Source organism: Cyprinus carpio, chromosome B25 (genome assembly GCF_018340385.1).
Source record: "Cyprinus carpio isolate SPL01 chromosome B25, ASM1834038v1, whole genome shotgun sequence".
Classification (NCBI taxonomy): domain Eukaryota; kingdom Metazoa; phylum Chordata; class Actinopteri; order Cypriniformes; family Cyprinidae; genus Cyprinus; species Cyprinus carpio.
Window position 1 is genome coordinate 2,948,091 of NC_056621.1, and position 72,089 is coordinate 3,020,179.

Here is a 72,089-nt window from a genome sequence, read left to right on the forward strand (position 1 = left end):
ATTATGGTTTATTAACATCTACACATACCATAACCCTAAACCTACCCTTAGAGTAATGCAAATACAGTAATTATGTGTTATATTCGCGGTTGAAGCAATAAGGGATACATTTACAGGAAACCAGCAATAAATAATTTTTTCTACGTATTAGATTGTGTTTTATAAAAGTCTATACCTACCCCAACCCTAAACCTACCCTTACAGTAATGCAAATACATTAAATATAGTTGTTTATCATGAGAAAAAGGACGCGATATTGCTGTGCGCATGCACAGTTAACCCTGGTAGGAAAATCTGACGGGTAGGATAAAATGTCAGAACACCGGCCATTCTCAAGCCGGCAGTGTGTGATGCTGTGTGACGCATTTTATGGAGGACTGTTTCCTGAACTTGCAGAGTAGCCTACAATGGGTCTGTAATCAAAGGCTGTTCTATAAAGTGGTGGAGTTAGTTCTTTGTTTGGAAGGACAGTCTGGCGCATCTGACTTACAGCCTGTAAGTACATTTTCTAAATTTAAAGGATTTCCCACTGATGATTCAAACATGAGTTTTGAGCAGTGTAGAGTAGCACTTGTTGTTTGTCGTTTCTCCAATCACAAATGCAGACATGGTTTTATGTTTACGTGTCGCGATACACATCGCAACACGTGAAAAGACAGTATAAGTCATTGTAATCAGTAATTATGTCCCCACTGGATGCAACGAATGCCTCGTTTATATAATGGGTTTTATTGGTTTTGTCTCATCGTGCCGGGAGATGGCATCACAGTATGTTAAGGGGCGTAACATTTCCGTCACACTCTTGAGGTATTCGGCCAATCACAACGCGCTGGATATCTGGCCAATCAGAACACACCTCGCTTCTCAGAATGATGAGCTTTGTAAAAATCAACACGTTTCAGAAAGGCGGGGCATAGAGGAGCAACAATAATGTACAGTTTGTGGAAAATAATGTGTTTTTTAAACCTTAAACAACATAAACACATTGCATCATACCAAATACACAAAATAATGTTCTTTTTAGGAGCATCATATGACCCCTTTAACTATGATATATTATAGACTCTGTATGAATATATGCAATACATATATATATATATATATATATATATATATATATATATATATTGCATATATTCATACACACACACACACACACACACACAGATATATATATATATATATATATATATATATATATATATATATATATATATATATATATATATATATATATTGTGTGTGTGTGTGTGTGTGTGTGTGTGTGTGTGTGTGTGTCTTTAGTGTCCAAAAGCATTGGCTGTGTGATGAAGCCTATTAGAATATAGTTAGAATTACCATTTAATTAAAGTTATTAAAGCAAAAAATATCCCTATTTAGGTTTTTGATTTTTACATATAAGATATGATTGTTATCACAAAATCAAAGCAATATCACAAAAAAAGATTACATTTTCCCGAATATCAGCACAATATTGTATTGATTTTATACAACAGATCAACAAACAAGAAGTTAATATTGAGTGAGTTGAATTAATCTGTTTTGAACAAATAATTTGAGTCAATGGTTCAATGATCCATTCATAAAGACAAGCCGCTTGGTTGGTTTCTAAATAAAGCAGTCATTTTGAACGAATTATTTGAATGAATGATTCAACTAATCACTCAGAGAGACAGCGACTTGGCGCCACCTACTGGCGGTTTTAGTGTTTTTTTTTTTTTTTGCACAAAATCATACTCAGCAAAATATTGTTTAATTATCATTATCAAAATCGCTAGCCAGGACAAGAGGAAAGAGGATTGAATGCACTATATAATCGTGTCAGTCATTCATAGTGAATTCCTCCTGCTGTATTTTAATTAGCTGAAGAGATTTGGAGAAGTACAAGAGGTTTGTAATCGTACGCACTCTCTCCTGTCCTGACGAGGGTCTTTATCAGGTCTGTCACTCTCACAAACACTTCTCATCCTATAATGAAGTGCGATAAGATGCCTGCCAGTCCTCATGATATCAGGCCGCTGTATTTCCCTCATACCTGCTGACAGTCAGTGAGGGGAGTTTATTCATGCATTTCCATGTATGTCTGATATTAGAGAGGAATTAGAGCTTTACTTTTAATGAAGAAAATGTGAAAACACTCTTCCATAACATTTGGGGTGTTTTTCAGGGTGATTTTATGCAGTTTCTAAAGTGCTCTGAGGGGTTGTTGCCATGTTGCTATGCATTTGCCATTCTGTGTATTCTGGGTAGTTGTTATCACATTGCTGGACTGTTACTAGTGTGTTCTGGGTAGTTGCTATAAACTGTTGCTAGGGTGCTCTGGACTGTTCCTATACTGTTGCTAGGCAGTTGTAAGGGTGTTCTGGATGGTTGTTATGCAATTGCTAGGCAGTTGCTAGGGTGTTCTGGTTGGTTGCTAGGCAGTTTCTAGGTGGTTGCTATAACCTGTTGCTTAGTAGTTGCTAGGTTGTTTTTGATGGTTGCTGTTCCACTGCTTTGTAGATGCTGGGGCATTCTTAGTGGTTGATTCCCATGTTTAAGGTATTGTCAGTGGTTACTATGCATTTGCTAGAGTGTTTAGGATGGTTGCTAGGCAATTGCTAGGGTGTTCTGGGAAGTTGCAATACTGTTGCTAGATGGTCACTAGGGTGTTTCAGGTGGTTGTTACAGTGTATTGTTGCTGTGTATTTCTTAGGGTGTTCTATGTGGTTGCTATACTGTTGCTAGTCAAACACTTTCCTGTGTAGTTGTTAATGCTATTTCTGGAAATGGGGGTTAAAAGGTTTTGGATGGTTGCTATGCTGTTGCTAGGTACTGTAGTTGTAATGGTGTTTTGGGTGGTTGCTATGCCATGTAGTTTCTGGGGTGTTCTCTCTGGTTGCTAGGCTGTTGCTAGGATATTCTGAGTAGATTATTATTGGTCTATGTTTAGGGTATTCTCAGTGTTTGCTACACTGTTGCTAGGGTGTTTTGGATGGTTGCTGTGCCGTTCCTTGGTAGATGCTGGGATGATCTGAGTGGTTTAAATTTTCTCAGTGGTTTTTTTCAGTGGTTACTATGGCGTTTTGGATGGTTGCTAGGCATTAGCTAGGGTGTTCTGGGTAGTTGCTATAAACTGTTGCTAGGGTGTCCTGGGTGGTTGCATTACTGTTGCTAGGCGGTTTGCTAAAGGTGTTCCAGGTGGTTATATTGTTGCTGGGTAATTTTTTGGGTGTTCTATATGGTTGCTATAATGTTGCTTAGCAGTTGCTCTGGTGTTCTGTGTGGTTGCTATACTGTTGATAGGTAGATCCTACAGTGTTTTGGATGGTTGCTATGCTGTTACTAGGTACTGTAGTTGTAAGGGTGTTCTGGGTGGTTGCTAAACCATTGCTGGGTGTGTGCTGGGATATCCTGATTACTCTATTAATTACTTTATTAAAAGTTTAATGTGTCCTGAGTGGTTGTTAAGGTCTTCTTGGTGGTTACCAGTTGTCTGGGTAGTTTGTCATTTTACAAGCAATTAAGTACAAGCAATTAAAGGCAACCCTGCAGAGCTGAACAGGAGGGTGTAAATGTTAAATTGTATTTCAGGCAACCACTTCTGAATGGAGAGGCACTGGTTGGTCTCACAAGGCCTGTGCCGGAGGTAAGCATGTGATTCGTCACACTCTGATTCCAAACACAAGGGCTCCCATCCGCTAATTTGTCGTTGGGTCGTGACCAGATGTTTGTACTGCATGGCTGCTGCTGTGTGTGAGCATGCATGTTTCTGTATGTAGGACGAAAAACGGGGGCCAAAATGTAAACAGAACTGGTTTCTATTATTGGCGAATTTAGTGCTAAAATAGCAGACATCCGTCCTAGTTCACTGCAAGGGTTTAGAGAGAAACTCAGGAGAGATTAGGGTGGCCTGGGATAGAGAACAAGCCATTGCCCCTTCCCTCTACTTCTTCCAAAGGGGCATCAATCATCATCTCACAATGACCTGGGGTCATTGTTGGGGAGTAACTAACTAAAATTAGCCTTTCCAATAACAAGCCAATTTTTCAACAAGTTGATTTATTTCTGTCTGTGTGTATGTATATGTGTGTGTGTGTGTGTGTGTGTGTGTGTGTGTGTGTGTGTGTGTGTGTGTGTGTGTGTGTGTGTGTGTGTGTGTGTGTGATATTCATAATATATATAATATAATATATATAATAAATATTTTTATTTATTTAATTAAATTTAGTTGTTTTTATTAAAATGAATAATAAGGATTAAAAAAAAAATAAGATTTTTAAAGCTCTAACTAATCTTATTCAGTAAGACTTGATGACCACATAAATCATTGCAGCACATGTACATAATGGGAATTTATTAATTAATTTAGTTACTTTTTAGTAGCCATATTCAACCCAGCTTTACACAACATATATATTAAATATTAGTGTTAGTTGTGTTAAGTGTAAAAGTGTCTGTTCAATATACTTATGTCACCCCAACTGAGAGGTTTTTGTGCAATAATTTTTGTCTTTAGTGTTTTCATACTACTTTTCATTTCACTGAATTTCAACTGCTTTAAATGACAAGTAGTTTGTAGTTTGGCCAGGCAGTTTTTAAGTAGCCTCCCCAGCACTGGTGGAGGTCTGGTGAATGTTGATTGTTTGGAGGAAACGGGTCCGTGATCAGTACAAAAAGTCAGTTTGAAGCAGATACGATGCAGAATGCCAGGGAGAGACACCCACAGTATCCCATGATCCCCCCGAGTCCCTATCAGGGATGACTTTCACATGACACTTTACATGCAGGAGTCACTTTTCCATCGTGGGGGAATCATCTTCCCTCGAACCGCCATCCAAGAACTGGTGGGGGGTTTTAAAGACTGTTTTACTTGGATCTTGTTTGCGGAAAAGCCTCCCATGATGTACTTTGCGCTCAAAACCCTACAATGATTAATGTGGTCGTCAAGTCTTATTGAATATGATTAGTCAGATGACAATTTAAGTGGAATAAACAGAATAAAGCTTCTTGGTTTTAACTAATCTTTGAAATCTGAGTTCTTGGCTTACAGACTTACCGGAATTTTGTGATCCCCCGTGATCAGTCGTAAAATCATGCCATTAGAGATTCCTTTGGTCTGAACTTCAGTGGGAAAACAATGATATTTAGGAGTTAAAAAAAAAACCTGATGAATGCATCTTGTGTCAAAGTATCAGTATCAAAGAAGCATTTTAAAGTTTTGGAAGATCTGAGTGGAAAATTTATGTGGGCTGTCAGTTTTTTGTAAAATTAAACATTTACATTAACACAGTCATTTTAAATACTACAGCACAAATGTATGTGGACAAGGTTAAAGTATTTTCCTATACTAGTTTAGGAACTAACAGGTCAACATTGGTAGGTTGATTTCCCAGAAAACTATAAACCCAGTCACACTGTGTTGCTTTCAAAACATTGATATTTTTTGTTTGTTTGTTTTTTCAATTCTGTTTGGTGACACTACACACTTAACCTTCAAAAATGTCTGAATGTCATTGCATTCCTCACTGATATTGCCTGCTTCTATCCATAAAGCAAGTCCATTTTCAGACTCTCAAAAGATGACACAAAGAAACAAATTTGCTCAAAAGTAATTATTTATCATCGACTGTGTTCATCTCTCTGGGTTTTGTTATGTTTATGTGACATCATCTTGCCTAAATGAGAGTTTTAGATTTCCACATCAATTTCCAAGTTGCATGTCCAATGTCAGCTGGCATAACGTTATTTTCCAAGTAGAACATTGGAAATTCTAATTACTTCAAACTAGTTCCAAGTTGAATGGAATGCCAAATGACTTCATGCATCCACTAAAATCAACCTGACATCAACTGAATTAAGGCTAATGCAAAAATGGCCAAAAATGGTTCTGAGAAAACCACTTGCTTTGATCGTTTGATATTCAGACACTTTAAAATGTGTCTATGAATTATAATAATAATATATCAATCATTTAATAAGTCTGCCTAATTTTTTTATCTCTAAAATTTTCCTTTTTTAGAATAGCTTTCCACTTGCATACACTCAGAAAGTCTTCAGTTTTGTGGATATTCACACAAAGACCAATAATTACGCAGAAAACTGAGATGCCACACATAATTTGACCACTGGGTTTACAAAAATCATTTCAATTTTAAGAAGTAATTTCCTCAACATTTCAGCATTGTATTAACTACTGATGAATACATTAATTTTCTATTTTAAATGATCACTCAGACAGATTTTATGGTAATAAGTTATTAACACTTGTAACATGTCATAGTAACAGGCATTTGCATGTTTATGCTTCTGACATGCAGGTAAACTATCTTATTTAGTAAGTGTTTTATTTTGGATGTTGTTATTTTAAAATGATTTTTTCTGTGCATTTTATGATTTAATTAATTATTGGTTTTTTATTAAACTGACAAACCCTCTGCAGTTTTTATATAAACCCCAGCTCATAATGTTAAATGCACTTCATGTTGTTAATAATAACAAACGAAAATATATTTTTCCTCTTTATAATTTTATATCAATATGGAACAAGATTACCTTATTTAAGTCAATACGATTATCAAATTAGGTCAAAAAGTAGTCTTAATAACGAAAATTTTTTTTTTAATTTTTTATATAGTATTATGTTTGTATTGTATTAGGTTTGTTTTGTAATTGGTTTTTTTGTTATGTTATTTTTTTTTAGTGTCGGACTACAGTTTGTAAGGTACAGTATGTACCCAGCTCTAAGTTAATATTTTGGGGAATTTCAAGTCTCTGTTTAATATATCATATATTTCAAGAATAAATATCTAAGAGTTCAGAAGTAGTTTTATTCAAGAAATCACTGTTTTAATGTCTTGCACAAAGGGTTCCACCTTGATATATCTACTGTATGTGAATATGATAGTGAACAGATCCAGATTGCATCAGGCCTGATTCTTCAGTGATCTTGGTACCATCCAAACTGTCACCAAGTTTGGGCAAATTTATCCATCACTAAAAAAAATGCTTTGAACTCATTTCTCATAATGTTTTATGTCTGTACATCTGGTTTACTTCCACATGTGGCTTTCAAATATCAGGTGTCAGTCACAGAGTTACATAACTGTTCATATGCATGCATACATGTACATGTTATATAAGGTCCATATCTGTTAGAGGTCAATAAAATCTCCATCTTTATTTGCAAAGCTGTGCGTATATCACATTAAAAGGTGGCTTTAATAGATATATAAAACTTATGTAACAGACCCATTTCTGAACTGCATTTTATGGGTCAATATGCGTGTCTCATAAGTCTCATAAAAGTCCACATTTGATTTCTGATTTTAATATAAAACAGTCATCAAACCAGGTTTCATGATAGAGGGCAATAAAGGTGAAATTCCCATTCGTTCTCACCACTGATTTTTAGCAATAATGTATAAATCTTTCATCTCTCAGGTTAAGTGATGAGATATTCTTCTGTACTGTAGATGCCACAAGTCAGAGAACTATTTATATACATTTTTTAATTCTGTGTGTAGAACTACTACTATAAACCCCAAAATATATAGATCAATTATAAAAGTTACTCTTACCATGGAAACAGAAACGAGCTCAGCAGTGATTCCCATAACACATGAAGAATTGGCTAATCGAGTCTCTCAAATCTCAAAGTACTTGTATTTCACAGTTAATGTCAAGTGTCTTATATGTTACTCACCTCCTTATTTTTTTTATTTATTTAAGCCATTTACAGTCATTCATGAAAGTACTTAAGTAGTTAATTTCCTCATTATAGAAAAAGTTTAAACTCTTAAGAAATCTTATACCATCCAGATCAGAATGTCTGCGAATATTTGAAAGATTTGTGAATATTCATTTATTTATTTTTTACATTTTAATATTTTTCTCATAGAAATCTCCATGTCTGTGATTGAGATTTTTTTGTTTTGTTTTTTTTTGTTTTGTTTGTTTTTGTTTTGTTTTGTTTGTTTTGTTGCTTTTCCTCATTTATGGTGAAAATTGTAAGACCTTTTTCCTTTTTTAAATTAATCCCATTAGACTAGTATGAAACATACATGAAAGCATGTCAATGATTCTCACATAACATTTCAGAATTTATAATCTATAATAATTTAATATCACTTATGTTGTTCTTCTACATTATTTGCTTATTTACCTTATTTAATAAATCTCTTAATTTAATTTATTACCTTATTTAATTCACTTTTACCATTTGCAATTGGAGTAAGTAGTTCATTTCCAAATAAATAAGTTGGATGTACTCTAAGAAATCTTGCAGACATTTGTTTAGTTAACCATTTATTTATTTTGAATTTTCATTTTTATGTTTTTCTTCATAGAAATCTCAATTTAGATAAGAAAGTCTGTGATATTTTATTTAATTAATTAAGTCTGTGGTATTTTATTTCATTAATTAATTTGCTCATTTATTTATTTATTTATTTTATTCATTTATTTTACTGTTTTTAGCACCTCTCATTGATGGTCTTTTCTTTTTTTTAAATGAATCCCATCAGACTAATATGAAAGACACTTTATATGAATGCATGTCATTAATTCTTGCAGAACATTTCAGAATAAAGTGGCGAGATGTTTAGAGTTTCACAGTGTTGCTGGAGATGGTTTGTTACAGGAGCTGTTTCTCACACTGCTTCATTAGAATAGCCTACACAAGTCAGTTCTCAGCGTAACATGATAATTGAGTCCCGTTGATTTCATGATCCCTGTCCGAGGTAAACATCAGACCATCTGGATTTGGATTTTTGTGATTAATTTTTTATTAGACTGTCTGGATCTTGACAGTAGAAAAACAAGTTTTCAGCTGCCAACTCTTGAACTTAGCGGAAACATACGTGACGGCTGAGGGTCTACGGTGATTCTTCAGTGTTAGCGATCTTCCCTTCGGAGGAGGATTCCTGAGAGTTTCAGTTTTTCCAACACGTGTTCCCACAGGGAAGACAAATGGCAAATAAGATTTCTTTACCGTGTCAATTAATGAAAACAAAACTCAGAACAAGCTGAGATTTTTCCTGTTGTATGTAATGTCCCACTCCACATGCTGCTTCTTTAATATCCTGTTCAGCTCAGTGTGTCAAAACATGGATGTAAAGTGAGTTGCAAACAGTGTTGAGGGCTGATTTTAGGTCTCTTTATGTTGCTCCTGATAAAAACATACTCACGAAAAAAAGCTTTACAAGAGCTCAATGATGTTTCAAAATACCCTGATACCAAAGTCAAAAGTCTGAAGATCTGAATTTGCTCATGTTTCTTGTGGCATTGCCATGCAGTTGCTAGGGGGTTGCTAGAGCATTCTGTGCTTTTCTTGGAGCGTTACTTATTTAGCTTCTAGGGTGTTGCTAAAGGGGTTGCTAGAGCGTTCTGTGCTTTTGTGCTTTTCTGCTAGTGTGTTGGGCGTTTCTTTGCTCTTCTTGGGGCTTCTAGGGTGTTGCTAGGGTGGGTTGCTAGGAGCTAGAGCGTTCTTTGCTCTTCTTGGGGCTTTACTTATTTAGCTTCTAGGGTGTTGCTAGGAGGTTGCTAGAGCATTCTTTGCTCTTCTTGGGGCGTTACTTATTTTAGCTTCTAGGGTGTTGCTAGGGGGTTGCTAGAGCGTTCTGTGCTTTTCTTGGGGCTTTACTTATTTGGCTTCTGGGGGTGTTGCTAGGGGGGTTGCTAGAGCGGTCTGTGCTTTTCTTGGGGCGTTACTTATTTAGCTTCTAGGGTGTTGCTAGGGGGTTGCTAGCGAGCGTTCTGTGCTTTTCTTGGGGCGTTATCTTTTTAGCTTCTAGGGTGTTGCTAGGAGGTTGCTTCTATGAGCGTTGCTTGTGCTTTTCTTCTAGGTGTTGATATGGGTTAGCTTCTAGTGTGTTGCTAGAGCGTTCTGTGCTTTTCTTGGGGCGTTACTTATTTAGCTTCTAGGGTGTTGCTAGGAGGTTGCTAGAGCGTTCTGTGCTTTTCTTGGGGCATTACTTATTTGGCTTCTAGGGTGTTGCTAGGGGGTTGCTATAGCGATCTGTGCTTTTCTTGGGGCTTTACTTATTTGGCTTCTCTAGGTGTTGCTAGGGGGATGCTATAGCGATCTGTGCTTTTCTTGGGGCGTTACTTATTTGGCTTCTAGGGTGTTGCTAGGGGGTTGCTATAGCGATCTGTGCTTTTCTTGGGGCTTTACTTATTTGGCTCCTAGGGTGTTGCTAGGGGGTTGCTAGAGCGTTCTGTGCTTTTCTTGGGGCGTTACTTATTTAGCTTCTAGGGTGTTGCTAGGGGGTTGCTAGAGCGGTCTGTGCTTTTCTTGGGGCGTTACTTATTTAGCTTCTAGGGTGTTGCTAGGGGGTTGCTAGAGCGTTCTGTGTTGTTACTTATTTAGCTGTTTCTGGGTGTTGCTAGGGGGTTGCTAGAGCATTCTTTGCTTTTCTTTGGGCTTACTTATTTAGCTTCTAGGGTGGTTCTAGGGGTTTGCTAGAGCGGTCTGTGCTTTTCTTGGGGCGTTACTTATTTGGCTCCTAGGGTGTTGCTAGGGGGATGCTATAGCGATCTGTGCTTTTCTTGGGGCGTTACTTATTTAGCTTCTAGGGTGTTGCTAGGAGGGTTGCTATAGCGTTCTGTGCTTTCTTGGGGCTTTACTTATTTAGCTTCTAGGGTGTTGCTAGGAGGTTGCTAGAGCATTCTTTGCTCTTCTTGGGGCATTACTTATTTGGCTTCTAGGGTGTTGCTAGGAGGTTGCTAGAGCGTTCTGTGCTTTTCTTGGGGCGTTATTTATTTGGTTCCTAGTGTGTTTCTAGGGGGTTGCTATAGCAATCTGTGCTTTTCTTGGGGCGTTACTTATTTAGCTTCTAGGGTGTTGCTTGGGGGTTGCTAGAGCGTTCTGTGCTTTTCTTGGGGCGTTACTTATTTAGCTTCTAGGGTGTTTCTAGGGGGTTGCTAGAGCGGTCTGTGCTTTTCTTGGGGCGTTACTTATTTGCTTCTAGGGTGCTCTGTGCTTTTTCTTGGGGTGTTACTTATTTAGCTAGGGTGTTGCTAGGGGGTTGCTAGAGCGTTCTGTGCTTTTCTTGGGGCTTTACTTATTTGGCTTCTAGGGTGTTTTGCTAGGGGGTTGCTATAGCGATCTGTGCTTTTCTTGGGGTGTTGCTTATTTAGCTTCTAGGGTGTTGCTAGTGTGTTGCTAGAGCGTTCTTTGCTTTTCTTGGGGCTTTACTTATTTGGCTTCTAGGGTGTTGCTAGGGGGTTGCTATAGCAATCTGTGCTTTTCTTGGGGCGTTACTTATTTTGCTTCTAGGGTGTTGCTAGGAGGTTGCTAGAGCGTTCTGTGCTTTTCTTGGGGCTTTACTTATTTGGCTTCTAGGGTGTTGCTAGGGGGTTGCTAGAGCGTTCTGTGCTTTTCTTGGGGTGTTACTTATTTAGCTTCTAGGGTGTTGCTAGTGTGTTGCTAGAGCGTTCTTTGCTTTTCTTGGGGCTTTACTTATTTGGCTTCTAGGGTGTTGCTAGGGGGTTGCTAGAGCGTTCTGTGCTTTTCTTGGGGCGTTACTTATTAAGCTTCTAGGGTGTTGCTAGGGGGTTGCTAGAGCGTTCTGTGCTTTTCTTGGGGTGTTTAGGGGGTTGCTAGGTTTGCGGTAGAGCTTCTTAGGTGAGGCGTTGCTAGTGTGTTGCTAGAGCGTTCTTTGCTTCTTCTTGGGGCTTTATTTATTTGGCTTCTAGTGTGTTGCTAGGGGGTTGCTAGAGCGTTTCTGTGCTTTTCTTGGGGTGTTACTTATTTAGGCTTCTAGTATGTTGCTAGGGTGTTGCTAGAGCGATCTGTGCTTTTCTTTGGGGCTTTACTTATTTGGCTTCTAGGGTGTTGCTAGGGGGTTGCTATAGCGATCTGTGCTTTTCTTGGGGCATTGATATGCAGTTGCTAGTGTGTTGCTAGAGCGTTCTTTGCTTTTCTTGGGGCGTTACTTATTTAGCTTCTAGGGTGTTTCTAGGGGGTTGCTAGAGCGTTCTGTGTTTTTCTTGAGGTGTTGATATGCAGTTTCTAGTGTGTTGCTAGAGCGTTCTTTGCTTTTCTTGGGGCGTTACTTATTTAGCTTCTAGGGTGTTGCTAGACTGTTCTGTGCTTTTCTTGGGGCTTTATTTATTTGGCTCCTAGGGTGTTGCTAGGGGGTTGCTAAAGCAATCTGTGCTTTTCTTGGGGCGTTACTTATTTGGCTCCTAGGGTGTTGCTATAGCGATCTGTGCTTTTCTTGGGGCGTTACTTATTTAGCTTCTAGGGTGTTGCTAGACTGTTCTGTGCTTTTCTTGGGGCTTTATTTATTTAGCTTCTAGGGTGTTTCTAGGGGGTTGCTAAAGCAATCTGTGCTTTTCTTTCTAGGGCTTTACTTATTTATTTGGCTCCTAGGGTGTTGCTATAGCGTATCTGTGCTTTTTCTGGGGCTTTTGGGGCTTTACTTATTTAGCTTCTAGGGTGTTGCTTGAGGGTGTTTCTAGGGGTTTGCTAGAGCGTTCTGTGCTTTTTTTGGGGGTGTTACTTATTTAGCTTCTAGGGTGTTGCTAGGGGGTTGCTAGAGCATTCTGTGCTTTTCTTGGGGTGAAAATTATTTAGTTTCTAGGGTGTTGCTAGAGCCTTCTGTGCTTTTCTTGGGCCGTTACTTATTTAGATTCTAGGGTGTTACTAGGTGTTTCTTGGGGCATTGCTATGCAATTTCTAGGGTGTTCCGGATGGTTGCTATATAGTTGCTACAGTGTATGGCTTTTCTTTTTTTGGTGCTTTTTTAGATGTTTTGTATTTTGTATGGTTTTTTTGTTTGGTTGCTTGAGGTTTTTCTTCAGTTTTTTCTTGCTATGCAGCTGCTTCACTGCAAAAAAAAATGCTTTTCTTACTTAGATTTTTTGTCTAGTTTCACGCCAAAATATCTAAAAATTCTTGAATCAAGAAGGACTTTCTAGGCAAGTTAAAAAATATTATCTTGTTTTCAACAAAAAAAAAAAAAATAAGTGAAAAATTAAGCTGGAAACAAGACAAAAAATCTAAGTAAGAAAATCTTTTTTTTTTTTTTTTTTTTTTTTTTTTTTTTTGCAGTGTAGGGTGTTCTAGATGGTTCCTAAGGCATTTCTATGTTGCTAGAGTGTCCTGGGTTGTTCTTGTGGTGTTGCTATGCAGTTTCTATGGTGTTTTAGATGGATGCTATGGCATTCCAAAGTGGTTGCTAGTGTGTTCTGGGTGTGTCTTGAGGCATTGCCATGCAGTTGCTAGGGTGTTCTAGATAGTTGCTAGAGTGTTCTGGGTTTTCTTGTCTCAAACTATACTGTGATACCAAAGTCAAATGTCAGAAATATGAATTTCCTTGTGTCACATGGGATCGAGTGCATCCATGCCAGCAGTACAGCAGCTTCCTTTGTAAGTGTAAGTGGTTTGTGACAAATAGCCGTGTCGAATTCTGGAACATTGTATTGCACAAACTCTCTCTTTCTCATTACGTAAGTAAAACATATTAGGTTGAGCCTCTAGAGTGCAATTCGACATGCTCAGACACACGTGCCAGCATTGGCACATGCAGGGTCAAACATTAGCCATGAGCATTAAGAGTCAGAGAGATCGTTATATGTATTTATTTGATTTAGTTGTTTATTTTATAAATGTAGAAGTCATTTGCATCTGCATGCCAAATGTCTTGTAGTGATTCTTTAGAGTCACGCAGCCTGTTTTATTTAGTTATGAGCTGCATTAAAGTCAAACACAAGCTGGATACTGCAGAGTAAAACTTTTTTATAGAAGAGGATAATTAGGAAAATTAAGGAAATTCTGAGAAAATTGTAAAAGAGAAACATAATGAAAAGTTGTTAAAACAAGCAATTGAAAAACAAAATAATAAGAGACGCATGTGGAATCTGAGCAAGTTCATGTCTATATGTCAGTAAAAAAAAAATAAAAATAAAATAAAAGTCAGAAAATTAAACTAAAATATGCTCAATGCATGTATATTAATATAACCTCAGTTTCAGAGTTACAGTCAGTAAAAAAATTTTTTTAGTTCTGATAAAATATGATGTTGAATTAAGTAGAGTTCAACAATTAGTGAAGAACAAGTGAGTGGTCAGAATTGTGTGGTTGCTAAGGTGTTCTGGTTAGTTGCTAGGGCATTGCTATGCACTTGCTAAGGTGTTCTAGGTGGTTTCTAGGGTGTTGCTTGAGTTTATGGGATTTTTTTTAGGCCATTGCAATGCAGTTTTTAGGGTGTTTTAGGGGGTTGCTATGGCGTTACTAAGCAGTTTCCTGGGATGCTGCTATGCAGTTGCTAGAGTGTGTTGGTTGTTGCTAGGGCATTGCTAAGCGGTTGCTAGAGTGTGGTTGCTAAGTTACCTGTTTTGTGGTCCAGCAGGTGTAAATGTTGTGTTTGATCACTTGGTAAATTAACAGCACTATCTCCTTAAAAAGATAAATGATTTGAGGAATAATTCATGTGTTGAGCACAAACGTTTCAGGACGCCATACTGATGTTTCATACATAAACCTCAGTATGAGTAATAGTAATAATCATTCTTGATTAAGCAAACATCATTAATATAATTTTAAATAATCCCATGAAAAGCTTGAACTCATACGGGGTCGTCCTGCAGTCAAACATCAGGAACTGATATCTTCAGCTCCCACACACACTTCCCATTGTCCAGACTGGAACCGCAGGATGCTCTCTTTCTGGGAATAGAGTGTCTACGGGAAGTTTTGGACTCTTTTTTTATAGACTGTGATGTGCAGCTTGTGATTTATAGTCCTGGTCACAGAGATCAGAATGATTTCTCAGCATCACTGCTGGAAGCGCACAGATAATGCATGTGGTTTGTTGTCAGCCGGACAGTTGCACTTCCCCGTCATCAGAGATGTCCTTACAATGTGTTGCATCGATGTATCTCTTAATAACAATATATTAAATCAACCTTGTTTTGTGAGTTTGGTATTTAATGGAGGGCAAATCTCAGAAACAAATGTAATTTCAGAGGAAATGATTAATAGTATTTTGCATAAAGAAAACGAAAAATGTTTTCTTGAGTAAAATGTTTCCTGGAATGTTGCTTTGTTGTTGCTGGGGTGTTTTGGATGGTTGCTAAGGCATTGTTAGGTGGTTTCCTGGGGTGTTGCTATGCCTTTGCTGGGGTGTTTTAGATGGTTGCTAAGGCATTGTTGAGTGGTTTCCCGGGGTGTTGCTATGCCTTTGCTGGGGTGTTTTGGATGGTTGCTAAGGCATTGTTAGGTGGTTTCCTGGGGTGTTGCTATGCCATTGCTGGGGTTTTTTAAATGGTTGCTAGGTGGTTTCCTGGGGTGTCGCTTTGCCGTTGCTGGGTTTTTTTTTGACTTGTCATATGGTGGTTTCCTGGGGTGTTGCTATGCCATTGCTGGGGTTTTTTAAATGGTTGCTAGGTGGTTTCCCGGGGTGTTGCTATGCCTTTGCTGGGGTGTTTTAGATGGTTGCTAAGGCATTGTTAGGTGGTTTCCTGGGGTGTTGCTATGCCATTGCTTGGGGTGTTTTAAATGGTTGCTATGTGGTTTCCCAGGGTGTTACTATGCCATTGCTGTTTTTTTTAAATGGTTGCTAGGTGGTTTCCTGGGGTGTTGCTATGCCATTGCTGGGGTTTTTTAAATGGTTGCTAGGTGGTTTCCTGGGGTGTTGCTATGCCGTTGCAGGGGTGTTTTATATGTTTGCTAGGGCATTGCTAGGTGGTGTCCTAGGGTGTTGCTATGCCATTGCTTGGGGTTTTTTAAATGGTTGCTATGTGGTTTCCCAGGGTGTTACTATGCCATTGCTGTTTTTTTTTTAAATGGTTGCTAGGTGGTTTCCTGGGGTGTTGCTATGCCGTTGCAGGGGTGTTTTATATGTTTGCTAGGGCATTGCTAGGTGGTGTCCTGGGGCATTGCTATGCAGTTGTGGGGGTCTTTTAGATGGCTGCTAGTGTGTTGTTAGGTGATTTTTTTTGTGCTTTTTCTTTGAGTTTGATTTTTATTTGTGGGCAAATCTCATAAGTAAATGTCATTTAAAGAAGTGATAATTGTATTTTGCATAAAGAAATTGAATTATATTTTCTAGATGGTTGCTGGAGTGTTCAAGTTATAATATTTAAATAATGTAATTATTTTTGTATTATATTGCATGTATTTTAAAATTATATATCATTGTATTATTTTTGTAATACATTGCATGCATTATTTTATAAAAAAAAATCACATTACAATAAGCTACTTGAAAGTTTTCAGATCAGATGTGATCCCTCTGAACTGAAGATCTGCATGAAGATCCATGTTTCATTCAAGAGTGACATAAAGGCAAGTAATTAATGACAATTCATATTTTTGGGGTGAGCTATTTTTGTTATTTTTTATTTTTTTTAAACATTTTTCTTAGTGATTTAAATTTTACTACAAAGGGTTAAATGGACAGAGAGAGGAAGCATTCAGCTGGCAGAGAGATGGTGAGTATAATGCACCCAAAATGAAAAGAAGAAAAAACAGACAAAGTGAGGCAAATATTTGAAGAAGACTGGCACACAGGATGGGAAGGGTATTAATAGGCTTTTACATGCGTATCCCTCCTTATCTCTAAAAAAAGACGAGTGAAGAGGTAGAAAGGGATTAATGGGTGACAAACCTTACTAGACTCACGGAAAACATAAAAAAAAATAATGACGTTAGTTACTCAGTTCCATTACTGCATCTCAGTCTTGTATGAATGATACATATACATTTTCATGGCCAGTGAATAGTTAGAATAGTATATTCAACAAATACTGCCAGAAAGGGTTTTTTAAATGCTTCAGCTACTGAGATCTTAAGAACCGGTTTCATGGACCGCAGAAAAAACTAAACATGCAGATAATATAATGCAACTATATAGTGAGAATAGCAAAATGTGTTGTTGAAGCATGAAAATGTACTCACCTTTAGGCCATCCAAGATGTAGATGAGTTTGTTTCTTAATCAGATTTGGAGAAATGTAGCATTACATCCCTTGATCAGCAGTGGATGCTCTGCGGTGAATGGGCGCCGTCAGAATGAGAGTCCAAACAGCTGATAAAAACATCACAATAATCCACAAGTAATCCACAGCACTCCAGTCCATCAGTTAATGTCTTGTGAAGTGAAAAGCTGCATGTTTGTAAGAAACACAGATATCATTAAAAAGCTTTTAACTCCAGGTAAAATACAAATCCAAAATAACAGTTCCTCCTTTGAAAAACTTATCTCATCTGAATCAGGAAAGAAATATGCTCTGATCAAGCAACATTTACAAGCCAAAATAGCTCTTAACAAATATATGGTTGTATTTTGATGTAAAAGACAACAGGTGATGGACTTTTTCTTTGAAGGAAATGTTATTATGGATTATGGACTCGTATTTTGGCCAGAAGCTATGTTTGTTTTAAAGGTAAAAGTAATGGATTTAATTTTTTTACAAACATGCCGCTTTTGGACTGGAGTGGTGTGGATTACTTGTGGATTATTGTGATGATTTTATCAGCTGTTTGGACTCTCATTCTGATGGCACCCATTCACTTCCATTGCTGAGCAAGTGATGTAATGCTACATTTATCCAAATCTGATGAAGAAACAAACTCATCTACATCTTGGATGGCTTGAGGGTGAGGACATTTTCAATTTGTGAACCATCCCTTTTAATGTCAAAGATCATGCATCCTGTAAATCATGTTCATTTAAGGACATTTTTAAAATTCTGGTCCTGTGATGAGTCACTTGTCCAAAAGAACTGTGTTCTGAAGATAAATCTGCAGATCTGCTGCCCATCCAGCACCATTAGCTGAATAAAGTGAGAATCAGCAAATGATCCATAAAGCAAATGCAGCTCAGAGGAATCAGTTGCCTACCAGATCTGGACAAGCGTACAAATGACTTTTGTGCATTGTCCAGTGACGCATTTAAAACAGGCTATTACCACTAATGGTTCTTCAGACAATTAACAAATCTCAAATCTAATCATGCAGTTTAGCTAAATCATACCTTGATTTATTTTGAAGGATTTTTCATTTTGTCTTCAGTTCAGATGAACGAACATTCCACTGCTTAAAGCTTCTGAAGTCTTTTTTCACATCGCCTTGATAAACTCGAACCAACTGGAAAGAATGTGGTGTTTTAGGACACTAATAACAGATCAGCCTTAGTTTACTGCATAGAAGTTTTTCTTGTTAGATCCTTTGGTCAAATACTAAAATGGGCTTCATGTGCTAAAGTGTGTGTGATTGATTTACTGATCAGAAATCCTGTTTTCACTCTTCTAGAACATTTTGTTTTGTCTTTGTCTGAGACTGTGCCGGCTCTTTTCAACAATATTTAAAACAGGATTCCCACAATTTCTTTTGTTATGCTCAGCCCTAAAATATTTAATTGGCTGGATATTGCTCTTTTGTTCAGTAAAACTTCCTCAAGTCATTATGATGTGTGATTTGAGCAAATCGGTCTTTTGAGCTGGTTATTTTAAATGAATTGTTCAAATGATTCACAAATTGGTCTGAATGATTCATTAATGAATCCTTCCCCATTTAAAAGAAATTGAACTTTTTAAAATGCTGATCTAGTCATGGCAAAAGACTGGAGGTCTTAAAGTTCAAAAGGTGTGGGAACTTTTATCTTGTTTACAATTTATTTTCAGCTGTTGTCGAACAACATATTAAACATTTTTAATTATTTTGGTAATGTATTGTTTGTATTATTTAAATAATGTATCATTGTATTTTACATAACTATGAACTACTTAAAACTTGACACAATTAAAATAACATATTATTTTTGTAATATATTGAATGCATATATATAATCATTCATTTAATTTAATTTTACAGTGGAAGGTAACCGGGACATGTTGTTAACAATTTAAATAATATACTATATATTGTATATTATATTCACTCATATTATATAGGCCTAATTTTAATGTATTTAAAAAAAAAATCAGCCCTGGACATGCCTGGCGTTATATAGTGTGAGAATATTTATGGTTCTGTACTATATGGGAATGTGTCAAGGCTGATCTTCACATAAAGCAGACTTTAGGAGGGGTGTTTACTCTAGGGTCCGGTGTACTCTAAACTATAGGACTGAACTGAGCTCCTGAACACCGGTGGGTTTGGCTCTGCGCGCGTTACGCGCCGTGACTGAAATCTGAGGCGGGTTTAAAAGGCTTTGAGCGGGGCCACAGACAGACGAGGAGAGACATTTGGAGATCTGGGTTGCACAGGCATTAGATATTAATTACAAATCGACAGCTACTTGTTTCGAGACGCTTTTTAGCCAAAGCAACTCTGTTGTCTCCTTGAATAAGTCTGGGTCAAGGGCAAATGGAGATAGTTTATGATTCAACCCTTGTGGGATTTAAATCTCCAACCTGTTGGTTACTAACATAGATATTTAACCACTAGGTTTCATCTGCAGCGTAGCGGAGCAGCGCGCAACGGGACACCGGCGTTTCCATTTACGCACGTCGTTCGCGCGCGTTTAAAGGCGTTGGACTGCTGTTATTCTTGACGAATCTTACAATGGGACACCTGAGCAACGCATCGCACTCGGACAACTCCACCGACCCGTTCGGACGCGACGAAGAAGTCGCAAAAATCGAGATCGCGGTCCTCAGCGTCACCTTCGCGGTCGCCGTGATCGGGAACTGCAGCGTCCTGGTGGCCATCCACAACACCAAGAAGAAAACCTCCCGCATGCACCTGTTCATCAAACACCTGAGCCTGGCAGACCTGGTGGTCGCGTTTTTCCAAGTCCTTCCACAGCTGTGCTGGGAAATAACCTTCCGTTTCTACGGACCGGACTTTCTGTGCAGGATCGTCAAGCACCTGCAGGTGATGGGCATGTTCGCGTCCACTTACATGATGGTTATGATGACTCTAGATCGCTATATCGCCATCTGCCACCCTCTCAAGACCCTCCAGCAGTCCACCCGGAGGTCCCACATCATGATCGCGGGCACGTGGATCAGCAGTCTGCTCCTCAGCACCCCTCAGTACTTCATCTTCTCCCTCAGTGAGATCCAGAACGGCTCTGAGGTGTACGACTGCTGGGGTCACTTCATCCAGCCCTGGGGACTCCGCGCCTACATCACCTGGATCACAACGGGGATTTTCCTCATCCCGGTGATCATATTAATGACCAGCTACGGATTCATATGCCACAGCATCAGGATGAACATCAGATATAAGACCAAGAAGACGCCGGCGGACGGCGCGCACAAGGACGGGCTGATCGGGAAGAACTCGGTGAGCAGCGTCACCACGATCTCCAGAGCGAAGCTACGCACCGTCAAGATGACTTTCGTCATTGTTCTCGCGTATATCATCTGCTGGGCGCCGTTTTTCACCGTGCAGATGTGGTCGGTGTGGGACAAGAACTTCAGCTGGGATGGTGAGTGAAAATAAGGGAAAGATTAGCCTACATGCCATGAAATTATGATTCAGGTATTAAATGTGCAAGGTAACACCTGTTAAACAGCCTTATCATTTAAATAAAATGTAATATTTACTTTAATAGTTAACAAACATTATATTATCCTATATAATGCTTAACATATTATTGTACATTAAAAATTATTATATGTGATGTTTTTAATATTATTTTATGTTTGCATAATGATTAACAGTCTAATGTATATTCAAAGAGTTAAAAATGGAAAGTAGATTTTTTCATATATTTCATGCATATTCATATTGGCAGTATTAAGCCCTAATAATACTTCCATTTAATTTAAATAAAAAAATATGTTGTGTAATGCTTAAGAGATGAAGATAAATTTAAACAGTGAAAAGGCAATGTACATTTTATTAATCCATTTCAAGCATATGTAAATAAGTGTTCAATATATGCTGAGCAATATTTTATAACTTAAATATCATTAAATATGTTAGCTAGTACAATTTAAGATTTAAAATGTCATGCATTTCATTCATATTTCATATTTGCATTTATGTATTAATGTTGGATTGCACACTGTGCAAAGTGAAAATGCGCAGGTTTTTATTTCTACCTGATCTGACCCTAAAAATACTTACATTTGTGTAATCAGGTTGATATGGATTGTAATCATGGGGCATCAATGTGGTAACAACATCTAAAATATAAATTGTCCCCTACACATTGATTTTTATAATGAATTATTTATTAAATGTGCAGATACTTAATTGTATTATATATTATGTATGTATAATGAAATGGGTTTATATGTTACCAGGAAGCTCAGGATGTTTACTGGACGCTTTCAGGAGCACAGCAGCTTTGTTTAAATGTAAAACACAATGAATGGATGGTAATGGAAAGAAGTGCTAACGTGTTAAATATAGTCACACTGATATGCTTATAAAGATCATTTGAGAAATGAAGTCATGAGGTCAGAATAGTGTGTCTAAACAGAACAGCTGCATATTTCGTGTGTGTAAATCTGCCATTAAAATTCCACACGAGTTTATGGGATGTTTAGTTAACCCAATTTCACCCCATTTTCACATGGTTACAAGACAAATTACTTTAATCAAAACAAATTAATTGTTAGTTTTGTCATATATTATTTTACGCTAATATCTGGCAACACAGACGGCTTAACACCTTGTTCAGAATGACTGAAAAGTTTTCAAAACAATGAACAAGGTGTTCCATATTTATTTATACAGATAAAATTATGAATTAAAAAATTACAGATTTACATTTTTATTGATAATTTTATCTGTATAAATACATATGGATATCTTTTTGCTGAAAAAAGACACCATTGTTTTTATAAAACATATTTTTTTTGTACCTGGATGCTGATACAGTGAATGTAGATTCTAAGACACATATTGTGAAATAGTGTTTTTGCTTATCGATATGATGCTTGGCAAACTAGATTATTATTATTTATTTTTATTTATTTATTTTACCTTTATTTATGATTATATTTTTATTATTTGTTTTTATTTTTTTTTTTTAAATTTATTCATTGATATTATAAGAAAATATTATTGATTTTTTAATGGTTTTTAATCTATATTTTATATGGATTATTTTATCTGTATAAATAAATCTGGATACTGTAATATAATTATTATTACATAGTTACATAATTATAGTTCTGGTTCTGGATGCTGATTGGCTGATGCAGTGACTCTAGATTCTGATTGGATGACGCATGTTCTAAGCTGTTGATAAAATGTTACATTCTACTGTATGTTTGGCAAACTAAAAAGAAAGAAAGAAAGATTTCTTAGTTTATTTATATATATATAATAATATTGAATAGTCATTTCCACTAATATCTGGCAACACAATAGGCATAACACCTGGATAAAAATGATTAAAACCCAACTAAAGTTGATGTTTCTTGATATATATATATATATATATATATATATATATATATATATATATATATATATATATATATATGTTTCTTGTTTCTTGATATACTTTTTCCTGCATAAATAAGTCTGGAGATCTGTTTTGGAGAAGAATTACCATATAATATCATAAATTTTATAAACATCTTTTAAAAGTTATTTCGTATTTATAAACTATATATTTTTACTGTTTATAAACCATAAACATATGGTCCTTGATGCCGATTGGCCAATGCAGTGATTTTAGATTCTGATTGGATGACGAATGTTCTGAGCTGATGTTAATCATTGTTGCTTTGCTACCGTAAACAGCCAACAGTGAGACATGGGAACTGTGTTGTGGAAAGAATTATTAATTGGACTATTTATTGGAGAGTATCTTTATTTGAAGCATTTACAGTTATTGTCTGTGTGTGTGTGTGTGTGTGTGTGTAGATTCAGAGAACACGGCCGTCACTCTGTCTGCGCTGCTGGCCAGTCTGAACAGCTGCTGTAACCCGTGGATCTACATGGTTTTCAGCGGACACCTCCTGCAGGATTTCGCTCACTGCTTCCCCTGCAGCCACAAGATCCAGCAGAGCTTCCGGAAGGAGGATTCGGACAGCAGCCTACGGAGAACCACGCTGCTCACCAAGATCGCCAACCGCAGCCCCACGTGTAGCTCGGGCACCTGGAAAGAGTTCGAGCATTCACCCAAAACCAGCAGGTCGGCTCCGGCCGAGACGTGACGCAGGCGGCCCCCGGGAATGTGACTTTATTGAGCCGCACTTCGGTGAGACTCTCACAGCAGGGCTTTAAAACTCCAGGCTTTGGATGCTGACTGAGCTCCAGATGAGATTTAACACACTATTACTGCTCAGGAGATGCGATGGAGTTAAATCTGTTTTGTTTAAGCATCTTAAAAGTAAAAATGGACTCGATCAAGTCACTTGTAATCATCCAGTAAGAGTCCAGAGCTGTGAAATGAATGTGTGTAGCGGCTCAGATCATTTGATGAGAAATGATTGAGTTCATATGGAGATCTGAGCACAGTTTGAGACATTGTTGAGATCTCTTTTGGGACTTTGGAGCTCCTCGCTGCTTCAGCTGGAATCTCCATTTCAGAGTCTCATTGCTGTCGGAGATTCAGTCTTCTTTCTAAAGAACAGATTTTTAAAATACAATTATGTTAATGAAAGTTATAAGAACATATGCCAAACATTTGGAATAATATTTAATACTTTTGAACAAAAAAATCTAAATGCTCACCAAAGCTGCATTTATTTGATAATAATAATAATAATCAGTAAAATTGTAAAACATTATTAAAATTTTAAATAACATTTTTTCTATGTGAATATATCATAAAAAGTAATTTATTTCTGTGATGCGCAGCTGTGAATATTATATTTAATCTCCAGTCTTCAGTGTCACATGATCTTCAGAAATCATTCTAATATGATGATTTACTGCTCAAGAAACATTTCTGATTATTATCAATGTTGAAAACAATTGTGCTGCCCAATATTTTTGTGGAAAGCCTGATATACTGTCATTTTAGCCAAAATTAATGCTTTTATTCAGCAAGGGCGAATTAAATTGAACAAAAGTGACAGTAAAGACATTTATGTGACAAAACATATCTATTTCAAATAACTGCTAATTTTTAAACGTTTTATTATTTTAAAAAATCCTGAAATCAAACCAGCATATTAGAATGATTTCTGAAGATCATGTGACACTGAAGACTGGAGTAATGATGCTGAAAATTCAGCTTTGAACACAGGAATAAATTACATTTTACTATATATCCAAATAGAAAATGGATATTTTAAATTGTAATAATATGTAACATTTTTACTGAATTTTTGATCAAATAAATGCAGTCTCGGTGAGCAAAAGAAACATACTTTTAAAAAAACAGTAGTGTACTTTAAATTTATTCTTTATTTTATTTTATTTTTAATGTAGAAACATTTTACAAAAGGCACTTGAGGTTATGTTGTATTACGAATTTATTCACGCCGCCGCACGTCATGCTTTACAATCTCTCGTCTCGTGTCCATTAAGGAAACAGTGGGAAGAAAGAAAACGTCGTAAATCTCTTTAGGGACTGTGGCACAATGAGTCCAGCGAGACATTTCCTGCGATAAGCGTCTACTTAAGCCCGGCGCTGGATTTATTTTGGCCCCGAGTGCGCGACCCTTGTGCCAAAGTAAACCAGACACCTGCTGCCAGGGACAGAGCCGAGAACGAGCTGATCGCTGTAAGCAAAATATATCAGTCTCCAGACAATAAATGAATGCTGCACTAAATAAAACATAGGAAACGGTCTGCTTTATGAAATATTGGCCTCACTTTGGTGGCATGAAACCTACTGGGCATGAGCTTTGTCCTATAAATGAATGTTTTCACGTGGCCAAGCATGTCTTTACTGGTCATTTGTCAGGTTTGGACTCTTTTCAGGTGTTTTAATGTATAATGAGTTAAGGCTGTTTACGTATAAATGAAAGTTGTAAATAAAAGACAAATAACAGGATATCTTTATATTAACAGATGGTCTATATTTGTTTGTATGTTAAGGTGTTTTTTTTAAAGACAATAATGATATGTTAAGCTATGGAAGCCCGTTTCTGCCATGGAATAAAAAATAAATAAACAGGTAACTGTGACTTTTTATCTCACAGTTCACACTTTTTTTTAATTGTGAGATATAAACTCGTAATTTAGTTTTTTTTTTTCTCATAATTCTGCATTTGTATCTCCCAGTTCTGATTTTTATGAGTTTAAATCTGGAAATTCTGACTTTTTGTTTTCTTGCAATTCTTTTTTTTTTTTTTTTTTTTCTCTTGTATTTGTGTTTATGTATTATTGTTTTTTCCTTTTTTATTATAGTTTTTATGTTTTTTCTTGCAACTCCATGTTTATTTCACACAATTCTAACTTTTTTTCTCTTTACATCTCACACTTAGGACTTTTTATCACAATTCTCCATTTATAACTCACAATTATAACTTTGTTCCTCAAAATTCTGATTTTTCTATCTCACAATTCTTCACTTCTTTCCTCACAAGATATCCTGGAATTTTTTTTTCTTGGAATTCTGACATTTTTCTTGAAATTCTGCATTTATATCTCACAATTGTGGCTCTTTTTCTCAGAATTCTGAGTTTATATCTTATATCTTAGGACATTTTTTGTTTCCACAATGGAATAAAAAATAAAAAAAGATAAAGGCATGTTTATGTTTATATCTCTCAGGCATTTTTTTTTTTTTTTTTTTGAATTAAGAGAAAAAAAAGTCAAAATTTTAAGATTTAACCTTAAAAAGTCAAAATTTTGACATACTGTAAAAAGTCGCAACTACCTTATTATTATTTTTTTCATACCCATGGTAGAAATGGGCTTCCAAACTCAGCATTGTTCACTACAAACTTTAAATGTGTTGCACCTCTCACAAATGTCTCAGTGTACTTGTGTGCCAAATCCAATAAATCAAACCTTCATGAAATAGTAGTTCTTCATCTGTGGTGACAAATGTGTTTTTAGCATCCGAGCCGTTTCTAGCACCGTCCGCCATTTAAATGCAACTTTATACCACATAAATGACTGCAAGATGAACTTTTTACTAGCTTTTTAATATTGTTTGGAACAACTTTACAAGCAGCCTGACTGAAATGCTTTGGGAAAGCAACTAACCAGCGATCTAACCGATAGATCTTGTTCCAGTCTTGGTAGTTTAGTGAAAGATCAAGTGTGTTCCATTAGCAGCACTAAACAAAAAGAAAAAAGTGGACTAATTATTCTCTTTCTTCTCTGCACTTCATCACACGTTGCTCAATGCAAATTGCCTAGTAGGATCGTTTCCAAACATCCCATAATAGCTTGAGAGTTTCCTGTTTGTTTCCTGTTTGAGGACACGCGTCCTCTCCTGCACTAATCAAACTTCTCCTCTCCAGTCTGTGAGTCCAGAGACCAAACAGCTGCGGTTTGTACACGTATGTGTGTGTGTGTGTGTGTGTGTGAGAGAGAGAAAGACTTACAGTCTCCAAAGTTTCTCACATCAGACTCACACGTTTATCAACATTTTCTCTTGCCATCTTTGACTTTAATGTATTCCAGACGCAGCCGTGAAGCAGGAAAACCAACGGAACAAATTATGCCGGATCGTGCTACATTTAAATGATCTAAGTTGTTGTGTTTCTGAGGGATGTTACCATGCTGAAGAGATGTGATGTAAAAAAAAACAAGAACACATTGTGCTTTTGTAATCGCTTCCATGAATAAAATAACAACAGCCTAAAACAACCAGGTTTGGTGGTCTTATCTGGTTTAAACTGGTTTCCTTTATCGTGCACATCCAGCATAAACTCTGGTTATTTTGTTCAGTGTTATTCTGGTGTTATCTACTATTATAGTATATATTCATATTTTGAAAATAGCTGTATTGTTTATTATTTTATTAGTGTTTTTTTTATTTTTTATTTAGCTTTATTTTTATTTCAGTTTTAGTAATTTTAGTAATTAAACATTTTATTTTAGTTGGCTGTCAAGGCAACATTTCATTCAAGCTTACATTTTCATCTTATATTTAATATTTTGTTTTGAAATAGCTTTCATTTGTATATTTTCAGATAGCTTTAACTTATTTTGATTACAGTTTTAGTTTTAGTAATTTCAGTACTTATTTCAGTTAGTTAGCAAGGCATTATTTTAGTTTATTGTTATTTATTTATTTATTTATTCATTTACATGTTTCATCTAGTATTTAGATTTTTTATTTCAGATTGAGTAAAGAAGACAATTTGTAATAGTTTTTAGTAGTTTAGTTGATTCTGTCCAGTTATCTGTTTCTGTTTTATCTTTAATAACAATCAGTTATCATTTTTGCACCTTTAACATCAATGGAAACGTTCTGTTGTATAAAAGGTTCTTTGTAGTGGAAATAGATTCTTTAGGTTAGTAAAAAAAAGTTATTTAAACTAAGAATAAAATGGTTATTTTCGGAACTGTTTGCTGAAAGTTTATTTTTGGGGAAAACAAATCGCTGTAAAGAAAGTCCCTTTTTTAGAGCTTTATTTCTAAGAGTGAGAAACAGATTTCAGAAATATTCCTAAAGGTTGGAAAAATTCTGTGCATCTAAAAGACAGATAATTATGAATATGTCCTTTATTTTAATGCACTGTATATCTCAAACAAAACCCTCAATATCGTTCAAACATCTGATAACACTAACTTGGAAAACTTTGGCAAATCCAGTAATTAGTTTCCCTCAGAAGTGTTTATGGTGTCAGCCTCATACCAGGCAGTATGATAACAAAACCCACCAGAAGCTGAGTAAAGCCACTCTGATTAGAGCTTGCCAAATCCAAAAAGTACTTTCCAGTTTAGCTGTTTAGTTACAGGACTGTGAGACTGAAACTAACATAACCCATCTGAACCCATCAGTCCTCACCAGTGGAAACCAGCAAGCTGCCTAATTTAATCTGTTTCTTTTCTTCAGCAGGGTTACACTGGGGTTGTCAAACAAGGTTTTAAAGCTAACCAGGGTCGGATTAATATTTCCTATGTTTCCCACAGCTATAATTTCTCGTGGATCTGTCGTAATGCATGTAGGTCTGATTTTCTCATTCCGGCTGAAGAAAGCCTGCAGTGCTTTTCCGATGACGAAAGGCCTTCTGTTCCCAGAGCGGAGAAATTAGCATGAAATAGAAAGATGAGAGGAAGTTTTAATAGGAAAATACCCTGATGTGTCACAGGAAGTGAACATGGACTCTTATCTCATGCACAGGTTCTGCCTCAGGTCTGGTTTTACTCCATATTTTGCCGTGCCTTTATAAAACATACGTCTTAGTGATTTTATAGGTTGTTTGTTTAATGCCCTAAATATACTTTAAATGCATCAAGTTTGGTTTCATGCAGCTTTCTGTTGCAAGCCAATTGTGACCTACAGGACCATACGCTTCCAAACATACACGTCTGTGGTTTTGCTCGCATGAGTAGAGCAGATCCCTGGCCTAAAACTTCAAAAACAAGAGACTCTGATCAAGATGTTTCTCTCAGAGTTGGTCTGAATCAGTTTGACAGTGTTTGGGTCATTCCTGATCCGCTGAACATGTTGAAACTCTTTTAATAAATGATTATGCTTGTGCTTTAAATCATAAATAGCATAAACCTCATTGCAGGTTATTCTGTCCTGTGTTATTTTAGTATTATTTATATACTATTATAGTATTATTAATTGGCTTTGGCTTTTATATATATAAAATAATTGGCTTTTGTTAGGTAAAAGATTTAACAAAAAGACAATAAAAACAGGATGGAAATTAATATTGAGGAGAGAAATGAATCACCAATTTAATAAACAAAAGTGTGTGTGTATGTGTGTGTGTGTGTGTGTGTGTGTGTGTGTGTGTGTGTGTGTGTGTGTGTGTGTGTGTGTGTGTGTGTGTAAATATATACAAATTTGTGGTTAAAAAGCATTTTTATTAGAGAAAGAAATAAGTAACAAAGTAGTTATTTTTTTATTATTATTTATTGAGAGATTTAAATCAAACTTATATGATTTGAAGGGTTTAATATTTTACTGATTTTTTTAAATAAAAATTTTTATTAATGCATGGATAACTGGACTGCATAGAAGGAATGACTTTTGTAAAGTTCAAGATCAGTACTGCCTTGTACACACACACCTGATAAATCAGATAACATCTTTCAAAAGGTTGTCATATTAACAAATGAGCAAAAAAGTTGGCAAAGCCTTGTTGCATTGATCTTAATCATGAAATGTGAAGTCCAAAATCAGGCTCGTAACTCCATTATACTGGCTTTAGATGCACATCTGGATTTTGAATACAGGTTTCTGTCTTGTCTTGATGGAGATGAATTGTTTCTCCTCTTCAGTATAACAGACTCCTTTCCATTTGCTCTTTCCAGCTGAATTCGTCTGATGTGGTCGTTCCAGTATGTTCTATGTATAGATATTAATCTGAGGCCCAGGATTCACTGAGATCAGGCAATATTTCTTCATTTATAATTACTGAAGCACCTAAGTCTAATTTTTCCCTGAAGTTAATGTTACAGACGTAGATTCTCTCAGAGATCTTAACTTGACATGACAAGGGGCATAAAAATCCCAAAACAAGTTCCAACCAGCGTAACTGAATCCCAGTCCCAGTAAGTGACCCAAACTTACTCCAGCTGTGAGAGAATATAAACGATCAGGAAACACCTCCAACATTACACAAGCGTCAATGCTTTCGTAACCTCAGTCTTTTCCAGCCATTCATGGCGACTGTTGTTTTGGAAAATATCTCGGCTCCTCTTGAGCTCATCTGTAGATGTTCTGAGCTCAGTGATGCGTTCGGGACATCGAGCTTTGATTTTCACTTGTTTATGGCACAGCAACCCCTGAGTAGCTCTGAAGGTTTATATCGATTTTGTTGTGACTGTACATTTTTCCATTCTTCACTTAACAAGCACCTAAGCAAAAGCATGCATATTACTTCATATTTGTTATTTATTCATTAGTATGTATTAACGCCTTATCCTGCATGACCGTATTCTACATCCTTTAACCCTTAACATAACTACTACAGCAGCTACCTTTCTTACACTTCAAGTCTACTTTAATAAGCTAGAGTAAGCTGCATTGTGTTGGGGGTAATGCATTTCAAGTAACTAGTGTTATGTAATCAGATTACTTTTCAAGTAGGCCTAAGTAGTAAAGTAATGCATTGCTTTTTCATTTACAAGAAAGTAAAAAAAAAGTTACTTTTTCAAATAAGTAATGCCAGCTGCTTTGTTTTGCCCATTTATTGACTGACAGCTGTCCTGTCCGTGTGTTAAGTAATGCCAACTTAGCAATAGATTTAGCAACATTTCAGACTACCCTAGCAACTTGTTTTTCAAAAAGCACCTAGCAACAAGTTTAGCTGTTTTTAAAATGGATTTGGCAACTTTTGAAAAGTGACTCGAATGATAAAAAGGCACACATTTTCCATCTAAATCACACAAAATGAGGAAAGCAAAGATGCCTAAGTACACACTTCACATGATCAATAATAATTGTTCATTTATGAAACACCTTTGTTGTTAGTTAGTATAATTGTTAATCAGTTAGGTACACTGTTGATCTTATTATCTCAAATAAATCAAAATGCAATGTGTAATTTAAAATATAGGTATAATGCTGGAAAAAAAATTAATAGCTTACAGAAAATTCCTTCAAATTAATATGTGCCCTATTTTGATGACTTTCTTTAGAGTGAAGCATTAAACTTACTACCAACACACTGCTTAAAATACATAAAATGTAATAATTGTTCAAAGAATTAGCAACTTTTCAATAATTCAATGTAAGAAAAAATGTGTTTACAATACTTTTACAAATAATATTAAATTTCTATATTATGTTCACAAATTGATTTCTTTCCCAAATTGCATCAGCTGCTTTAAAATATGAGAAAACAGGAGTTTAGGAATAGACACATGCTTATTCGATAACCATTTATTTCCAATTTGGGTTTATGTATATGCTTTATTTTTTTAAGCTTGACTGTTTTGTCCAGTGTTTCCTGTCATAGCTATCCAAAGATTTGATTTCAAAAACAGTATCATAGCTGTTAAATTTTGATCTCAGAGAGGTGCTAAAGTCTGATTTTGTGGTGGCTGTGCTTTAAAATTGTGGGTTGTAAAACTGGGGTTTGGAAAGATGAATCTTTGAGTGAATCGATTGGGAGTCATTGAGAAATGTAAATGCATATTATAAGAAAATTAAAGTATTTTTTTTTTACGTTGCATGAATGTAAACCTGTTGTTGGAGACTCCCAAAACCAAATTATAAACCTTTCAAATTGCATAACAGAGGCACTATTAGTTAAAAGTAACTTTCCCCAACACTGTATCTTAGTGGTTTCAAGTTACAAACTAAAGTTCCCTTCCCTCTGCTGGTTATTATAAACTCCCATCCATAACAACAGGCCTTTTGTTATTCTTCTCCCGCTGTGTTCTCTGTTGTCGTGGGAAATGTTCATTAATTAGCCTCGTTCAGTTGAGAAGGCCGTTACAGTCTGAGAGTGATAGATTGAGTGTTATGTCACATAACAGGAGGGGAATCTCCATCATATAGCTCTTATTTGTATACGTTAAACGGATATCCCAGTGTTCAAAAGGTCACAGATGATAAATGAACATTTCCCAGAATTCAGTGCTGACTACAATGCAAGAAAACAATCCCATCCTATAGCGGAACACAAGCACTTTTGTCCTCATCCTATTGTATATTTCTACATAGCAAAAGCTGCATCTGACAGAAAGCCGAATATGTGTATATAATATAACCCTGGGCAGGTCAACGGTTATTATATGATAAACTCAACACAAATGCATTAGATGTTTTTCAATACAAGCACATGCACAAACACATTTATGCATGCAAAGACATTGTGCGCTTTTTTGAATGCAAAAGGCTAACAAATGTCTTAATAGGACTTAAGAGATAAACTCATCTACTTACTAGTTGCTCTCACAGCCTCATTGTGTTAATAATCGTGCTCTTGCAAACTACTCGAACTCAGACTTTCAGAGAAATTGTTTTTAAACAAAGACTGAAAGAGTCGTTGTGGTGACATTGAAGTCATGTTGTCTATAGTTCTGCTGATTTTATTTAGGTTTCAGAATTCATAAAAGTTGTGAAGATCGTCATAATGAAAAAAACTGTAAGAATCATAAACTTATTTTCTGCAGTAATCCCAAAAAGCCAATAGAAAAATCAGTCGACACATTAAGCTTTTGAAACTTGATGTTCTCCGAGCATGCAAAGATCCAGAATGTCCAGTTTTTGAATGCTCTTTCTTGGTTATAAATGTTAAACGAACATTCCATTTTATAATTTTTCAAACATTATGGGAACATTACTTTTGACAAGTAGTAGCCTTGCATTTAAAAATGTCCAAATAGAACATTTTAGAGGAACACTTTGAAAATATGTTTAAAGACCAGATAAATCTGAATGAATGTTCTGTTAACATTACTGGAAGAACATTTAACCAAATCTCCAAGAATGTTCCTGGTATGGCTAACTTCTGGCTATAGCTTACTAAAATACCTAATCATGCAGCGCTCTATGAAATAATGCAGCTTAGCAATCACCACTAAAACAGAAATCACTCAGATTCACTAAACAGTTGGAACGCTTTTAGCTTTTTGAGCATAAAAGATCCTTTATATGTCATGAACATGCTCGATTCACAAATGTCAGCGTTGTTGTTCCATGCAATAGATGTCACGCTGCTGCTGTTCACAGAAAGTATGAGGTAAATTAGCATTTATTTAAATGAGAGGTTTGTAGATATCTTCCGTTGGTATTTTAATGTTTATTTATATGTGGGCTTGTGGCAGATTTTCCCTTGCAAACTGCACAAACAGGTAGGTTGTGTCTTAATAAACATGCAGTGGTGTCCCTGGCGTTCAGGTGTCTGTGAGCTACACATCAAACTGAAAACATATTAAAAACCACGAAACAACACACAGCTTCCCAGAGACCTGGCCGTCTGACATTTCCAATCCAGTTCCACTCGAGAAATGTCACTCCGTGAGACGGAATCGAGTCCTTCTGCTCACTGACCCGTGTCTGGTGAGCTATTGATGGAAGCTTGTCCTGATCGGAGATGAGTTCTCGGGGGATCTGGTGGGGTGGTGCTGGTCTGGGATCAGTCTGGCGTGATGTGCTCTTGGTTGAGATCCATCTGGGAAGAATTAAGGATTTTTTGTACCGTGTGAACGGCCAGATGATGGTGACGTCATTGAAATGATGGGGAGATTTTGTTGGATATATTTATTGTCCCTCCAGAACATTCCGAAATCTGAAATCACGCCATTCCTGCGTGAGCCGGTCTGATTTTCCACTGCTCCCAGCACAACGTGGATTGTGTGCTCCTCACAAAATGTACACAGTGATGATATCAGATAATAAAGTAGTTTGATATATATTGATTTTTAAACCATACATCGCACAAAATATCATCCCAGCACAGAAATTAGGTTATTTGGATTAGGCTAATTAACAATAAATCAGAAATGTTGTCTGTTTGTTGATGTTTATAGATTTCTTGAAGTATGTTACAATATAAAAGGAAAGGCAAATTGTTTTAAGGAGGGTAGGCCTACTTTAAAAAACACAGTACTGAATGATTAGCATACTAATGTGCCATGACATTTATATGGTACTCCAAGGTATTATCAGGGTATTAAATCATACCATCGTCATGGTACAAGTCCAAAGAAATTCTTCTACCATGACATCCATGTTTTTGTTAGTGACTCACTTTCTCTGTTCTGTCATTGTTTCATAATTAATTCAGAACTATTAGTTTAATATCAAAAGAGGATGTGCAATAAGAAACAAATATTGAGTAGGGCACATCACAGAGCTCTTGGGTGTAATTTACAACAGCTTCCAAACCACTTCCATCCAACATGCAGATAAATTACAATTTCAGGATTTGTTTCCAAGATATTTTCAAGCTCTTTTTCAATTCAAACCATCGGCGTATTTGCGATGTGAACGCTCATCCAAAATATATTGAATGCAGTCTCATAATGCATTTTAATGAGGTGGTGAAGAGAAATGTCAACTAAACATTTAATTCAAAACCAAAAAGCATACAATTTTCAGTGCTATTTTTATGCTTATTATCACCAAAGTACCCTTCAAGGGAGGTCTGTTCACTCGGTGGCCATATTTACACTGCGAAGCGCTTCTGTAGTGACTGTTTAATGCTGCTCAGAAGTGGCACAAATGCATTTTCACAGCAATTACAACTTTATGCAGTGGCACTAGTGCCTGAGGTGACTCAGAGCAGTATAATTTACAGTAAGTGAGGGGTATACGGTCTATAGAGTCCAGATCAGTTCCCCAGCAAAGCTTTAATCCGTGAGATGATTTTCTAACAGATTACCGTGATTTAAAAAAAAAAAGAAAAGCAGAAAGAATAATACAGATTCCCCTCATAAACAGCCAAGCAGCAGTAAATACACACTGCCTCAGCAGGACAACACACTTTCCACATCGGACATGACTGAGCGTGCCAGAAAGCAATAAAACGAACAAATGACCCAAAACCGAATCCTAAATCTTGCTCTTAGACCATCCATAAAATCAGTATTGAGAGGCAGCATGCGTTTGGCACCGCTGAGCTCCTAAATCCACCCAGCAGTTTTTTTCTAAACTGTTAATCATTTGGAAACATGTAAAGCAGGCAGGGTTAACCTTACAGTAGTCCTCAACACTGATTACTCTCAGACTTTCAAAACCTTCATAACTTGAATTAAGATTATAATTATTTAATTTGAAAGCACAGCCACCACAAAATCAGACTTTAGCAGCTATGTTTACTTTAAGATTGTTCTGAGGTTAAATACAGATTTTAAATAATAACAAGAAATAGTTAAATAGCTATGATACTTTTTTCTTTCTTTCTTTTTTTTTTTTTTTTTTATAAATCAAACCTTTGCATAGCCATGACAGGAAACACTGGCATCTGACAATACCCTGGGGGAAAACAACAAAAAACAAACAATCAAACAAAAAAAGGTTAATATTAAAAAAAAATTTTTTAAAAGCATATGCACATAGCCAAACAGGAAATAAAACATTTATCAAACAAGCATATATCCTATTCTGTGTTCTAAACTCCTGAAACATTGGTGTCTCATGTTTTAGAGGCACTGCAATTTATGAAAGAAATGAATTAAATCTAGGCTATGTGTGAAAATATTCAGATGTAACCCTCTTTGTAATCTTAACATTTTCATAAGTAACTAATTTAATTATATATTTTTCTCAGTAGATGTTGAATGGAGGCGGTTGGCCATTTGTTGTTGGGAAACACTGACATCTAGTGGCCATTAAGAGACATGACAGCGCTTTATTTTCTTGCCCTAAACAAAATGCTGCTACAGTATTTATATTTATTGATTGCAAAACAAAATAAATAAAACGAATAAATAAATTAACTTCAGTACAGTCTTCTGAAGTTATATATTAGCTTTATGAGTTAATAATCATCTGTTTTTCACATGCATAGATAGTACACAAGCTTTGAAAACAACAACATGGCAAGTAAACAGCAATAATTTTCATCTTTCTTTAATTGTCTGCATTGCTTTGGTGTTGAGGTGGATTACATGCTGATTTGTGATTCATGTGAGGCAGATATCAGCTGTAACAGATGGCATATATTTCTAGTGATTGTGCACAAATCTCATAATCCTCGTGGGATTATTCGAACAGTCGAGTGTCATGTTGTAAAAACAGTACTGAATTCACACGATTAAATCAGATAAAGTTAGAAAGATTAACTACTTTCTAAAGTCTGATATGGATATGCTGAATACAGCATGTTAGAACAATAAAAGATCCAAATAAACTTTTTACAGAAGTTTGTATATGCTATCACAGACTGCACTTTCCAATGATATTTATGCGATTTTAAATATTGAATTGTTACTTAATATTTAAAGTAACGCATCTTTTTATCTGTTTTCTAACACTTACAGTATTTATTTAAATTATACTCTACTTAGTAATGCGGTTTGTATTGGTGATTGATGAACTGATATGAATCGATTTTATGAAAAGAAAAAAAAAAGATTATTTTATTGTTCTGGTGATGCTATATTTTATGTGCTTATTATATGCAACTTAAAATGTTTCTTTAAATTATAGTCTATTTAGTAATGTGTTTTATTTCGGTGATTAATGAACTGATATGAACTTATTATATTAAAAATATTAAAATATTATTTGATTTTATTGTGCTGGTTATGCTTTATTTTTAAGGTGTCATTATTATATAGCACTTAAAATATACTCTATTTAGTGATGTGGCTTACTTTGTTATTACTGAACTGATTTTATATATATAAAAAATGTTTTTATTCCTATTTGTATTTGTATTTTATTGGGTACACATTATTTTAAGGTGAACTTGTTAGTTAGAGTGTATTTATCCATTCAAGTACTGAGTAACAGCATGCATTTATTAATAGGGCTACAATTGGGGTATAGGGTTAGTTTAATGTAATTATGCATAATGTATAATTTTTACTAGCTTTAATAATTTGTGTAACAAGGACACTGACAAATAAATAAAATGTTATGAACAGTAAACGTTTTTTACACATGCAGTAAGGAAGTAAAATAAATGTGAACAGTATTAGGGTCAGAGTCACTAAAGTGACCCGCAGTCACGTGATGCCGTTCAGTTCCGCCGCGCCGAAGGTGCGCTCCAGCTGCGTCGCGTTTGAGCACCGGCGTTCAGTGCGCTTCATTCACCATCATCACCATCACCATCATCATGATGATGACACGCGTGCGGTCCGCGGTCTCCAGCATCATCGGCGGCATCATGGCCTCTGGTTCCAGCGCGCAGGAGATCCGTCCGGACCCGCCGCTCCGGTTCCCGTACAGCAGACCGGATTTCCTCGCGCTGTCTCCAGACGAGGTGGAGTGCTCTGCGGATCACATCTCCAGACCCATCCTCATCCTCAAGGAGATGAAGCTGCCCTGGGCCGCCGGTTACGCGGAGTGAGTAGCGGCGCGCGCGGATGCTGCGGGATGTTTGCGTTCTTCGTGATAATCGCACGAGGAACAGAAAATGAAAGATCCATGACGCGCATCCATACTTTCATTTCCCTGCAGCTTTAGCAGGGCGCATGCGCGCGTTTTGCGCATTATATCATACCCTAATTCACGTGAAGCCGTCCAGATGTAGAGCTACAGCAGGCTCTGCGGTGGATCATAGTTATGAATTCAGATTTCAGACAGCTCAGGTTCAGTTCTATGCATTTATGATATGCTTGGCATCAAAATTCAAGTCTTGTGATTGAGCCATGATTTATGGATTTATTCATCCCCAAACTCAGAATCTGGATTTAAATAGAATATAAGCCACATAAGAATAATAATCCACGTTATTTATATTCTGTTGTAGTGTTTATTAATATAAATATTTTGTATTAGCTTTCATGTTTTTCAGTTTACATATAAATTTTACAATAAGTTTTAGTAATGTTATGTGCTTTTTTCATTTTGTTCATTTAGCTTTATTTTTTTATTTAAATTTCAGTAATTTTAGTTTTGATTTTATTAAATTTAGTTTTAATTTAATTAACGGATCTTAATTTAATTTCATTTTAGTTTTCTACCTAAACTAGTTACCTAACACAACATTTCTCATTTTTAGTTTTTCTCGAAGTTTAAGTATTTATATTTTATTTTGGCTTTATTATTTAAATTTACGAACAAAAACATCTTTTAATAGACTAGTTTAATTGTTTGTTTTTTTTGTTAACTGTAACAAAATTTTCTTTTGAATCTAATTCTGTTCAGTACAGTCTCTATACAGTTCAATCTCAGACATCTGAATGATTCAGCTTTAATTCTCTGATATGAGGATGTTCAAGAGTGATTCACTCAGGACAAAGCTGTGGACCGTATGAACCCCGTTCAATCCTCATTAACAAATCAGGATGCAGGAATAGGTTTCCGTGGAAACCCTGTTGTGATGGGGGCAATTATCAGAGGCTCGTGAGCGAGCGTCATGCTGTCTTGTGCTCTTTAGACTCACGCTGTGACTCATCTGAGGAGATAATGGCAGTTGTGCATCATCAAGATGCGTTTAGAAGCTCGAAAAGACTTGCTTTACAAAGACCAAGTGGTTGTAGGCAGAATTAACTATTCCATCAAGCTTTTTCCTAAGCGTGAACAGCCCTTGACTTCCTGCAGACATATAGAAACTGTGTTCGTGATGAAACTGTGATAATGTTCTGTGTGTCTGCAGGGTGATCAATGCCGGGAAAAGCCCCCTAAACGAGGACCAGGCGTGCTGTGAGGTGGTAGAGCTCAGGAGACGACCCGCAGACCCATCCAGCCCCAGCTACACGCCCACCAGGAGACGCTCCTCGCTGCCCAGCGCAGACCTCCTGGAGTCCATCGACAGCTCAGTGAGCTTGTTCATCAAACTGCTTGTTCAGCCTCCACATTAGGGCTGCATGATGTATCGCATGCAATATTAATGTGCATCTCGTCAGTAAAGCCGGTTCTGTGATCAGTAGTAATCCTCCATCACCTGCTTTCAGATGGAGCAGCATTTACTACACAGAGCCGCAGTTCACTGACAAGCTACAAAAAACCACGTTCACAATCGCAGATGATATCATCAATATTATGAAAGCGTGCTGCGATAATAAAGTTGTTTGCGTATCTTCTCAGTGAACTACGGCTCTGTGTAATAAATGCTGCTCCATCTGAAAGCAGGTGAAAATACTGCATTTAATAACGTTTTTACTCCAAACTCACTTCATAACATCAGTCGAGTGTTTGAAATAAATCCTTCTGTGAGATGATGTGGCTTCTCACACAGAATAAGGCACGCAACATATTTCATAGCATTCTAAGCAGTGATAAAGACATTGCATTATTATATACTTTATTATAAGGACAATTCTAGGAGGAAGAACTCAGTTAAACCATATACTGTTGTAGTCGTGTGTTTATAAGTCACGTTGGTTGCGGTATCTTTGTGATTTATCGTGCAGCCCTACTCCACATCAGTCGTAAAAGCAGTTTCTCATTCTTTTGAATGATTGCTTTGATACATTCATGCAGTTGATTTTGTGCATTTGTCTGCGGTTTCCTACGCGATCAGTTGCTAATATAATTTTGGTCAAAATGTATTATATAGTTCTAAAACAACCAATCACATTTTATTTTGTGCCGCATCATTAATTTATCTTTACTTAATATCCTAATGATTTTTGGCATAAAATAAAAATGGATATTTCTGACCCATACAATGTATCGTTGGCTGTTGCTACAAATATACCCCAGCGACTAAAGACTGCTTTTATGCTCCAGGGTCACGTTTTTCTGTGCATGCTGATTTTGTGTAATTCTGTTTGTGCAGGAGGTGAAGGAACTGAACTTCCACTACTGGGCTCTGTTTGACGGTCACGGCGGCTCCGGAGCCGCGGTTTTCACAGCCAAGTTCCTCCACCTGCACATCGAGGAGCAGCTGCAAGAGGTGCTGGAGATCCTGCAGAACCCGTCTCTCCAGCCGCCCACCTGTCTGGGCGAGGAGAACCCCGTCCATCACCTCCACCCATCTGCCAGATGCTCCCAGCGGGGCCTGTCCCGGGCTGCTTCTCTCAGAGGGGCCGCCGGGGCCCCGGGGCCCCCAAATACAGTGGCCCCGCGGTTCTTCATGGAGAAGAAGATCAAACAGGAGAGTCTGGTGGTGGGAGCCATAGAGAACGCCTTCAAGGAGATGGTGAGACTTGGATCAGTTACTGTAGTAGACTCACATGGCCACTAGATGGCAGGCAGAGCTCATAGGAATGATGCATTTTTGTTAACGTCTGCAGTGATATTAAAATTCAGCTTTGCATCACAGGAATAAATTACATTTTAAAAAATAATCAAATAGAAAACAGTTGTTTTAAATTGGAATAATATATCACAATTTGACAGATTTTACTGTATTTTTGATCAAATAACTGCAGCCTTGGTGAGCATAGAAGGGTCTAGTGTACTTTTTAGGTGTTTTTTACTTTAATGTCGATTGAATCCAGTCTCAGGCGACCTTGATTGAGTTCTGTGTGTGTCTGTGTGATCACAGGACGCTCATATCGCTCGAGAGAGGATGCTTTACTCTGTATCTGGAGGATGTACCGCTCTAGTGGTGGTGTATTTACTTGGAAAACTGTACGTGGCCAACGCTGGTGACAGCAGGTGAGACTGAATATCACTAAACCAAATCACCATTTTGTAATATTGTGCATATTTCTTTTATTTTCATTTAAGAGAGCTTATGCCTAGATTAAAAGGGGTTTCTGCTGCTACTTAGGAAGTTTTCTTGTTTGTTTGTTTTTGCAGTGCACAGCATGACTTTATGAGTTTAAGACTTTCAGCTCTGGTTTAAGACCTTTTTAAGCCTTTATTTGAGGAAGAACCTCTTTTTGCATCAGAAAATACAATAGTTCATCATTATTTCCATATTCGAGTTGTTTGGAGCTGAAGTATTCAAGCCTTTTTTGTGAAATGAATGAAAAAGTTATGGAGATTTGTTGGAGATTGTGTTGTTGCTAATACAACACATTTACATTTAGAGACCGTATAGACGTATGTGTTCCATTATTCCTTTCATTTTCTTTGCTTAATCTTCAAATGTCTTAAATTTGAACTTTCTATTGTTTGCAAACAATCCTGGTTTCCACAAAAATGCGAAGCATCACAACTGTTTTCAACATTGATAATAATCAGAAATGTTTCTTGAGCAGCAAATCAGCATATTAGAATGATTTCTGTAATGATGCTGAAAATTCAGCTTTGATCACAGAAATAAATATTTTTACAGTATATTCACATTTAAATAACAATATTATTGTTTTAATGACAAATAATGCAGCCTTGGTGAGCAAAAGAGACTCAAAAAGCATTCAAAAATCCCAAACTTTTAAAAAGTCGTGTATATGTTTAAATGTAATGAAAAATAAACTTTTTTTATTTATTTATTTAAATTATTTTAGTAGCATTGACATCGCCTGCTCTGTTTTACTCGTTTCATTTATACTGCTCTTTTTTGTGCAATTATATTGATTTTATTATTGTATTTTATTTATTACACAATCAACAAAAGCAAAAAAAATGCCTCTAACACTAGCATACTCTATTCTATCGGTTTCCTTTTTATTACATAATTAAAAAAAATACCTTGTTATGTGTACTGTGTTAAGCTAACTGAGTCTTGTTATAGCACGTGCGTATCATTGCTCTTTTGTTGATTCTGATTGCTTCTATTGTCCTCATTTATAAGGGGCTTTGGATAAAAGCATCTGCTAAATGACTAAAATGATTCGACTCCTGTCCAGTGTATTCTATTCTCTTGTGCTGAATTCCTGATGATTCTGTCAGCTCGTCTCCAGTGAGCGCTGTATGATGTGCACTCTGCTGTGTTTCAGGGCTCTGATCATCCGTGGAGGAGAGATCATTCCCATGTCCAGCTCCTTCACTCCTGAATCAGAGCGCCAGAGACTTCAGTTCCTGGTGAGAGAAATCTGCATCAGCTGGCCTTGGGCAATGCTTGTCTCTCTCTTGGATGTTTGTTTGCATTCTTTAAAGGACAGAAACCCTGATTATGGAGCACGTTTCTCTCTCTCAGGCTCACCTGCAGCCGTCGCTGCTGGGAAACGATTTCACACACTTGGAGTTTCCCAGAAGGGTCACAAAGAAGGAGGTTGGGAAGAGAATGCTGCACCGAGACTTTACCATGAACGGATGGTGAGTTCTGGATCTGATTAACATCAACAGTTATTCTGCTCAGGAACCGCCCACTTGACTGACATGTAACGTGACCAATCAGAGTTCATTTTGATTTTATGTGCCTTTATCACAATATCACAGTAGTAGACCAGAAACCCAAGTAATGAAATCATTATTAATCAAATAAAATTAAATGACTAATATCTCTTATTATTATTATATTAGTATATAATAATCATTGATAAAAATATATATATATATCTATAATTATTAGATAAATATTTATTAATAGTTATTTTAATCTTGCAATTATTAGTTACATAAAATTGTACTTTGTTATTGATCTATAAAATCAAAAATATTAATTAAATTTGTTATAATATAATAATAATATAATAATAATTATTGATACAATAAATGTGATCACTATCTATAATTATTGTGTTAATATGTATTATTTATTACATTAAAATAACAATTATTGCTGAAAATAGTGGTTAATATTATTAATTATTGTGGTAAATTTGTTGTGAAAACACAAAAACCAAATGAATTCTGGTTGGTCGCAAACAATTCCTATTTGTTATTTATTACACAAATATAATAATTATTATTCAAATAAATATTCACTATTATTAATCAATAAAAATCAAATAAATATTATCTGCATATTTGTACAGAAATGGGATAAATTTATTGTGGTATTGTGACACAAAAGCAAAATTAACCCTAGTTGTCACAAAAAATTAACAATTATATTTCATTAATAAAAATGTATATTATACAGTATATAAATAAATATTATCTGTATATTTGTACAGAAATCAACAAATAATTTTGTACATTTCAATATGAGAAGTACTACCCTTTCCATAATATTTTCCACAGTGCATTTTTGGAAACGTGTGTGCAGACATAATCAGATTTTCTGTCCATCCATGAGTATGGATTTTGTGTGTAATTTTTGTGTGTAATTTGCACCAATGTTCGACACTAGGATCTGATTGGTCCGTGAGACGGATCTAGTCTGAATCAAGTGTTTATAGCTGCTCCCTCGGGAGACACGATTGAACTTCCATTAGTGAGTGAATGTGTGTGTGTGTGTGTGTGTGTGTGAGTCCTCGGGGATGTAACTGAGCTCACGACCTGCACTGTCAGACAGGGATGTTGAATGGTGTGGGAGTGCCGCTGCATCCAGGAATCATATACAGTACAGTATTGTATCATACAAATTTAGTTGCTGGAATGTCTGAATTGATTAAAGGAATAGTTCACCTCAGTGTCGTTCCAAACCCAGATTACTCGGTAATTGCATGGGGAAAAAATATATATATTCAAAACATTCAGTCAATGGAGACCCAATCTTTAAAGCTGGATCTTAGCAGTTATCCAAATGAGGCTTACACTACACTTCAAGTCTTCTGTATGCATACAATAGATGTGAGTGAGAAACAGACGCAGATTTCCAGGTTTTGCGCGCTGGATCCATTGATTCGGTGAAAGAATGATTCATTCACTCGTTGCTTCATCCCTTATGAACACTTTTGAAACTCAAAAGCTTTGGTCCATATTTATTAGAATGGAAAATGTATGGAAAAGAGTTACTGTACATTACTGATATATCTTATTTTGTGTTTCACTGAAAGAATTTGAAATGAATATTCATTTTTGGCAATATATTTTGGCAAGATTTTAATGTTCTATTTTTAACATAAAGTATCTTTTTGACTCACCAAGTCTGCATTTATTTGATCAAAAATACAGTTCGATCAGAAAAATTGTAAAATTGTTTTAAAATTTAACATAACTGTTTTCTGTTTTAATATATTTTAAAGTGTAATTTATTCCTGTGATGTGCAGCTGTATTTTCAGCATCATTACTGCAGTCTTCAGTGTCACATGATCCTTCAGAAATCATTCTAATATGCTGATTTGCTGCTCAAGAAACATGATTATTATTATCAGTGTTGAAAACCTTATTATTATTATTATCATTGTTGTGCTGCTTCATATTTCTGTGCAAACCGGGATACGTTTTATTTTTCAGGATTCTCTGAAGAATAGAAAGTTCAAAAGAACAGCATTTATTTGAAATATCATTTTTTGTAACATTATAACTGCCACTTTTGATCAGTTGAATGCGTCTTTGTTGAATAAAAATTAAGTGTTCATAAAAAAATCAACTTACTGGCTCCAAGCTTTTGAACAGTAATGTTCAACACTGTCATAGATGATTTCATAACTATTTTACGTTCAAATCATTGTTCACTTCACTTTCTTTCTCTGTAGAGTCTCAGTGCTCTTCTTCAGCTTCAGCTGCTGTTTGATGTTTGTTGTGGTGTTTTGCACAGGGCCTACAAAACAGTCCAGGAGGAAGATCTGAAGTTTCCACTCATATTCGGAGAGGGAAAAAAGGTAAGATGGCAGCTGAACGTGTTCCTGCTTCACAGCTCACTCGATCGTGACTGTCTACTCAGTCACAGGAGGGTCATCTCACAGTTAATGATGTCTTTAAACAAGTTACGTGTCCTGTATCTCGTCTGGGTCAGCCTGTCTCTGTTTACCATATCAATAAATGCTCTAAGACTTATGGTGCACAATACATTACTTAGTTTTCACAATCTTCCATCAAAATGTAACAACTTGCTTTCTGGCTGATATTATCAAGGCCAGACGACTGGAAAAGGATGTCAGTTAGATTATGTGCTTGTGAATCACATCTTGTAGAGATTTTAGTCTATTTTAGATTTACTTTAGTTTAGACTATGTTAGTAATATTTAGTGTTTGACTTTTTGATTTGTTTTGTAGTTCTGGGTTCATCTTTGCCAAATTTGGAGAATGAACCATCATACCAGAGAACTTTAGAGAGAAAAGAACGTCAAGGCTAGCAAAATAATAATAAAAAATAATTATAATAATTAAAACAGCTTCAGCTTTTCAAAAGCAGTTGCGCTGTGAGACTTCACGTGTCAGTGAGGTCGAGCGACTGCAGAAAGATGCATTATTTCTCACCGCGGAAAAATTGATAGTTAATTAGTGGTGTTTGCTACAGTAAGTCAGTCATCACTTAATCCTGGTATTTAAAGGAGTGGTTCACCCAAAAATGACATTTTCTGAAATGGGCTGAAAATTTACTCACCCTCAGGTCATCGAAGATATAGAAGAGTTTGTTTCTTCATCAGAACAGATTTAGAGAAATGTAGCATTCTGTAGCTCACTCACCAATGGATGCTCTGCAGTGAATGGGTGCCGTCAGAATGAGAGTCCAAACAGCTGATAAAAACATCACAAAAAAACTCTCCAGTCCATCAGTTAATGTCTTGAGAAGTGAAAAGCTGTGTGTTTTTAAGAAACAAATCCATGATTAAAATGTATTTATCTTCAAACCATTGCTTCTGGCCAAAATACGAGTCCATAACAACACTTCCTCCAGTGAAAAAGTCATCTCATCTGAATCAGGAGAGAAATCTGCACAGATCAAGCACTGTTCACAAGCCAAAACAGCTCTAAACAAATATGTGAGAGGATTTTGATTTGAGAGACAACAGGAGATGGACTTTTTCACTGGAGGAAGCGTTATTATGGATTATGGACTCCTATTTTGGCCAGAAGCAAAGGTTTGAAGATAAAAACGTTTTAATGATGGATTTGTTTCTTAAAAACACACAGCTTTTCTCTTCTCCAGATGTTAACTGATAGACTGGAGTGGTGTGGATTACTTGTGGATTATTGTGATGTTTTTATCAGCTGTTTGGACTCTCATTCTGACGGCACCCATTCACATACATTGGGGAGCAAGTGATGTACTGCTGAAGAATGATGAAGAATCATCTTTGATGCCTTGATATATATAACTGGGTGAACTATTCCTATCAGCCTCTAGCACTAGTATTAAGTATTTGTGCTCCAATCGGGGTGTTAATGTGTTGAGTCTGTGGTGCTGAGCTGAGATCAGTCTGTTGTGACGGGTGAAACCTGGAGGAGATCATCCTCTAGTCATCTTCAAGAAGGACTCAGCTTCACAAGGCATCTGTTCTGGATCCCTCCTCGTCTCTGGCTCCATAACGTTCTGTTCTCGCTGTCTGTGGGAGGCTGGAGGCTTCGGCGGGAGCAGAAATAAAAAACACTCTGCGGCGGCATGAGGAAGTCTGAGAGAGCAGCTGGTTGAGGGCATGTGTATTATTAACCAGCAGGGGGTGTTTTCAACCACAGCCAGTGGCATTCTGGGAAAAAAACTGCTTGCTGAATTCCCTCTGTACTAGAGGAAATGTGATGGGAGGTTTGTTTTACATGACTCCAAGGACTTTTAGTCTAAATAAACGTCATCAATCCCTCTTATTTATGAACCCTCTTCAAGTACACTCTTAAAGATAAAGGTTCTTTATTGGCATCTCTGGTTCCATGAAAAACCTTAAACATCTACGGAACCTTTGTTGTGGAAAAAGCTTTAGATTTTTAGAATGTTCTTCACACTGAAAGGTTCTTTGCGGAACCAAAAATGGTGGAATCAATGGACCATTCGCCGGGAGTTTGACTGACAGGTGATCTGACCAATCAAAATCTAGAATCTGCTATTTCGTCTGATAAACAAACCAGGCAGGAGAGTAGATTAATGTCAGAGGACTTGAACTTGAAAGCGGTGTATTGGCATCTTTCTGCAGTTGAAACAAGAAACCTTCTGATGTTCATTCATGTTTATTTCATGCTATAACTAGTAGTAAAGAGGAAGAGACGATCGGTTCACGTACCCCTTGAACTGAGGCGCTACAGTGATCCATTAAAGAGCCACAAAATAGTATTTATTGTTTTTATTTCTTACAAAATGAAAGCAACCAAATTTGCAAACTCAGACTTGGTTTCATACCAAAAGTAATCTGCTCTGTCCTTGGCTTGTCGGATGCAGCAACAGTTACTAAAGGGGCGGGTCTTTGCAGAGGGTCAATTGAATATTTAGTTTTACTAGGCAACTCATCACATTACAGAAGTAAAATGTGCTGGAAAGCTGTCTCATGTTGTTGTGTTTTGTGGCTCAGGCTCGTGTTTTGGCCACCATCGGCATCACTCGTGGACTCGGAGATCACGACCTGAAGGTTCACGACTCAGACATCGCTATCAAGCCGTTTCTCTCCTGTTCTCCAGAGGTTTGTAATTCATTAACACACACATAATCAGATGACTTCATTAGTCATTATTCTGTTAACTAAAAAGTACCATGATATTACCATGTTTTTGTTTTGTAAATACCATGGTTTTTTGAACATGTATCATGGTAATTTTATGTTTGTTGTTGTGTTTTGAACAATATGCCATGGTATGTGAACATTTACCTTGATATTACCATGTTGTTTGGTCATTGAGCATGGTTTTACCATGCTTTTAGGACATGACACCATGGTATTACTATGGTTTTTTAGAACATGCACATGCAGGAAATGTCATGTTTGCCATTAAAGGTTTTTTTTTTTTTTACCATGGTATTGCTATATAAGGTCTATATATATATATATGTACATGGTGTGTATGGTAGGGTTAATATTGTTAACTAAAACAATAAAAAAACATTTTCATTACTTGAAATAAAAAAAACTATTTTTTTTTTATTTAGTATAAGCTGAAGTATTACAATAACCAAATTAAAACTACAACTTAATAAAACAATTTACACATAAAAAAAAAAAACGACAAAAACACAAAATTACTAAAACTTTAACTAAAATGAAATTGAAAGCAAAATATTAAATAAAGTCTAATCTGTTTTTTTGGACATATAGTATTACAATGTTTGTTTGGAAAAGGTGTGGTTATACCTCTTTTTCAGACGTTGAAGTACATTGAAAATACCATGGTATATAAATTTGGTATCATTCTACCGTATAATAAATTACTTCGGTATTCCCATCTGATGCCATTACTGAAGCGTTGCACATTGTAAGGGTTTCTGGGTCAGAAATCAGGTCTGTTCTGCTTATTGAAGAAACCATATATGTTATATAACCGCAGATATAATTATATAATGTCCTGCATATCAGCACAACAGCGCTAAACCGAATAGAATCAAGCCTAAAAGCCACAGATTTAGCTCCAGTGCTTGTGATTTTTACCATCTCTCTGACAGTTTGATCCCGTCAGAATAAAGTTGTGGTCTTAAAGCAGCTCAGATCCCTCCAGCGACACGAGTCTCTCCCCTCTCCAATCTTCTGAAGCTCTCTTGATCTTTAATTCACACGCTGTGTAAAGTTCATCCGCCGTTCATCCTGCCGTCTGCTCCTCAGCTGAGGTTTTTCTCTTTCGGCTTCCCTTTGATCTGTTTTTCTTATTCGTCCTCCTCCTCCATGCACTCTTCCCTCGTTAATGTGCTTGTGCAATGAGTAGAAGTATGTCAGCTATGCATGCGGCGTGGACTCTGGCTGGGTCGAGTCGCTAATCATTTCCTGTCTGTTGCGCAAATACTGGGTCAAAGGTCGAGGATGGGTCACCGAGGACAACCAGACACTTGCATCAGATATGATTTCTATCTGTCTATCTTATCCTTCCATCTAATACTGTGTGTGTTATATGTGTGGTATATCTTTTACTGAAAACTATAGATAATTAAATAAAAATATAGTTAAATATGGAATAAAATTTATTAATTTGTAAATAATTTAAAATGTATATTTGTAATATTATTTTTTGCATTTATCATTATTATTATTATTTATATATCTATCTTTCTAGTATATAATTATTCTAAAATACGTATAATATAATTGTAACTGTGATTGTAAAAAAACTAATATAGACAACTACATGAAATATGTATTTAAATATTGAATAAATTTATTAATTTATATTTTTTATTAAAAACATTTTATATATGATTATTGTACATTATTATCTATGTATTTGTCTATTTTACTATTGAATAGTAATTATTCAAATGTATATAATATTAATATGTTGTATAATTATACTATTAATTTATTGTAATTATTATTATTATTATTATTATTATGTATAGAGAGAGAGAAAGCCGGGCAGCAGAAGCAATACAGTAAGATATAAATATTTAATAACTAATTTAAGGATAATACATAAGTACCATATTCGGTATCACCCAACATTATGCATTGTTTTTAAATGAATCCGCATTGATTTATATTGAAAATATAATTGTGCATAGGTTTTTTTTTTTTTTTTTAATCTATTTTTACATATAAATTACCGGTGCCGTCATTTAACGCTACCTAATAAATCTTGTAAATATGTTTAATCATTTATTTGTTTTATTACAGATTATTTTTTTTACCTTGTTATAGCAAAGAAAATAATGATGATTTGTAATGAACGAATGAAGGAATGAATATATTTTTTAAAATATTCATAAATCTATGAATATATAAATCTGTGATTTCTTAAATACTAATATATATAATCTTAAAATGAAAATCCATTATAATCATTATACTGAGATTAACGTTTCTTAATTTATTATATCTTTTTAATATATAGAAGAAAAGTTATAAAAAATGTTCATGAATAAAAGTGTATATTAATCACTTAGTTTTACAGAGTTTTAATATCAGTGCATACCTAAAATAATTAAATTATTAATACTAATCACACAAAACAGTTTGTCCATCGATGTATAAAATTTGTGGGGTGTTTACAGTCGACAAACTGCACAACAATTCAAAATTATTTGATGTAATTATTGGTGTGTCAAAACCAGTGTTGGGAAGGTTACTCTGGAAATGTAATTGGTTACAGATTACAAGTTACGCTATTTAAAATGTAATAGTAGTGTAACTATTTAAAATACTTTATTAAAGTAACTGATTACATTTGATTACTTTCTAATTACTTTTTCTAATTTTGTAACAAATGTTTTCAAATGTTAATCATTTGGAAACATTTAAAGCAGGCAGGGTTAACTTTACAGAAGGACTCAACACTGATTACTGTCAGACTTATTAAAATCCTTCATCACTTGAATTAAGATTATAATGATTTAATTTAAAGCACAGCACCACAAAATCAGACTTTGGCAGCTATGTTTACTTTATGATCATGCTGCGGTTAAATACAGATTTATGATCATAAGAAATAGTTTAATTTCTGTAATACCGTTTTGAAATCAAAATCTTTGCATAGCCATGACAGGAAACACTGGCAATGCAATGCTTTGGAAAAACAGTTAATCTTAAAAAGATTTAAAAAAAAAATAAGCATGTGTCCTAATCTCCTGAAACATTGGTGTCTTGTATTTTAGAGCAGTGACTGCAATTTGGGAAAGAAATCAATCAAGTGTGTGTGTGTGTGTGTGTGTGTTCGTGTACGTGTACATTTTCAGATGTAACCCACTTTGTAATCTTAAACATTTTCACAAATAACTGTCATTTTTTCTTAGTAACTGTAACAGATTACAGTTACATTTATTTTGCAATTAAATTAAGCAATTCCGTTACATGTAACTAGTTACTCCCCAACACTGGTCAAAACAGAATTCTATGAATGTGCATGTCCATGTTCGTGTAATATAATGTTGTCATTTCTACAGGTGAAGATCTATAATCTCTCTGAGTATGAGCATGGCGCTGATGATGTCATGATCCTGGCTACAGATGGACTCTGGGACGTGCTGTCTAATCAGGAAGTGTCAGAGGCGGTATCTGGTTTCCTTGGAAACTGTGACCCTGATGACCAGCACAGGCAGGTTCCTCAATGTTGGTTGAGCATCAACCATCTACTCATGCAACCTTGAAGACAGCGCAGTACACCATGATGGGTTATATTGAGCAACGTAAAAGAAAATGTAATTTGGATTTTAATATGAGATGAAGTTGGAAACAAAGGTTCCAAAAGGAGGTTTTCTAAGCAATGCCATTGAAGAACCATTTTTGGTTCCTCAAAGAACCTTTCATTTATCAGTTCTTAAAAGAACCATTTGTTTCTTAGTGTGAAGAACATTTCAATAATCTAAAAAAAAAAAAAAAAGGTGTCTACTATAAAGAACCTTTTGTGCAGTGGAATGATTCAAAGAATGTTAAAGGTTCTCCATGGAACCTTCAGTTCCAATTAAGAACCTTTAGTTGTGAAGATCTGGGCAGGCAACTGAAAGGTTGTAGGTTCAAGCCAAGAACGATTACTGCAGTAGAACAAAAGCACATAAAAGACACTTCAAGATATCTGTTTTCTACTTCATTCATCTTATGTCATTCCAAACCTGTATGGCTTCTTTCTTCTGACATTATGCAAAACAGAAAGTCATAGGGGTTTGGAATGACCTGAAGGTAAGTAAATAAGATCTTCAAGTTTGGGTGAACTGTACCTTTAACATCAGGTTACTCTTGGAGGGATGAACCTGTTATTAGTAAACTTCGAACGATAAAATTAAAGGGTAAGTTCACCCAAAAATTTAAATTCTGTCATTCAATTACTCACCCTCATGTCGTTACAACCCCCTAAGTCCTTCGTTAATCTTTGGAACACAAATTAAGATATTTGTGATCAAATCTGAGAGCTCTCTGACCCTCCGTAGGCAATGCAACTGCAATTTTCCAAGGTTCAGAAACGTAGCAAGGACATAGTCCTTGTGACATCAGTGGATCAATTGTAATTTTACGGAGCTACAAGAATACTTTTTGTGTGCAAAGAAAACAATAATAACATAATTTATTCAACTCTCCTTTGGAGAGTACCCCAGAACATATTCAGCGTTGTTTATGTTCAGGATGCGCGCTGTCTACTGAACGAAAATAACACTGACTACGTTCTGTTGATTACGTACTGAGGTACTCTCCAAAATGGCGGAAGACAGTAACTCGGGCGGAAGAATTGTTGAATAAATTATGTTATTATTGTTTTCTTTGCGCACAGAATTTTAATTTCTGGGTGAACTATCCCTTTAACCACTGAATAGCATCTCTGTTGTTTTTCAGGTACACAATGGCAGCTCAAGACCTGGTGATGAAGGCCCGAGGTGTCCTGAGGGACCAAGGCTGGAGAATCGCCGGAGACCGGCTCGGCTCTGGAGATGACATTTCGGTCTTTATAATTCCTCTAATGCACGGCAATAGCCAACAGCCTCAGCCTAGCTGACCAATCAGAGGGCTGGGCGCCAACCGAATCGGACCGAATCCGTCTTTAACCCAGCATTCAAATGCTCTGACTGCGTCCTGCTGGAGTTTAAGGAACCCGTTGTGCTTCTGAACTCATTTACAATATGAACACTTGCTTTTAAGACTTAGAAGTCGACGACTGCTGACTTTGAAGGCCCACGTCAACGTTCCCTACCCCCGCGTGGGTTGGTGGGATCAGTATATAAGTTATAACTTTGCACAATGACTAAAGGAGGGTCCGGTTCTTTGAAGTTTTCCGTGGACAAATGCGCACCCTCCACAGTTTGTTTATCCGGACTCATCTGGCAGCTAGGCGAAACCAACCATGTTTTGTTTTTCTTTTCCGGATATTAATTCATCCTCTGAATGTTTAGATTGTGGATTTGTTTTTTGGGTTCCCTGAAAAAAAAATCAAAGCAATTCTGGCTGTTATTTGTACATCCTGTTTTTAGTGACTCCAAGTTACTGTAAATGAAAAATGAGGATTGTTTTTGTTTCTCCTGTGTTCTGTAAATTTGCAATAGGTACTAAGCTAAATAATGCCAATCTGATCTTCCATTCATCACGGTAAGATTCTTAGAATGATACATTTTCAAGGAACAATAAATCATGTGTCCGAAGATGTACAGCGACCATTCCCTTTGATTTCTGTACGCACCGTCATGAATTAACACCTACCTGCAATCTGTTCTCCAGGGCTCCTGCGTGGAGGTTTGGTGAGGTCTGACTTACGATACATCATGTTCACAGTGCCACCTTCCTCTTCTACAGCACAAACCCGCTGTGAGCATTTGGAAAGGCTTTCGTATGCTTTCGTATAAAAAAAATGTGCTAACAATGTGATAAAAATTACACAAGAGAGTGGCCATCTGGTCAGCACAACCTGAGTGTGACCAAAACAAGACTAATTTGGCCAGAGATTCAGCTGTGTGTGTGTGTATGCGGACTGCTCTCTAACACACTTTAGCGCAGTCGTTTGTGTGGGTGGACGGCCCTGCAAGGGCATCACATGCTTACTAAAGGAGCTTTCTGGGAAGTGCACACACATGCACTGCAAAAATGATTCATAAACTGCTTATGTGGCTCCATTAATGCTGGCCCATAGATTTTTAATAAAAACTCATTGAAGATATTTCACTATAATCTTTATAAAATAACATGAATAATTTAACGGTTTCCCAAATAATGTACTCTCTATGTAAAAACAAAAATTACAGACAGTTGTTAAAAGAATAAAGACATAATTCACACCAAATTAAACGTTTTGTCATTATTTATTTGACTTCAATAAGTTATTCGTTGAAAATATTCCCGCCGCGCCCTTCAAATGTCATTCGCGCTTCTGAAAATTCAAATCACATTTGGCGCGAAGGAAAAAAAAAACCGCCGTTAACGGATTCCTTTATGTTGATCGTTGAATCATAAAACTCTGCAACTGCTTACATTTTTTAACTTCGTTTGTAGCAAAAATTAAATGTAAGCTTAAGACTTTAAGACGGCAACAGAATGGAACTAGAACCAGTTTCATTCACATCATACATATGCGTCCATCTTGACTAAGTTCTGTCGTATTTTGTCTTTTGTTTCTTTGGAATGGAGAATCTTGTTGAAGAAAGAAAATCATACAGGTTTGGAACATCATTAGGTAAGAGGATGGTTTTAATTTTTGGAGAACTTTAAGATTCTGTCCAAGAAAGAAAGATTACTACATTTCATCTGTAGCCATTTACATCATAAAAAAGTCCTGGGAGCTGCAGTAATTTTGTCTTTGGTTTCATGATCTTGGAGTGAGTTTAAGTTCAAATATTTGACAAATGAATGTATTAACCACCACGACCAGCCAGCAGCTGTGATAATACTCCCAGCAGAGACCACAGAGTTTGATAGAGCCTGTAACGATTGAATCCAGTGCAGCTGATTTGAACCCTGCTGGGTTCGTCTATAAAACGCACTTGAGATTCTGAACATCAGAAAGACGGCGTTTCATCTCTGGGTCATGAACCTGGTTAGAAGAGAAATACTGCACGATTCTGCCAGAGTTACATGAAACACGTCCAGCCTACGTACTGCATTCACTGCATGAATGACGTCAACACATTATCTGCACTAATCATGCACTTCCTCTACACAATCCAGTTAACTGTGACCACCTACCACAAACACACCAGATCAAGAGTCAGATAGATAGATTTATAACAAATTGCACAGTATGCAGTTACCAAAAATGTTCAAATGTAATACACAGACACCCAGACTGGTCTGTTTATTTCTTTATTAATATTATTTTATAACCTCTCTGTTCACACATTAAGATATTGGCACCATCCCTTCTGGGATGAGCTGGAATGTAAGGATTCAATCAAGAAGATACATGTTCAATACACCCACATGTAGGCCTACTCATATTTCCAAGTTATAGACAGCCTGGTTTAATGGAGGTCCTGGGGGGGTTAAATGAGGCCCTTTTATGACATCAGAACATTCAACATCCCACATGTACATTAACTCCACTTTTTCTACAGCGGTTAAATCAGTAACTTAAGTAGCTACATGAAATATTCATTTTCCACGCACGTGCTCTGCTTGAGTCCAAACCAGCCCAGGTAACGTCGATTCTTACCACGTGACGTCACGATCGATGATTCTACCGTAGTGGGCAGAAGAAGCCACGTCACAGCTCTCCTCATAGCAACAGTAGAGTATGACCTACATGTATTAGCCATCCCAAGGGCAAAATCAAGCATCTTTTAAAATTAATCGTGTTCCCGAGGGTAGTATCTGCTTTTCTGCTGTGCTCGACAAAAAAACTACTTTACTGAAGAAAATGGGGCATATGGCCAATCCCCATTAAATTACAATTCAGTGTCTGTTATAGTGGCGAAAAGGAACATAATTAAAACACACCAATAATAAAAGCAAAAATTAGACGCTTAACAGCAACGTGTTTTATAATATACAAATTTATTGAATTTAAATCAGACTTACCATTGAGCACACATTTACATAGCTCTACAACTCTCAGAACAATTTTAACATGTACAACTGTAACTATATCACACATATATACATAAATATCACATAAAACATCACATTTCCCCAGAAGATGTGGTTTCCAAAGCGAATTCCTGCTTGGGAAGAGTGTAACCAGCACTGGCAAGGGAGTAGCTTGCGCAGTCATCTCCATAACGGGCAATGTCACATCCCAACCAACAGCACAAACTACTACCTCAGCCAGTACACGGCTAAATCGCTCACGGAGCTCCTAGAAATGCAGCGAATTCGCATCCGTGAAAAAAGAATTCCAAGAATTCGCGCTGAACGTTCTAGAGCGCGCGAAGACTCCGAGCTGAATGGTCGTAGTACTCGTGAGAGGGCTACACTCCCTTCTGCGGCTCCGCTATTGGCTGGGAGCGCAGCCAATGGGGTGTCAGAGGGACACCGCCCACGACACACACACCCCCAAATTAGGCCACGCCTCCCGCAGTCTTCAGCCAATGGCGCTGAATTGAGTTCACACGAGACTTCGAGCTCGTGATTTTGAATGAGTTGATTTTGATTTACACTCACTGCAGAGAGAGCCCTACAAGCCCAACAGAATTCCCGAGAGAGATAAGCTGACCAGGTTTCTGATATTAAAACCGGGGACATTTACTAGTTCAGTCAGCATTATCTACGAATATATATATATATATATATATATATATATATATATATATATATATATATATATATATATATATATATATAAATTTTTTTTTTTTTTCAAAAAAACATCTAAAGACATTTAACTGAGGGCACAATTACTTCATAGCCTGAGGGACAGTATGTAAGCGCCTCATTTCTATCTATCTTCAAAAAAAATAAATAAATAAATAAAAACCCTGGCTACGTGTTCTGTACTAGTCTAACTGAGACTTGTCATAACACTTATATACCGTTGTTGTTCTCTCGTTGATCTGATTGTTTCTACTGTTCTCATTTGTGAGCTAAATGATTAAATGTAAATGTAAATGTGTGTATGTGTATATGTATATATTTGGTTATTGGTATTTGGTTATTGTTGTAGGTTCCACTTCCATGTATCAATATCATAACTGATAATTACAGTGATCTTTGAGGATCAATCTTAATCGCACTATGAAAAATAATAACTATTGCAAATAGCAAACATATAAAAACAGTAGTATTATAACAAAATTATGGCTAAAAAACAAATATGTTATTTTCTATTTGTATTTTTCACAACTGTGAGTACAATAATTCCAACTTTTCAAATTTTATGTTTATGCTTTTGGAAATGGATCTTTTCTATCCCAAATCATGCTCATTATTTTGCATTTTAGGCTCATTTTGACCACAAAGTGTGTGCTTTTTGCCAATGTAATTGATTAAGTGTTATTGATTAGTTAATTCTAGGCTATATTATTCATATCGGAGTTGTGACGACGGAAGTTTCAGGAATGGTTAATATTGTGTGCAAAACATTCCCATAACCTTATCATGCCTTGTTATACAGCGCACACAAACAGTACTACTTTGCTTTAACATGTACTGTATATTAGTATGTGTACTAATATACTACCTTGAAACCAATTTTGGTCTCTTTTGATAACTGATGATAATAGCGCTCTGCTCTCGCCCAAGCTCATCATGTAGCGGTGCAACCAAGAAATGATCAGTATAGCTCGCAGCGCCCTCTACTGGTGAAGAATCACATTCATACGATTGTCAGCAGGCATTTTAGGGGACATGGCACCAAAACCGGGACTGTCCCCGGAAAAATGGGATGTCTGGTAACCCTATTTGTAGATATTGCATCAAGTTGCAAATTATGTGTTTTATACAAGCTTATTTTTGATAATAAAATCAAAACTCAATACAAATACTACATAAAACGGATAGTTTTCGCCCTGGATGCTGATTGGTCAATACAGCGTTCCTTGATGAAATGACTGTGTCCAAAAACATGAAAATGAGACAGTTCAAAGAATTAGAATCCAACTGTATTTTGCTGTAAAACAAATCCAAGTGAATTATCTGGATATTGGGTCATGCTATTGATCCATTATTTAGCATTAAGATTATACACACACATATATATGTATATGTATGTGTATATATATATATATATAAAATTGTCACCTTGTCAGGTCGCAGTTATCCTGCGAAAATTACTGCCTGACTGTATATTAAAATGTATTTAATGCTTCATGTACATTTAAAAGAGGCTGAAATGTTTTTCATAAAAAGTAATTTTTTAATCTACATGAACTATTGACCTGCGCTACTAGAAGTGAAAAATGTTACATGAATAACCAGATGAGCAATGCATTTGATGTTCATAGAACTGTACCATTTATTATTGTACACACACTGGGTCCGACCCTTCTCAATGCGACTGAAGATGACATGGAATGTTACAGTAAGATCTTTAATAAAAACCCATTGCTGTTGAGAAAAATTCACAAAAAAAGACCATCCTTCATGTATTTATTATGATTTTTCAATCTTTCTTTTTAAATGATTTTTGGATTTGATTTTTTAATCCAAATAAGTAATTCTTAATTACATCTTTAACACTATCACCAAACACTGTACATTAACTTCAAAGGGGGGAAAACCAAAAACCCATAAAAACAACAAACACTGCAAATTTAATGTAGCAGTTAATACATCGTTAAAGTCGGCCAATCAGAGTCTACCGTCAGCTCGTATTAGAAGAAGCTTTGAACGATGGGATTGGGAGCTGTCAATCAACAGTTACCATGACGATGGGGTGAATCGTCCTCGCGCGCCGCGTATGAAACAGTCACATTCATGTTTGCGGTGGAATAAAAACGTTCAGTCACGATTCGCCGTTCTGCACTTTGGAGACGGGCGGTTGCATGAAGTCTTTGAAGGGCCCCAGGGCGTCTTTGAGGGCGGAGCTCACTTCAGGAGACGAGCAGGTGATGCACTCCACCAGCGTCGGGTACAGCGCGATCACCTGAACCCACACGTTCCCGTCCACTGACGCCCGGACAGGAAGAGGAAGAAGAGAGAAATGAGCAAAAACAAGGACGCAAAACCCGGACCCTGCCCATGAGGCTTCAAAGTGCTGTCTAGGTAGGCAATAGAATATTTAGCTGTTCCAGCAATACATTTTCACGTTTATATTTCATATAGAAGTTCGTCATGGCTGCTTTCAAATACACAAAGTGTTGAAGGACAAACCCGTCTCACCGTTCTCTGGTTGAGTCTTTTTCAAGGAATCCATGAGAGTGCTGATGGCTTTTAACACAAAGATGATCTCAGTCACTTGTTGCTGAAGATAAAAAAGAAATGTTGAGAAACACTTAGAATCAATTTCTGTGCAATTTACTTAGTAAAGTCCACTTAGAAACAGACATAAAATATAGTGAAAGCAATTCAGTGAATATGTCCAGCTCATATTTCATCCCAATATCAAAATTATATTCATCAAAAAAAAAAATTTATCTTTATTAATACTGAAAACGTTATCATTTTTGCAAAAAGTCTGTTTAGCAACCAACAACAGAGTGAAAGTGAATTTCGGTGAATATATGTCCAGCTCATATCCATTACATCCAAAAATGATATTTTGCATAAAATAGTCTATCTTAAGAAAACTTGATTATATTTAATTATACACTTAAAAAAAAAACACATTTCCTCCTCAAATTATTGCAAAAATGTATTAATCATAATCATACAAACAGGAAATCTTGCATTAAATTACAAAACTTCCTTAATGCAAAGTGTAAATATTACTGAAAAAGGTAGAAATAAAGAGTCCTTTAAATAATTGCAAAAATAATTTGTGATTTTATATCTTTTTGGGGGAGCTGCTGAGGTTGTCAGACCTGGGCAGCGGGCAGCGTCCACTGAGTCTCTGGTCCTCAACGTATCGTCGGAGCACGTCCTGCGCCCTCTGCAGCAGCACTGACAGAGCCATACGGGAGATGTAGCCCTCCTGCGGCGTCGACACCTTATTACTGAAGGAGAACTGCAGGAGAGTCTCGAAGCACACCTTAGAGAACTCCTCCCGCATTCGGATGTCCATTTCAGCCTCTGCACGGGACGAGAGGGGACCGTTAGTGTCTTCATACTTCAACACCAGAGGTATTCTCTATCTAATGCCGTTAATCTCGTTCCGTTCCTCACTGAAAGCTTTCATGTGACTTCAGAAGCAGTGGAGTATATATCGCACAAGTCTAATGGATCACTTTAATGATACTTTTATGAAAGAACATTTGTGACCCTGGACCACAAAATTTAATGAAATTGAGATTTATACATCATCTGAAAGGTGAATTTATAAGCTTTCCATTTATGTATGGTTTGTTGATAGGACAATATTTGGTTGAGATAAAATTATTTGATAAAGTATTAAGAAAATCGCAATCGTAGTTCTTAGTGATGCATATTACAAATCAAAAATTAAATTTTGATATATTTATGGTACGAAACTTACAAAATATCTTCATGGAACATGATCTTTACTTAATTTCCTAATGATTTTTGGCATAAAAGAAAAAATATTATAATTTTGACCCTTACAATGTATTGTTGGCTATTGCTACAAATATACCCCAGAGACTTAAGACTGCTTTTGTGCTCCAGGGTCACGTTTGGTCTAACATTATCTTTTGAGTGTGTACTTGACAAAATCTTAATTTTTTGAGTTGACTACTGCTTTAGGAACAGTTTTCACATTGTGAATCAGATGAAAAGGGTTGTTTTTTCCTTTTGTTTTCACTCCATACCTGTGAACGATGATGACTGGGAGTGAATCGATCCTTTATTGAGCATGCTCATGATTCGACCTACGAACTCTTTGGGTATGAAATTGGCAAATGGTAAAATCTCTGTGCTGATCAACTGCACCACCTAGAGGGGAAAAACACAATATATATATATTTAAAATATATTTTATAATTCAATATCAATATAATATATTAAATATAGTAAAATAAAATATACACATATTATTAATATAATATAAATTATATATATATTATTATTATTATTATTATTATACATAACAAATAGTTACAGTAGTAGTTTATTGTATAAATATATTTTAATATACTATATACATAATGTATACAATATAGTTGAATAAAATGTTTTAATTTTTTAAAAAATATCTATTGATATTTTTTAATTATGTTTTATGTGTATATAGACATGTACACACACATTAAAAAAAAAAAAAAAAAAAAAAAAAAAAAAAAAAAAAAAAGTATCATTATCAAAATGTCCAAATATTAGTCTCACAAATAATATTAGCCTGCCACTAATACATATTAGTCATAATAATAAATCTATCTTAAATAGAGTTTATTAAAAAATTCTTTTGGAATTCCAGCTCTAGAATTCTATGTTCGTTTCAAATTTGGCTGAGTGTTCTACTGTCAGATGAAATGACCTGGACATCTACAGCTTCGTTCCTCTGGAACTCTTGTATGGAGAGATTATCTGGAGGTGTGCTGCGGGATACGAGAGGAAAACGAGTAAGAATGGATCTGAAATCACTGATTTCTTTTAATACATCATGATAGGTCGGACACCTTTTGGTAAACAGGAAGTCTTCAAAGGCGTTCGCCAGCTCTGGCCACATCGTGTCAAATTTGCCTGAGGATGCTTGTTGCCGGGCAACAGGGAGTCCAATGGAAAGCACTTTGAGCAGAGAGGAGACGGCCAGTTTCCAGGTGCTCTCAGCAGGACAGGCGTACTTCAGGCCCAGAGGAATCCTCAGAGTCTAAATACAGAGAAACAGAGAGGAGTGATTCTGCTCAGTGCGCACAAGCTCCTGCTTTTAAACCCGCACAGATGAGCCGTTGCTTCGACTCAAAGTAGGTGACATGTGGAGTCTAAGAGAATGCATCATGTCTAACAAGAGTACTAATTCACAACCAGCGCTGGGTAGATTACTTAAAATTTGTGGTCCATTACTGATTACAAATTACATGACGAAAATTGTAGTCAGGGTTGCCAGGTTTTCATAACAAAACACACCCAATTGCTACTCAAAACTAGCCCAATTGCGTTTCGAGGGGGGTTCCCTGGTAAAAATCACGTTCCGGAAAACAGCGGACTTGGCAACACTGATTCTAATTAGTAACACAATCTGGATTACACATTTTAGGTAATGTAGTCTGATTACTTTTTACCTAACTCGTTTATCATATAGACGTGAATATGATTATTGTTCCATATCGATAAATAAATACAATACATTTCATTCTTTGTTATCAATATCATGAAATGCATTAAACATTACAGTACAGCAGGGTTTCTCAAACTGTGGTTCATGGAAAAAAAAAACTGTAGGGTTTTCATGAAAAGCTGAAAATTTATGTAATCATACAAATGACAAAACCTTGGGAAATTACATTAAACAACATGGATAAACATGAAAACATCGCATTGCATGGTCAAAGTCTTCCCGGTTTGATGAAGACATAGTATTTCATAGTCATGCATCGGAAGCATATAATAACCAACTTGCATAATTATTAGTCTCATGTATATAAGTGGTAGATTGAAAAAAAAAAAAAAGAACTGGGGTGAATGAATCAGTTATGAATAATTTACTGCCTTTGTGTGAATGATATGTATTCATGTAATCCATAAAAAAGTAAATGTAATCTGATTATGAGCAGTTTAAGTACTTCATTTTTAGAATCTGATTACATAATCCAGATTACATGCAATCAGTTACTACCCAGCACTGTTCACGACATACCAAAAATCTATTATATTTGTTGAGGTCAGTTTTATGAACATTTTAAACTGATGATTTCCGTTTTGTACCTTGATGATGTTTTGTAGGACTTTCTCGTTGATGACAGCTTTGTGACAGGCCGTTTTATGATATAGATCAACCACCACCTCCAAAGACTGCTCCGCAAACGGCACGTAGTTTAAGGCCACCCACTCCGCCTGGACACAGACAGAAAAGAAAAAAAATAATGTATTATTAAACGAACAAATGTCTCCTCCTCAGCCTCAAAGACAAATGCCAGAGTATCAGAGAAGGACTGAGAATAATCAACACACAAACACTTAATCTCCGTGGCCGGTCTCCACATCGGCTCTTAGTTAAAACTAAAACAATTGTTAAATTCACATTTTTAATCATATTATCCCTACTATCTGTAAAATGAGCTACAGGACAGGACTTTAATGCAGCAGATGCCTGGAAAAACAGACCCTATAGATTTCCACTTCTACACTTGTAACATCTGTGTCAAATTTCAATAACAAGTTCCACATTACTCTGACACGGACCATAATAGTAGATGAAAAGCAGCAGCTACAGGCCAAGCACAAGACTGATACACACAAGGGTGAGTAGATTGGTTTATATCAGCCCTGATGCTAATTTGAGCTAAAGTAGTTCAAAGGCTTTAGATTCAGCATCATTTAAAGGTAAAGTGGCACCAAAGGCAATTGAAAAAATGTTGGTGAGATGAAAAAATTGTTTCATTACATTTTTGGATGATATATGCATTTTGAATAGCTGTCAGCAAACCACAAAAAGTCATGTCATAATACTTTTTATACATTACATTGGAAATGGAAGGATAGTTCAAGCACATTGCATTGTGGGATACTTTTTTCATGTAGTTTTTTTTTTACTGTATATTTTGATAAACGTAGTAGGTCACTGAAACATGCTATGTATACAGAATATTGGCATACTATGCACAGTATACATACTACATACTGTAAGAAAGAGTAGTATGCTATTCAGAAACAGTCTTTGTTTATTAACCATAAAATTCAAAAGTTATAAAGTAAATAAAATAACTGTTGGTGGCGTTAGAGAGTTTGAAAAATTGGCATGAAAGAAGTTGAGACTCTATCCTATGATTGTGTCAAATTGTAAAACTTTTCACCACACGGTTCAAAGAAACGCCATAAAATAACTATTAATTTGTTGAAGTTTATGTTGGCAGATGTTAGAATAAATGATCAAATGTGGCTGATGGAAATGAATGGAGAAAAACAAATGTTATAACAGTATGAAGAGCGACGTTTGTCTTATAGCGCAGTTAAATGGAGCTGAAATTAGCCGAAGGGAAAAACCAAGAGAAAACGAGGCAGAAAGCAAACGAGAGACAGAGATATAGAGGAAGACAGTGGGAGGGAGGAAGAACTCACCGGTGCAAACAGTTGGATCTAAAGTGGATCCGTATGAAGTACAAAAACAGAACAAGAGAAGAGCAGACAAATGTTTACTACCACTGCTGATCACAACCGCACAACACACTAATGAAACTACTTCAAACGATGACAACAACAAAGACCAACAAACGTTTGCTTCGAAAGTCATGTTTTAACATACTTTGTACCTAACCTAAAGGATGGGTTAACATTTCAATATTTCACATTTCTACCAGTTTATAATTATAACTTGTAAACTGATCCACATCTTTATCCAAACTCCACTTTGACACAAACTTGATCCAAACTTTAGATAAATGATCAAATTTTAAAAGTTACCACATGGTCCAAAGTACTCAAACATGACTAAAAGAGGCACAATGCAACTGAAAGAACATAAAAACACCATGCAAAGAAAACTAAATCAAATATTTTCTAAACAAAGCCACTGAAACTATCCATTGTCCCAAAATATATTAAATGGTCTCAGAACCACATAAAAACTGAGAGGAAAAAAGCCAACTGTAAACACAGCAAAAGAGCATAGACTTCAAAACAGCGGAAGATAGATTATCACATTTGGAAACGGACACAGAAATGAATGTTTTATGATGATGATGATGATGATAAGTGTATGTATGGTGAGTCATAAAATAACAATGATCAAGACAAACAGAACAAAAGCAAATCCACCATCTTGAAGACAGATGAAAAAGTGAAGACCATGTGAGGTGGAAACGGGACAGAGACTCACCTGGTTGTATTTAGCATTGGCCACGTGTTTGGTCTCCATCTTTCCATACTGAGGAGGTTTACAGGAGAACTCCACGAACAGCAGAAGCTGCTCAAAGATGGCGGGATACATCACCTGGAGATTCTCAGAGCCCACACAAATTGCCTAGAACAAAGATATACAATCTCATTCAACCATCCAAAAAGATGAAGAAAGAATGTGTAATCAATCCAAAAATCAATGATTTTCAAGGTTGTTTTGGTGTAGACAAGTCCACTTGTCATCAGAAATTGGTTTGTTTGATTGGTTGGTGGAAATACTAAGAATGGGACTGAATGGATGATTAGTGCTTGTGTGGTACTTCTCTGGCCCACAGGGGCAAACTACACAACAGAGTCATACAAGTGTGAAAACAAACACAAATACTGCAACCAAAAACAAACTCTTGACGGTCCACTTAAAAACATAACATTTCATTAAAGGGTTAGTTCACCTAAAAATGTAAATTAGTCCATGTTTTACTCACCATCAAAGCATCCTAGGTGTATATAACTTTCTTCTTTCAGATGAATCCAATCGGAGTTATATTAAAAATGTTCCTGGCTCTTGCAAGCATTAGACTGGGAGAAAGTGTGTTTTTGTTCAACAGTCCAAAAGTAGTCAAATAAAGTGCATGCATCCGTAATGAAACGTGCATCATATGGCTCTGGGGGGTGAATAATGGCCTCCTGAAGCGAATCGATGTATTTTTTTAAGACAAATATTTAAAATGATAAAAACACCTTTTTTTTTTCACACTCCCCGGAGCCATGTGATATGCGTTTTAAGATAAATGGATGTGCTTTATTTGACTACTTTTGGACTGTTGAACAAAAACACCCGCCCAAGCCATTATAAAGCTTCGAAGAGCCAGGACAATTTTTTATAGAACTCCGATTGGATTCGTATGAAAGAAGAAAATCATAAGATGCCTCAATGGTGAGTAAAACATGGTGAACTAACCCTTTAACCAAATTCTGAAGGTGTTCTACCTTCTGCAGGACGTCAAGGGCAGTCAGGACTGCTTCCTGCAGGCTGGTGAGCACCGCTTCCGTGTAGGAGGGCAAGATGAAAGGCGAGGAGTCTGAGCTTATGGGTACCGACACGGCTCCATGCAGAATCACCCCCAGCTTCTTGAGATCCTCCATGCTGAACCCTCCTGCGATGTGCTGGTACAACGCTGGGAAAATCTGTATTAGCGCCGTCAGGAAAGGCTGACTGGGTACGAACACTAGTTTATCTGTTCCACCACTAGGGGGTCGCGTGCACTCGGTTCCTATCCGGTACCAAGTGTTCCACGCTGACCACCAGAGGGCCGAGTCGTCCAGCTCCTCTCCAGGTGGTGGAAGTGAAGGCTGGGCACCGTAGCGCTGGGCTAGTCGTTCGGCAAGGGAATCGGATCGGACTAGGGGTCTTCCTGGCCCAGAAACTTGTAGAGACTCCATAAGGACAGGAGGAACGTCCATTGCGAGAGCGTCGAGTTTATCCGTGTCTTTAATGGGAGTGACTAGCTGGAGGATTTCCTGGAAGCTCTTGAGAGCGGCGAGGGAAACTTCATTGTTCTTGCTGAGTGCAGCAGACTGGATATGGTCCAACAGAACTTCCCAAGCCTTGAAAAAGTCACCTGCAAACAAGAGCATGACTTTTAGAACCAGATTCTGAGATAGGTCTTTGAGAACCACATGTCTCAATGCCTACCCAGCTGCTGAAGCAGGTATCTCCTGGTGTTGAAGATCCGAGCTACGCCCGCAAGTGTCAGAACCCATGTTTCCGCCCACTGTTTCTCTGCTGTGTCGCGTGAGTGGTGGATGAGGATGTTTCCACCTCCGGATTCGATCTTTTCCTTGTCGGCCGTGGTGGAGGACTTCCTTACACAATCCAGCAGATGAAAGAGAACCTGCGGAGCAATGAGGTTTGGTTATTAGCAACAATAACAAAGGAATTTTAACTAGAACTGGGTTTAAATTGGTCACCATTCAAGTCTGATCCAACAAAGCAATTTTAACTAGAACTGGATTTAATTTGGCCCCCAACAAATAAAAAAAAAATTAAACACATCTCTTCCATCTTTATTTGACCCTCTAACTCTAGCACTCTCTATTCTAATTCTATTCTTAAAAAAACACTTGTCCCTTTTAGACTTGCACTCTATTCATTTGCAGCTCGTTTTCTTAAAAAAAAAAAAAACTAACACTAGTTTTCTAATCTTTTTGTATTCTATCTGTTTTCTTTTCATTTATTATACAATTAACAAAAGCAAAAAAGACCTCTAACACTAGTTTGCTCTATTCTTTTTCTATTCTGTTTCTTTTTTCTTTTTATTTATTATATTATTTAAAAAAAAACCTTGCTACGTGTACTGAGTTAAGCTAACTGAGACTTGTTATAGCACTTATATATCATTGCTCTTTTGTTGTTTTTGATTGCTTCCATTGTCCTCATTTGTAAGTCGCTTTGGATAAAAGCATCTGCTAAATGACTAAATGTAAATGTAATGTAATGTGCCTGGTCAAGTCTGATCCAACAAATCAGTTATAACTAGAACTGAATTTAATTTGGTCTCTGGTCAAGTCTGATCTACTAAAGCAATTTTAACTAGAACTGGATTTAATTTGGTCTCTGGTCAAGTCTGATCTAGTAAAGCAATTTTAACTAGAACTGGATTTAATTTGGTCTCTGGTCAAGTCTGATCTAGTAAAGCAATTTTAACTAAAAAACTGGATTTAATTTGGTCTCTGGTCAAGTCTGATCTACTAAAGCAATTTTAACTAGAACTGGATTTAATTTGGTCTCTGGTCAAGTCTGATCTAGTAAAGCAATTTTAACTAAAAACTGGATTTAATTTGGTCTCTGGTCAAGTCTGATCTAATAAAGCAATTTTAACTAGAACTGGATTTAATTTGGTCTCTGGTCAAGTCTGATCTAGTAAAGCAATTTTAACTAAAAACTGGATTTAATTTGGTCTCTGGTCAAGTCTGATCTAATAAAGCAATTTTAACTAGAACTGGATTTAATTTGGTCTCTGGTGAAGTCTGATCTAATAAAGCAATTTTAACTAGAGCTGGATTTAATTTGGTCTCTGGTCAAGTCTGATCTAATAAAGCAATTTTAACTAGAACTGGATTTAATTTGGTCTCTGGTCAAGTCTGATCTAGTAAAGCAATTTTAACTAGAACATGCATTTAATTTGGTCCCTGGTCAAGTCTGATCTAGTAAAGCAATTTTAACTAGAACTGGATTTAATTTGGTCTCTGGTCAAGTCTGATCTAATAAAGCAATTTTAACTAGAGCTGGATTTAATTTGGTCTCTGGTCAAGTCTGATCTAATAAAGCAATTTTAACTAGAACTGGATTTAATTTGGTCTCTGGTCAAGTCTGATCTAGTAAAGCAATTTTAACTAGAACTGCATTTAATTTGGTCCCTGGTCAAGTCTGATCTAGTAAAGCAATTTTAACTAGAACTGGATTTAATTTGGTCCCTGGTGAAGTCTGATCCAGTACCTTCCAAACCACGATGTTCCAGGTCGGTGGTTGCAGCAGCGTTCCGTGAGCAGCAATGGTGGAGAACATTGTCTGGCCGGCGCTTTTCCTCACAGCCGGCCGTGGGTCCACGCACAACTCACCCAGCTTGGCATACAGGCACAACCACAGACAGTCAAAGGGTGGCGCAGGGTGGAAGGGTCGGTGCAGAGGTTCACCTTTATCTTGGGCCTGTCTCAAGAGAACCGCTTCCTCCCTCTCCAGCTCCTCTGTAATTGCTTCTCCCCTTTGGAAGAAGTAGTCTGAGATGTTCCACTGCAGGGGAAGAAGAAGACTCTTGGTCATCCACTCAGTCAACTAAACTATCCCAACAACTCAACAACTCAACAACTTCAAGGTAAGGCTAAAGAGTCTTTAAAAGCAGCACTAGCAGTACTCCTCACCAGCAAGCCGATAGACGTCAGGCTGATGTTTAGCTCCTGGTTCTGGAGCCCAAAGCTGCCGGCTACATCTACCACAATTTGTAGGCACATGCAAGGCATTGTGGGTAAGAAGTCGGTCACCACCAACTGCAGGCACTGGAAGGCTGTTCGTATGAGGGATTCACTGTGGAACAAAAGGTATATTAGATACAAATGCGACACTCCAAGATCCACACTTTAGATCTAAATCTAAATTGTGAAGACTTCATTGGTCAACCAGCCTCATAAGAAGAACCAAGCAGGTTGACTAAGCATTAAAGGAATAGTTCACCCCAAAATGAAATTTCTGTCTTTAACCACTCACCCTCATGTCGTTCCAAACCCGTAAGACCTTCCTTTATCTTCAGAACACAAATGAAGTTATATTTTTTTTATATTATTAAATCTGACAGCTCTCTGACCCTACCATAGAGAGCAACACAACTGTAATGTTCCCAGGTCCAGAAACGTAGTAAGGACTTGGGTAAAATAATCCATGTGTCATCAGTAGCTGAACTTCAATCTTGCAAAGCAATGAAAAAACTTTTTGTGCACAAATAAAACAAAAATAATGACTTTATTCAACAATTCTTCTCCTCCAAGTTATGTCTTTCACCATTTTAGAGAGTATCACAACGCATACGCACGCTTTCCCCGAAGCGTAAACAACGCTGATTACGATAATGCACGCGCTTCTGGACTTGGATATATTACAGTTGCGTTGCTGTATATGGAAGGGTCAGAGAGCTCTTGGATTTCATCAGAAGTATCTTAATTTGTGTTCCAAAGATAAACAAGAGGCTTACGGGTTTGGAACGACATGAGGGTGAGTAATTAATGATAGAGTTTTCATTTTGGGGTGAACTAACCCTTTAAACCAACTCTAATTTGCATAACCCAGTCTGGACCAATATGGAAATTCTTGCTCGTCTAAGATGGTCTTTTATGCAAGGTCAGGCTGCGTGTCTCACCCCTGGTCATTGCGGATTGCTCCAATGACCCCCAGCACCAGAGGCCATCCCGGTCCGAGAGTGTCTCCCTGGTTCTGTAGGATCTGTAGGACACACTCCAGCTGTTTCTGTCGGATATCGGCGTGAAGGACATTGGAGAGCTCCTTCAGAGGGTTCAGAAGCAACAGCTGCAACCTCTGAGGTGAACGGGGGATTGGTTAAAGATGCTGTCCAATCAGTAACCCAAGTCAAACTCTGAAGTAGCACTGATTTCCGATCACATAAATTAATTTCTACCTGGTTTTGGGACAGCGGGGGATCGTGTTTGAAGGAGAGTCCAGCTTTGATCAGCGAGGTGATGGCCTCTGCGCCCCACTCCCTCATTCGAGCATTAGGATGCTGACAGACCTGATGAGATAATTGCACAATAGGCTTCATGTTCTTTTTCAATATTTTCTTTTGATTTTGTGGTTAAATACGACACATTCTTTAATGACTTTATGAGATTCTCGCATTAATAAAATCAGCAACAACACAAAGACAAATCAAATATTGCAAAAGGAGGGTGAAGACACATGAATGGACAAGATAACATCAATAACAAAAAAGAGCAAAGCAATATATATTGCTCATAAAAATAACTCATTATACAAATAAAGCATGCACACAGCCAAACTGATTTGCAAAATATTCTTAAATTATAGATTTTTTTAGATCACAAGAGGAAACATTGCTTATTGGATTTTAATTGTGTAGATCACAGATTAGTGTGTTTTATGAATGTAAAAGTGAATGTTTTGTAGTAAAGCAGATGATTAAATAAACTCAAAATAATGTTGTGGTCATAGTAGTAAGGGTGGTTTTTTATTATTATAGTAGTCTAATAATGACCCTAAAACCAACTATTTGAACTTAGACTCCAAGCTGTACAACACACAGCTGAAGATATAAAATAACATTCAGAGAGTAATTATCATATAAAATAGCCGTTCTGTGATCTGCTTTTCACGCGGAGGTTGAAGCAGCACTTGTGTTGAAGCTCTGATGGGAGTCATGTGAAAGAAACTTAAGTGTGACAGTCGAGATCAGCTTGAATACAACCACCATCTGATTAGCACAACAACAGGAGCCTGATTCATGAAAACACTGGACTGATAAAGGGTGGGTCACTCTTTAGAGAGAAGGATTTCTGAATTGAAAAAGAAAGTTCAGCACTTACCTTCTACAAAACAGACATGTAGCAAGAGACGGAGGAGGAAAAAAGATGGGATAAGACAACATGAGGACATGAATTGTGCTTAAGCATGTATACAACCACAGAAGAAGTGTGAGTACAGCAGACAAGGACAGCAAGTAACGAGCAGAAAGATCAGAGCAGCCTGCCAAGTATTGAATATTAACATCTCAGAATAGGGCTTATCTCATTACAACAGTTATTTATTCTTCATTAGTTGTACAGGTATTAGTAATATTTGTTTTAGCAATATTAGTAGTATTTCAAGACCCTGAAGCAATATTACTAATGATTAGAGCTGAAGTACACAGAAAGATTAATGCTAAACTGTGTAAAATATAAATAAACTCAATGGACAAACCTCTCTCTCTCTCTCTCTCTCTCTCTATATATATATATATATTAGTGTTGTCAAATGATTAAATCGCATCCAAAATAAAAGTTTTTGTTTACATAATATATATGTTTGTGTACCGTTTATTTATGTATATATAAATACACACACATACAGTATACATTTTGAAAATATGTACGTGTATATACATTTATATATATTTTATTTTATATATAAATATATTTAATATATAAATATAACATTTTTTAATATATACATACATGTGTTTGTATTTATATATACATAAGAAATATACACAGCACACACTCATACATTATGTAAACAAAAACCTTTATTTTGGATGCGATTAATTGCGATTAATTGTTTGACAGCACTAATATATAAAATAAGTTATATATCCATAATTAATAAATAAATGTACATAAATAAATCATACATCCCTGATAAATAAATATAAATTATAAATAAAACAAACGGACAAAGATGCCTTCAAAATGAGTATATCTAAATATACTAACAGTATTAAACACTATAAATAACTACATACATAGTAAATAAAAATAATTTAAATAAAGAAATTATATATACATAATAATACATAACATTAATAACATAAATGCATTATAAAATATAAATACAAAATAAACAAAGATGACTTCAAAACTAAACAGTACATATATAAAGAAAAAAATAAAGAAAAAATACGAAAATGTAAAGCCTTCAAGACTAACAGTCTAAACAAATAAATAAATGTGTTTCAAAAGCAGAAACTGTGTTGTTGGTCTGGACTCACCTCCAGTAAATGAGCCGTCAGCGGCCTCCAGAGAATCTCGATCCGGTCCATATTAACCAGTCCGGTCTCTAACAGCTTGGCCACCGCAAACAGAGATGGCTCCTAACCACAGAGATATGAGAAATACACAGATGAGACCGGAATCATCATGTTCTGATTCAGTGAATCTGTAATCAGCTTTAGCTCCGAACGCACCTTGTTGTTTCCGTAAGCCATCTCCATGGCCTCCATGGATAACGAGCACAGAGCGTTTATCAGGTGATGCAGAGAGACATCGTCCAGGTATCTACAATCACACACACGTGTCATTCTACAGCTGATCTACAACAACACTTGGCTGTTATGATTTAACCAAACAGCAGCACTCTTTAAAACTGATCTGATACTAAGTGTATCACATCAACTGAATTATTTCTGTTCTGATGTTGGCGGATTCTTACTGTGAGCTTTCAAAGAGTCTGGACAGGATGTTTGATATGACGGGTAAATCGGTCATCACCGCTGTGGTCAAAACCTGCAACAGAAAAGAAAAAATCAACACCATTATAAAGTCATAAACACTTCTTCTCTAGCTTGCTTACTAGTCTAATAAACCTAGTACTGTATAAGACAAATATTGCTTTTGTTCCTCTTTTGTAAGTCACTTTGGATAAAACAGCACGTAAATGTAAACATTTATGAGGAGTCCTAGTAAGTTGCATTTCTTTTTGGCAACAACAGACTTGTTTTAAGTCACCTTAAAAAAACAAAAAATAGCATTAGTGAGCAATATCTTTAAGTAAAAAGTGTTTCCTACTAGAAAAAAAATGCTGGTGACTTGGGAATCATCTATGATCCCTAAAAATAAAACAGCCATTTATTACATCCCTCAAATAAACCCTGTTGTCTTGCAGCTTGCCCACGGTGCACATAAACACTGCTGTCTCAAAAAGTGCCTGTGATGCTCAGAATGTGTTCTAGCTAGGCAGCTCACTAGGTTTTGGACAGGGCTGATATCAGCGTGTTTTACCGTGCTCGGACCCTCCACAGCTCGCCCGGGTTTCAGAACGCCACCGACAGACGGTTTCAGACCCAGAATCCACACCAGATGTTGTAGAGAAGAAGAGATCAAAACCAGTGAAGGCCAAATACAATCA

The 72,089-nt window shown here is 36.4% G+C and overlaps 3 protein-coding genes across 3 annotated transcripts in view; 2 read left to right on the forward strand and 1 right to left on the reverse strand.

The window, feature by feature from the left end:
* The first annotated feature begins 18,890 nt into the window (after positions 1 to 18,890).
* On the forward strand, positions 18,891 to 23,604 carry avpr1aa (arginine vasopressin receptor 1Aa). Its single transcript, XM_042753308.1, has 2 exons — positions 18,891 to 20,365; positions 22,765 to 23,604. Exons 1-2 carry the CDS (start codon positions 19,495 to 19,497, stop codon positions 23,055 to 23,057), a joined length of 1,164 nt encoding a protein of 387 aa, XP_042609242.1. The 5' UTR covers positions 18,891 to 19,494; the 3' UTR covers positions 23,058 to 23,604.
* An 11,956-nt stretch (positions 23,605 to 35,560) lies between these two features.
* ppm1h (protein phosphatase, Mg2+/Mn2+ dependent, 1H) lies at positions 35,561 to 52,357 on the forward strand. Its single transcript, XM_019068539.2, has 10 exons — positions 35,561 to 36,898; positions 38,154 to 38,316; positions 39,279 to 39,641; positions 39,990 to 40,102; positions 41,332 to 41,416; positions 41,532 to 41,650; positions 43,984 to 44,047; positions 46,667 to 46,774; positions 50,173 to 50,324; positions 51,554 to 52,357. The coding sequence occupies exons 1-10, from the start codon at positions 36,669 to 36,671 to the stop codon at positions 51,711 to 51,713; spliced, it is 1,557 nt and encodes a 518-aa protein (XP_018924084.2). The 5' UTR covers positions 35,561 to 36,668; the 3' UTR covers positions 51,714 to 52,357.
* Positions 52,358 to 57,064: 4,707 nt separating this feature from the next.
* Positions 57,065 to 72,089, reverse strand: part of mon2 (MON2 homolog, regulator of endosome-to-Golgi trafficking) — a 27,935-nt gene continuing 12,910 nt past the window's right edge. Inside the window, exons 12-31 of the mRNA XM_042753529.1 lie at positions 71,963 to 72,043; positions 71,394 to 71,467; positions 71,149 to 71,239; positions 70,954 to 71,055; positions 69,791 to 69,793; positions 68,869 to 68,979; positions 68,593 to 68,768; positions 67,604 to 67,766; positions 67,182 to 67,475; positions 65,379 to 65,577; positions 64,673 to 65,304; positions 63,663 to 63,806; positions 62,906 to 62,923; positions 61,553 to 61,681; positions 60,307 to 60,497; positions 60,165 to 60,225; positions 59,500 to 59,623; positions 58,597 to 58,804; positions 57,956 to 58,038; positions 57,065 to 57,742 (exon numbers count right to left, since the gene is read on the reverse strand). Of these exons, the coding sequence (XP_042609463.1) occupies positions 57,579 to 57,742; positions 57,956 to 58,038; positions 58,597 to 58,804; positions 59,500 to 59,623; positions 60,165 to 60,225; positions 60,307 to 60,497; positions 61,553 to 61,681; positions 62,906 to 62,923; positions 63,663 to 63,806; positions 64,673 to 65,304; positions 65,379 to 65,577; positions 67,182 to 67,475; positions 67,604 to 67,766; positions 68,593 to 68,768; positions 68,869 to 68,979; positions 69,791 to 69,793; positions 70,954 to 71,055; positions 71,149 to 71,239; positions 71,394 to 71,467; positions 71,963 to 72,043 (3,048 nt within the window). The 3' untranslated portion in view covers positions 57,065 to 57,578. The remainder of the gene's footprint in view (positions 57,743 to 57,955; positions 58,039 to 58,596; positions 58,805 to 59,499; positions 59,624 to 60,164; positions 60,226 to 60,306; positions 60,498 to 61,552; positions 61,682 to 62,905; positions 62,924 to 63,662; positions 63,807 to 64,672; positions 65,305 to 65,378; positions 65,578 to 67,181; positions 67,476 to 67,603; positions 67,767 to 68,592; positions 68,769 to 68,868; positions 68,980 to 69,790; positions 69,794 to 70,953; positions 71,056 to 71,148; positions 71,240 to 71,393; positions 71,468 to 71,962; positions 72,044 to 72,089) is intronic.

What these genes read in the sequence shown, in the direction of transcription:
- ppm1h (XM_019068539.2), top strand. Translation starts at nt 36,669, where the DNA reads ATGATGATGACACGCGTGCGGTCCGCGGTCTCCAGCATCATCGGCGGC. An exon ending in TGGGCCGCCGGTTACGCGGA is followed by an intron (nt 36,899 to 38,153) that starts GTGAGTAGCGGC and finishes GTGTGTCTGCAG; the next exon opens with GGTGATCAATGCCGGGAAAA. An exon ending in TGGAGTCCATCGACAGCTCA is followed by an intron (nt 38,317 to 39,278) that starts GTGAGCTTGTTC and finishes CTGTTTGTGCAG; the next exon opens with GAGGTGAAGGAACTGAACTT.
- avpr1aa (XM_042753308.1), top strand. Translation starts at nt 19,495, where the DNA reads ATGGGACACCTGAGCAACGCATCGCACTCGGACAACTCCACCGACCCG. An exon ending in CAAGAACTTCAGCTGGGATG is followed by an intron (nt 20,366 to 22,764) that starts GTGAGTGAAAAT and finishes GTGTGTGTGTAG; the next exon opens with ATTCAGAGAACACGGCCGTC.